The 72089-nt window shown below is 33.0% G+C and overlaps 1 protein-coding gene across 1 annotated transcript; it reads right to left on the bottom strand.

Annotated features, from left to right (window-relative positions):
* Nucleotides 1–424: 424 nt before the first annotated feature.
* Nucleotides 425–50283, bottom strand: LOC118199935 (putative sodium-dependent multivitamin transporter). Its single transcript, XM_035371820.2, has 13 exons — nucleotides 50197–50283; nucleotides 42294–42655; nucleotides 37968–38033; nucleotides 34278–34397; nucleotides 28203–28357; nucleotides 24940–25080; nucleotides 22476–22611; nucleotides 13802–13997; nucleotides 10606–10760; nucleotides 9138–9334; nucleotides 5878–5978; nucleotides 1677–1804; nucleotides 425–725 (listed from the first exon to the last, which is right to left on the bottom strand). The coding sequence occupies exons 2-13, from the start codon at nucleotides 42636–42638 to the stop codon at nucleotides 702–704; spliced, it is 1764 nt and encodes a 587-aa protein (XP_035227711.1). The 5' UTR covers nucleotides 42639–42655; nucleotides 50197–50283; the 3' UTR covers nucleotides 425–701.
* Between the last annotated feature and the right edge of the window lie 21806 nt (nucleotides 50284–72089).

Raw genomic sequence — 72089 nt, forward strand, 5'->3', positions numbered from 1 at the left:
GTGGAGGGAGGGATGTATATGTGACAAAACAGAAGACATGTTAGGATAAGATTGTTGTTTTCTAAACAGCTATATCAGAATTTCCAAATAAACCTTTGCATTGCTGCAAATCTTGTTACAAAGTAAAACACATACAAGACTTAAATATTGATAATAGGGTTTCTTTTTAAGCTCACAGAAAACAAAATTTATAAATTGTTATATCTCTTCTAAAAGGCATAAAGCAAATTTATGGGACAATACACGAATCCTGTAAGAACAAGTGAAAGAGCAGAATCAAAATTATTAAAAAGAGGAATGAAGTTTATTAGTTATTGAAGAATCTATTGCCTTCTGCAAATAAAGCCACAGCATAAGTGTTCTCTAAAGAAGTTACAAGCTGTTATTCCTGAGACACGACAATTGATAATCCTCTAAAGCGAGATGTTCTTCAAACTATTTTATGTAGACAGTCTATTACATTTCTGATAAGATGATACTGCTTTCCCATTTGAAATGAGGAATTAACTACATCAGTCGTTTACTACAACGAAATTAATACAATAGTAATTTATTCAAAAATTAAATCTTCAATAGTAAATAGATATGGTTCAATGCATAAGGTGCAAAAATGTCCTACGATAAGTTCTATATCCGCCAAACTCATCACGTAAAAATTTTAAAGAAGAATTATGTAACTAATCAGATTTGCCATTTTCTTTTCAGGACGTGATAGTTGCTGTTTCCTGAAAAAGAAAGCATGTTGTTAAATATCGTGTAATACAACAAAAAGGCTCTAAATATTTTAAAACAAGTTTACATACATGAAATATCTAATGTATTTGACTTAGTAAATGAAGTAAATAGTATAATTAGTAGTAACACACTTAAATACTAATTTTAACACCGATTGTCAAATTTTTAATGTTGCTTCAAAGCACTTTCTGACCACTTTTGCGGCCACATTCCAATGTATCGTTTTTTTAAAGAACTTTTTGAAAAGAAATAGGGTAATCATTTCCTATGAAATATATTGCAACTTATTCTTTTTACAGTTTCTATTTATTTAACGAATCATAAGCGATAATGAGTTGGGACTATTATGCAGAGTTTCAGAAAAGCTGCAAATTATTGAGTATTAGTAGGTTATTACAAGTTATTAGTAAGTTATTAACTCACTGCCACTTGCATCAGTCTTTCAGATTATAAAACTCTTGCCGTACCGAAAAGTAATTCATTATGGGATGAAATTATTTCTTAATAAATCACAAAGTGAATCGGTTATAAGAAAAATTCCTTAAATTATTTATGCGATGCACATAATACACAAATAAAATATGCTCATACTTATTTTGAAATAAGGACCAAAAATTTCCTTATTAGAGATTGCGTTGAACTATAATACAAAATAATAAGACAGTTGGTGAAAAGTTTTTGCTGGTATTTTCATTGGGTAATGATTAAAGAAGACTTATAGGGTTAACATGGCATATAATAATATGAATATTTTTAAAATACTTAATATTATTAAACCCTATAAGCATTTAACATCCAAATTTCTCTTTAAGTATACTTTGCCTAAATTAAGTTGCTTAAAAGTTTTAAATAGTTTATTATTATATTGCTAAAAATGGTGCATAATTTAACTGTCATTTGCGTAAGCAAAACTTTTAAAACTATTTGAAAAAAATACTCACTAGCATCTGAAAATTTATTTCCTCATTAAGTAATGGGGTAAACTTCTTTGAAATTTTCTTTTGCGATACGTGTTCAGAAAAACAACAGCGTATTGGTGTCATATATTTTGTAGGAACATCTGGTTTATCTAAATTGTGCGACGGGAAAACTTGTATTATGGCTAGTATAATAAATAACAAAATACATAATAAAATAAAAAATATTTCAAATCAATGATATTTAGCCACTAAGATAATAAATAATAAAAATATAAAACGTTTTGAACTAAGACAATGTACACCGCACTTGGAAGGAAAAAATAAAAATTGCCCATCTGAAGGTATTAGATTACGTATTAAGATCTCGAAGAAATTACGAACGTTTTCATCTGGAGGGTGAAGATTATAACTTTATCATTCTGATATGTTTGACACATTTCTTTTTCAGAATTCTGGTCAACACATCTTGAAAATTTCATTATCGCTCCGAATATTTTCTTACAAATCCAGGTTTAATACTTACTGTATTCTCTTCTAAGTTAAATAAATTATTCTCGCCTCTCAAATTTACTGAAATATAGATATGTTGGATAATCTTAACAAAGATATTATTATTTATTTTCATAAAAGATTCTAGTTTAGGGTATGCTTAAATACTCTACTTTGTCAAGCAATAATCGACAAAGGGAATTGAAACATCATAAAAAGGCATATAAGATTAAATAATACCTCTTGCTACCAACTGATAAATCTAAGTCTTTATTGCTCAATAAAATTAAATTTCAGCTCCGAAACACTTTAAATATTCCTCAATTTAAAATATTTCAACTGTATTTCTACATTCTTTTGCAATTTTGTATTGCATATATAATTTTCTATATCCAGCGGGTTTAACTCGCAACTCTTAAAGGCCATTCATCAAAAAATAATGTAAAGCTGAGAGCTTTTCCAGTATTAGTAGTTTAAACTTATGATCCCTCACTGATAATAATAAATTTTAAATGAATTTGCCTTCAAAGAACATCTTTTGGGAAACATGAATGCATTGTTGGTTTTGGAAAACATTCATTGTAGCGCAAATGAACATGCGATCAGCCTCAAGCAAAATCATCTTTCAAAACTAGTTGACCTGATCTAAATGATAATAAATCTTGTTCAATGATACCCTTAACTGTTGGACGAGGATAGCTAAGTCCTAGAGATGAGATATTTGCTCTCAAATTCATTCAAAGAGCCCATTCACTTTACGAGGGAGCGATCGATCCAATAGCAGAGCAATAGCTCTAGAGTTCACTTACTAACAGCTCTTGTTAGAAGCGTTCCAATAATGTTCGATGCCCACTTTCGAGGGACAAGAATATTTTCTTCCCACATTCAAGATGAGTTAGATCTTTGTCATTTTCCAGGTATTTTAATATTTTTGTTCTAAATTTTAATCTTAGTTCGATACAGAAAGAACATTTCAGGGAATCTCAAAACTACAGTTGAAAGAAATCTGTCCAGGGAATTAGCAGTTCGATTGAATTGATTCTCCCGATCACACTGTTCGTTCTATTCTTTTCGCTTTTCGGAATTCTATGGCGAAAGCATTTGAGCTTGATGCAAGTTCTTGCTAGTTGCATCGTCATGTCTGGAAGTTGCTAAAGGAAAAATACATTTTCACTATAAGAGAATTATTTTTCAAATGATAAAAGAAATAAAGTACAGCTTTATAAACTTATGTCTGCAAAAAACATAAGAATTCCTGAGAACACTTTTAATCCAATATTTTGCAGTGTCTATTTTAAATGAATCATTCGTATGATTTCTGATTACAGAAGTTTTATTTAAAAAATTCACGATGCAAAATTATCATGTCCTATTTGCAGATGATTACTAATTGACTCTAAAATTAAAAGTGAGCTAGAGATGTATATCCATAACATAATATAAAGTACTACTTTTTCTGTAATTCATAAAACAATGCTTATAAATAAATAACAATAGACTTAAGAATACGCAAAAATATTTACTCAAATATTTTACTAATTTTGGTCCATTTCTCATTCGCATGAAGGAGTCGAAAATCTGAATAGTGTAATAGCGTTAAAGAACTTCATGAAATTAATCCGCTTTCCAAAATAAAGTCGCTGCACAGTAATTTTAAAAACAGTATAATATTTTCGTTCACAGTAAACTGAGAAAACGTGCATACATGTTCTAAAGTATCTTCTCTTTTCTTCAAAAAAAGTAACATTTCAACACAATGCATATCTTTCCTCGACTAAAAATTTCCTAAAAGATAGTGCAGTCTTCCTGTAACATCGCATTTTAAAAATGGAAAATGTCAATTTACGTACACGAAAAATTTTATCTTAAATTGATACTGATTCCATAAAAAACGTTATGTAACTATTCTAAAATATCAGCATTAGTCTAAGTTTGAATTTTGTTTATACGAGGATTGGGGCAAAAGTCACGGCAACTGTTTTTTTCTCGTAGATATGTAAACGGATCACAAAACGTATATGTGTCGTGTGGAAGTTCTACAGGCATAGTGTGTATGCAGAACAACAGATGGCTCTGTGGTAGCGAGGGCTCTGAAATCAGTCAGTTGGTGAGTGTCGTGCGAGATGGAAGTAACCCGTGTTGAGCAGCGCACTTACATCAAAATAGCCGTTCTCCGAGGGAGAAATGCGATGGAATGTCACAGTAAATTAGTAGAAGCCCTTGGGAATAATGCCCTAGCATATCGTACAGTAGCACGGTGGGTAGGAAAGTTTCAGAAAAGACGTGTGTCAACCAGTGATGAGCAACGTGCGAGACGACCGATGAGTGTGCGAACCGAATTGGCACGTGCTGTCATCGAGCACCTCATGGATAAAGACAGACGATGGACGTTACTGGAGTTAGAGAGTGCAAGTGTCATCGAGAAATGCACCGTCTACAGGATATTGCGTAATGAGCTACAGCTAAGCAAAATCGCTTCGCGGTGGGTACGGGCTTTGACGGAAGTTCAAAGGTAGGTGCGCTATGCAATATACTCCGACCACTTTGCACGTTGGCAACAGAACGGCGATCAATTCTTGTCATGAATAATCGCCATCGATGAATTTTGGGCCAGGGCATACGAACCAGAACTGAAACGACAGTCCGCGGAATGGTGATATTCTGGATCACCAAAGCAGTAGACGGTCCGTCAGAATCCTTCCACGGTCAAATTGATGGTGATCATCGCGTATGACGTCAGGGGTGTCATTGTTTGCACTTTGTTCCTCATGGCACAACAGTGACCGCACAGTACTACAGGGACTTCCTGGTGCGACAGATACGACGTTTTGTTTGAACGTCCGAATCTTGCGGACAGTGCAATAATTCTGCACGACATTGCAAGACCACATAAAGCAGAGTGTGTACGGCAGCTACTCTGACATTGGAGATGGGAAGAATTGGAGCACCTACCGTACTCTCCTGACCTTTCGCCCTGTGACTTTGATCTCATTCCCAAGATTAAGGAACCAATACGTGGTAGGCGGTTTGCCACACGAGAGGACATTGCTAATGCTGTGCACCAACAGATGACCCGATTCACACATGGTGCGGCAAATGATGAGGCTGATGGTATTCAGCGCCTCGCACACCGTTGGCAGCGTGTGGTGACAGTAGCAGCAAACTATATTGAGGGTCTTTAGGCCCAGGTTTGTCATGTCAACTTTATGTGTATTGTGTTATCATTCTTTTGCACGGTGAAAGCCATATTGCCCTGTATACTACCGTAATAAATTCGTGTGTTACGATATTTCTGTGCTATTCATTGTCCACACATGTAGTTAAGACCTTGTCCTTCTGTCTGCATATGTCGCATTTTCCAACCGGACTGGTATCTTCAAGAAAAAAGATAGTTGCCATGACTTTTGCCCCAACCTACGTATTTAAATTTCAAGCATTGTTTTTTTATCTCAAATCCTGCTTTATGTGCATCGCCTTTATTTATTAAGAAAGTTAAAATCATTAAAAATATTAAATTAGGCATCCAAAAGTTGTATAAAGGATGTAAATCAAGGCATGCATGCATTTTAAATATAAAAAATATTATTTTGTTTTATCACTAACAGTACTTATTCTAGTACTTATCCGGTTCTATAAAAATATAAAAAAACATACTCGACTGGGAATATCTTTTCATCATATAATTGTAATAAAAACTGGAATACAAGCAGTACATAAATTAAATCTATCTTACCACGAAAACAGCGTACAATGAAACTGCTAATGTAACTAATGATTAAACAGGTAACCGTCGCAAAGGGAATTATCCATAAATAAGACAACCGAAATGAATCCCTGCAAAATAAAGTACACTACTCTGCAATGACCAAAAGCTAAAATTGAAACAGATAGAAATTAAGCATTTTAACATGTATGTTAATTTTAACTTCATTTACATAAAAAATCTAGATTACTCTGAGTTTGAAAAATTTATAATTCTTTTACAAAAATACTCCATTTTTTCTTAAGCAGAGGAGGAAATTTTCTTTAAAGTATTATGTTTCACGAATGCATTTTAAGTGAAAACAGAGTATTTTTATTCTAATTACATAAAGGTTGGTTTAAAATAATAAGTCTAGCTCAATTCTAAATTTTGCGAAAACACTATTTTATGTGAACATGATGTTTAGAACTTAATGCCAATTTTCTGCAACTATTCCTTCAAATACTACGTCATTATCTTTAGTACTTATTTAACGTTAGATTATGATGAGAAAAATTGCTAAAATTTAAGCAAATCAAAGATATTGTTTGATTTTTCTAGATCATTTTGCGTTAGACATAATATACTAGTGAAACATAAGCTTCAAAAAATTCCTTTTTTGTAACCGACTCAAATGAATATAACGTAAAGGATGAAGAACGTGAATTTAGCTCCAGAGATCAATAAGTGTGAATGGAAGAAGAGTACATGAATATCAATTTCAAACTGTGAATAAATTTTCATATTCTCAAAGCAGTGTTTTCTACATGTAACAGGCACGCATGAGGTAAATCTAAAAAGGATTCCAAGCATATCACAGACAGATGAACTCTTAACTAGCGCATATATATCCATTTCACGAACTTCGAACATTTGAGATTCACATTTCTTACGGAAAAAACCATTGTAAAACACTGTTCTGATGGAAAAGTTACGTACTCACCGCTGTAAATATCACATACATCTTTAATAACAATCTTTGCTTAATAGAGAATAAACTTTCCTTAATAATATGGCTTGTCTTTAAATAGCTTCTATAACTTTTTTGTATTTATAATAAAAATGCCATCGTAGGATCTGGAAAATGAAGACTGCAATTGGCAAAAGAGCTAAATAGATAAGCTAATTTATCTCACATATTTACTAACAAAATAACAAATTCAGATTTTTAAAACAGCAAGTTTATGCCGCCGAGTCTGCACACAGTTTATAGTTATTTTATATAAAGTGCATAAAAACTTTTATAATCCTTTCTTTAGGTGAAAAAATACAGAAGGAAAAAAACATTAAGTTCAGATTTAGTGGTAGTACTAGAACTTCGAAAATAAGAATAAAAGATTCACATATTGTGAAGAGAATCTCGTGGTCCAATAGAGTTTGAATAGACAACTCTTTTTTGGAGTAGAGTAAAGAAGCAGGAGATCACCATCTCTGAAAACTATTATGTTCTATTATATTTATTATTATTATATATGGAAATTTCTATTATGTTCCAGTGGACAACCAAACATTCATATCCGACTCTCGGTCAGAAATCAGCTATTGCAATGTCTCGAGGGTAAACTGATAAATCTTGAAAATCCTTCAGACTTTGTTTTTATTACGAGTTTGAATATTGAAAATAAAACTTTTAATTTTTCTATCTAGGATCTTGAAAATTTTTTCAAGTCATGTTTTAATGGAAATCAATTGCATTCTTTTGGTACTGTTCCTTGCCATACTATTTGCCGTCTCATTATCCATTGTACAGCGATCCCTTCCAAGAATCACATAAATATTAGAGTAACAAGCGACGTTCAGACTTTCTGTTGACATTTAGACTTGAAATTGGGTTACCTTGATTAGTTATAGTCTGTAAAGCAGTAAAGGAATTTTAAAGAAGCACAGCAAATGAGAAATCTGGGAGTTTATGCTTTTAAGTCAGAGGGGATCTCCGACTGTCCTCAACCTCGCCTTGAAAGGCCTTCTTTTGCAGATCAAGAGGTACATCACGGGACAAAAAAGAGAGCTAAGTATACCACCATCGTATCTAGCCCCATTACTTTGCTTAGAACCACATGTGTAAATTTGCAGTCATTCATTATTTGTATAATGTTCTTTTATTATAATTTCTACTGCTAAGGTAAACAGAATTTCTGGGCTGCAGTGGGATTTCAGAATGCGCTGACAATAAAGCAAATCTTCGGATTTAAAAAGGTAACAGGGTTGTAATAAAAGGAATAGCTTAAATGTTAGTTCACATTTTAATATTTCCCTCACAGCCAAATTGATATAAATCTTGCTCAATTTTAAGCCTTTGTCAGTTAATAGTAAAAATCTTAGACATTTGAAGAAAAATCAAACAAATTTTTCCCAAAACTGATTTTTTAAAATCCTCTTTATTCTGATTTTTATTCCTCTCAGGTTCCACAAAATAAAGGTAGCACATTTTATTATCGTGAGATTCACTTACTTTAGCAGTCACGAGCTTCCAGTGGTAATTAGAAATGATTTGTATCTCCGAAAATATTTGTCTTCTTCCATTATGTCCCAGGGAAACTGAAAGGTGGATATCTCTGATCTAAAGCTTTAATCAATAAACAGAAAGATCAATGAAACACTCTGAGAGACATGACCTAGCTGGCTGATTCTGGATTGAACTCAGAGCTTTGAATTAAACTCAGTTTCATAATTTTCTTTGGAATAGAGAAATTTTCAAAAATATTTTTCTAGGACTTCCAAAACGCACCTTCTAAAAACTTACAAAACATCGAGAGATGCTAGAGGAAATCGACAAATGCCGCCAATTCTGCGACAAACGTTATTCCCAACGCTGATGTTTCTATCTCTCATTTTATTTGAACTATCATTCAAGTCTAGCTGTAATTCAAACTGTATATTATTGTAGCTATAATTCAAACATCAATCGAATCGTAACGTAGAACTCAATAAAATGTTATATGGAATAAACATATAGAAACACAATTGGCCTCAAGTTTAAATTGAAATGAAACTAGACAATAAACAATCGTAACATTACCCCACAATATGCACCAAATATAAAAGAAAATCAAACATGTTATAATAATAAAAAATAAGTAAAAGGAAAAACAAATTAAAAATAAATGGAGACAAATATTTACATAAATTAAAACAATTAGCATAACGCATTTTATAATTTTGATATTAATAATTTATGGATAAGCAAATCTTGGCATTCATTTACAGAAGAAAAATGCGTTCGAGAAGTAAAAAATTAATGCTGAACTTACTCATGACTGGGATCATGAGTATTTAAGGGATCAATAGTCGGAGGTGGTGTAATGTATGGAGTATTTGTCACATTTGACGTGAAATTCTGGTAATGGCATTCGTTCGAGAAAGGAAGTCTTGGATATGTAGAAAGAGCTGGGCCGAAATTTAAATAGGAAGATACAGCAAGACCTGCAACTACACCAAGAATGACACCCTGAAATTAAAAATATTTATTCTTTCTAAAATTATTTAAATATTATATTAATTTTAAAGTATTTGAACTATCTCACATCAAAATTTATGAAAATAAAATTATATAATTTTATTATGGAATGAAATTTTCAGTAGGAGTAGTAGAACACAATCTGTCTTTGTTCGTATAAAAAAAAAAGGTTTATTTATGAAGTTTTTAGCAGTTCAAGTAAATTAAAGTACTTTGAAGGATCTGAGGAGGAACGCAAGACTCATAAGAAGAAATTAAGAAAAGAAAGTGATGTGCAACTAATTTTGGTTATAAGGCCTTTTTATTACATAAATAGGTGCAAAAATTTGGACATTTTCGAAAAACCTGTCAGAATGCGATTTGCATCTTAAAGCCTCATTACAGAAATTTTTTATTAAATATTACATATTATTAATATATTATTAGCTTTAAATATTACATTATGAGAAAAACTAAGATACTTTTAAGCATTTATTCATATGCATTTAAGCATTTATTCATATGCATATACAATATTACTAGTAATGTAGCATTCCATCTTGGACTCTCTGTTGTACAACCTGTTTTAGAGAACATAAATTTGCGTAATTTCCAAACCATGAACATTACTGAGCCATCTTCCTATTATGTCATAAAAATCCACTTCTTCTTTTTCAAGTAAAAATAATTCGTTGATCCACCAGTTTGCTGATTTTATCTGACTCATAAGAATACGCATCCACCTCTTTGATAAGTTTTAAAGTATAAATCGTAATCTGATACATGAATTTGCTGATTTTATGACATTTAAAAATATGTCTCAGTGTACGAAACACTATATTTCTTTTCCATTAAGGTTCTTTAATCTTTTCAAATTATCAGTGAAGAACAATATAAAATCTCATATTTTATTAAACTTCCTCTGAAAGGGAAGGAAGTCAACAAATTATTAATAATAAAAGTAATTCAAAACAAATATATTTGATTCTTTATTTAGCTCTAACTATTCTTGTCTTTAAAAGTACACAATTAAAAATGTACACACAAAAAAAGCAAATAAACACCTAAGTGAATTATGATTTTTAAAAGAGTAGCTGCAGCAACAGAAAGGTAATTTTTCTTTATTTAATTTGCCCCTACTTTCAGTGTCAATAGTTAGTTTGGTTAGTATCAATTCCCAGACTGAAACTGAAGAAAGGAAAGCCTGAAGAAAATAATGCAAGTCAAATTAGAAACAAATGCGATAAAATTATATCGGTTTGAAATATTAATTTTTATATTACCTCTTCATTGGCTGTCGTTGTAAGGCATCCCAAAAGAAAAACGGCCAAATTTGGGCCTACAATTGTTCCTACAACAATTATAGTAGTTTTGATAAGGTTTCCAATGGAATTAATAAAAAACGACAATGTTATGCACAATATTCCATCCAAGATACCTGCAGAAGAAAAAGAGAATGCTATGCATTTGAGTGGGAATTGTGGAAAATAATTTAAGTGATAAATGATTTTACAACTTTAGAATGCATAAGCGTTTTCGATTAAAACCAATTTTAAAATTATTTATCTGTTATCCCGATTTTAAATTTAAATTTAATATTTTCTTATTGTTTTTAATTAATAAAAGATTGAACTTAACACCAGATTTTGTTTTAATTTAGTAAGGTTATTTCTGAGATGCTGAAAATACTAAGTGGAACTCACTTGAACTTTATGTGATGTGTCTATGAGGCTTTTGTTTAAATAGCTTTTGATAGCCTCATTCATGGCTATAAAAGCATAAACACTTAGCAGTAAAGCATTAGAGCATTATATGTATGTAAGTTACAGTGGGTAAAAAAACTATTGGCTATTGCCTATAATTGATCATGTTACCTAACAAAGGAAATGCTTGACAATTTGAGCTGGACGTAACGAACACGGAAGGTAATAAACAGACAAATCTAATGAAACTTTCAATTTAATATACCTTTTACACAAAATATTTAACAAAAAATGTAAATTTGCATTGCAAAGTTCTAACTGCTATGCAAATTTTGTTATGTTGAGGTCACGTGTTTAGACTAATAAGAAACCCGGTTAGTATAAAGTCTGCAGTGTTACTTCAAAACTTTTAAAACGTTATTTTGCTAATACAGCTTCAAAGTCGAAGGAGTTGTATTTTAATGTTAAAAGCATGATTATTCAGCTCAGACATGAAGGTTTGACTTATCGTGCTATAGAAATACAACCGAACATAAACCTATTTACTGTTAGAAGTATTGTAAAAAAGTTCAAAGAGACCGGATCGACGAAAAATAAGATTAGAAGTCGACGGCCTCGAATATTTTCTAAAAGGGGCATTATCAAATAGGTTAAGAAAAACCCTAAAATAAGTGCACTTTAGTTAGCCAAAGATGTAGCTAATACTTCGCATAAAACTTTTAGTGTAAGACTATACGGAATGTGTGACATGGAGGAAGTTATTATGTAAGGGCAGCTAGAAAGAAACCTTTCATTTCAGAAATAAACAGGAGAAAGAGATTATATTTTGCAAAATCTCATATTAATTTATCAGACAAATTTTAGAACACAATTATTTCGTCTGACGAATCAAAGTTTAACATTTTCGAGTATGATGGACGACAATATATGTGGAAAAAGCCTAACACCGAAGTGGAAAAACAACATTTAACACCGACTGTAAAACATGTAGGAGGGAACGCCGTAGTTTGCGGCTGTATGGCAGCCAAACGGAATTGGTAACCTGTGTTTCATTGATGGTATTATGACGGCTCTACGTATATTGACATATTGCGCCATAACATGAAATTCAGTGCCCAAAAACTTGGCTTAGAAACACCATTTGTGTTTCAACAGGATAATGACCCTAACAATACAGTGAACCTCGTCTGGAAACAGTTACTCAATAACGCTCCTTGCCACTTAAAGACACCGCCTCAATCGCCTGATATAAATTTAATTGAAAATTTATGGCACAAATTGGACCTAGAAGTCAGGAAACATAAAATTTTGTGTAAAGATGAACTTAAGCATATATTCCTGAAAGAATGACACAAAATTCCAAACAGGACTTTTTCAACAACCAGGACTTTGATTTTTTTATGAGAAATAGGTTACGAGCTGTTATACAAGCAAAACGTATGAATACAAAGCATTAAATTTTGTTCCCAAATTTTGCTGTATGATCTTGACAATACATTTTTGACATCCAAATTTACGATTTTGGTGTATATTTTGTGTAAAATGCATAGTAAAACTAAAATTACATTAGATTTGCGTCTTTATTGCCTTCTGTGTTCATTATGTCCAGCTAAAATTTAAAGCATTTCCTCTGACAGATTGATCAATTATAGGTAATTGTCAATATTGTTTTTACCCACTGTATATCTATAGACGAAGGATCGCTGCTGCGACCTTTGCGACCTGCTGCGAATTTTGGCATGAAGAAAATAGGGGAGTGAACTGAACGGAAAATCTACCAAGCCATGTATAAGAAATGAAAGATAAAAAATTACTTTACTTATGTTCCACCTATCTCCGAAAATCTTAACTCATGATAAAGCAGCTGAAAGAAGTTTCATTTATATTTAAAGAATTCATCCTTTTAAACTGAGAGAATTGTGATAAATTAGCTTTTTATCATGATCTGAATTAGGTAATTTAAAAACGCCGAACAACTTGTGATCGATGGTACTCTTGTTGGTGGAATCTGAGTGAAAGATATGCCTCGCCTGCAACTTCTTGAAATGACTTTCAGATTTGAAAATACTTAACATCCGCAAATATTCAGGCCTTGTCCATGATTAGAATCCGGGTTCATTGGCCTAATTTCAAACAATCTGTACGATTTGAATCTATCTTAACTCATCTTTATTCTTTACAGTTTTTTCGGGGAAGTGATAATCTTAAAGAAATAATAATGCATTAATATTTTGAAAAAGTAGTATAGACTTTACGTAAATATAAAGACACATTTTTAAATATACACGCCCATTGCAACTGTTTAAGGTTTCTAGCTAAAATGTTTGTTTATTTATCATTAGTAACGGCCACTTTATGGGCGTTACATTAGTTATCATATCAAATGAATAAGCGATCAGAATATTCGGTAAAGTATCAAATTTTACTTTTGAAATTATACATTATTTTCTCATTTTTCTAGTAAAGAAAGCTCTGTTGGATTGGAGGACAACCCAGTCCCCTTTGTCAATGAAGACCTTATGACCAATGTATAAATCTACACTAGACAATATCACAACTGCAGTATTATAGAGCCTCCATGAAAGGCTGAAGTCTTTGTCCCATTATTTAATATTGCCGAATTTTATACGTCATGATTATTGCTGCAAACGACTTTCTAGAGGTTAAGCTGATATACATTTTTTTATTTCTGCTAACAAAAGTAATTTTAATAACTTTAACATTATTACCAAAATGTATTCTATACAATACCATCAGATGAAAAAGGATTACTGACATAGTGTTTTGGTTAATAAGACGGACTTGCTGAGGTTGGGCCACACAGGTTTAATGAAATTCACCGTCATAACAGCTGCAAAGGCATTCAACTGTGATGATATTGAACTCAATGAGGCGCTGAAGATGCCAGCAATACACAGACCGGGAAGTCCTGGATATGCATTCAGCGCAGTTGCAATATAAAAAGGTATTATCTGTTAAAATAAAGTTTAGGTGAGGTATAACACCTTGCTAATTGTAAAATATGTTTAAACATCATTTCAGTGAAGCAGATTACTTTTTAAGAATCAATGTTATTCGTTATAATAAAAAATGATCATATAAATCATATAAATCTTATTTGATTTGATTAAAATTTGAATACATTTGTCATAACGTTTTGGACTTTCAGTTCTTTCTACTAACATTTACAAAACTGCCATTTGTTCTAACTAAAAAATGAATATTAAATTCTATTTTCGTACTTATTAATAGCATATTGCATACGAACAAAATTACTTGAAAGTATAGACTGAGTACTAATAATTTAGATATCAACGGATAAGAAAATTTTGACTGCTAAGTGTTTAGTTATCAATGTATCAGAAACTTTCCTACAGTACAGACTGTTTCTTCCTTTTAGTTTGTAAGGATTAATGTTAGTTTTATTATCAGTTAAATTTTGAGTTAAACTTCCTTTCCTATCGCTTCTTAATTCCAACTTAACACTTCCGGCCAGAACGTAGTTTTAGAATCACGTCTTAATGTAAATGGAAGAAGAAGGAATAAAGGTACTTAAATTGAGGAATAAAGGTATTTAACCGCGAAGTTGTACTGTCTTAGTTTGAGAGAACTAGAGATTCTGGTTAGCACGCGTCAGCATTTTTAGGCTACTCTCTCTTAAGCTATTATTACGCTCGGCTGTACTTCAGGCTCTTGATAGCTTCGCAGTCAATTAGCGTTAAGGGGCTAACTCCGTTAGAAGTTTGATAGCTTTGGCTGTATTTCTTCAGTTAAGATTAGTTTAGTTTAGTTCTTAATCTCTTAAGTTCAAGCCCGAGTGTCGGCTTTATTGTACTACTCCAAGACGGAGTTCTGTTAAACTTTAGTTGGAATAATAAAGGGTTATTTCACCCTTCTCACTTGTTGTTTTCTACCCTATGAACTCAAGCGATTATTCGCTTACTAGTTCTTAAGATTCTTCACATTCAACAGTAACTTAGAATTACACAGTGGGGAATCCTACAAGTTGAAAGCTATGATTTTCTTAATTCGTTGTTACCATCTCTTATAGTGTGTTAGATTTAATCCTTTTTTTTGTCTGAACCATTGTTGCATAGATTGACTGATATACTAAAACGTTATGTAGTTTTTAAACAATAATGAATTGAAATAATGTTTAGTGCTGCTGTTCTTTTTCATTCGATGAATTATTACTTAGTCATAATAGGTATACTTCTAATAAGGTACATGCTAAATTCATTGCTATTCCCCCTCCATACAAAAAGTTTCTGTCTTATAATATGTAAAGTTAATACTTAACTTCAGTTAATACTTTCTGTTAATCGTTTGGTGCTCATCGTATGGTTTTATCGTGTCTGTTTTATTTTTGAAAATAAATTGTAATCATATAGCACCTGTATAACATTTGTTCTAATAAAAGAAAATATTCTCTTTTGCAAAACTGTAAATATGAGTTTGGCCTGTAGAGGAAAAGTAATCCGATTCTGGAACTTCCGTATATCCAAAAAGAGGATGGCATTTCGTCAAAACATTCCTACAGTTATTAATTTCTTCTCTCTTGAAAAAGAGAAACTAAATAATACTAAACAGCAATGAATATTTCAAACTCGGAAATAGTATGTTAATGACATAAAAGAGAAAACTATATTAAATAACAAATGCTGCTTTCGTTGCTTGAAATCAGGATATAATGTTAATATATTAAATGTTAATATAATAAAGTTATTAAGATTTTAGGAAAATTTCGATCTGTTCAGAAAGAAACCTTGTAGAGTCATTAAGCCATTTTGAAGCAGGAGAGAAAAAAACTGAGCAATGCCCTCGCCGGAGCTCGAACCTGGACCTCTCGAATACACTCCGAGTGTGCTACCGTTACACCACACGGGCATGCAAAATAGAGGGAGAAAATAAATATAAGTAGCCGGTTTAGAAAAACTCTAAGGCGAGCTTGGCTTTCCAGGGGGTGGACCGCGTCATACCTACCACTTACCTACTTTATATAAATATATCCTGTATTACCTAAAGTGAATGCTCATAACGAAGGAACCGATTCAGTTAGTGAAACTATGACGAAGTCAACAAACTTGAACAATGTAGAGACGCATTTATACACAAATTTCTTTTCTCTTTGTAATGGTTTTATTTAGGCATTAGATGCATAATTAAAAGATTAGGATTTAAAGAGCAACTTTCCTGCTCCAGATGGTACAAAATCCCGTGAATTATGAGTAAGAGTTTTAAGGTTTTATTCCGAATAGTAATCTAACAGGAAGATAAGTTGTAAGGCATTCTTATTTGAAAAAGCAAATTTTATGAAATTTATTTCGGTCATCTCGATGGTAAAAAAAAAACTTTGCAAACTGAAATAATATCCAATGACTTCTTGCGTTAATTACGGATCGTAGATTCGAAATTCTTGAATTTGTAACAATGTTATATAAGTACTAAACCAATCAAGTACTACAGAAGCATTAACTAGATCAGCAATAGAAGAATATGATTTAACTGTCTAAAAATAAAAGAACTGAAATCGTGTGAAAACATGCTTACTTATCTTGAAACTAAGGTGTACTTAGCGGAAAATTTTCTTGGAAGTCAGAATAAGAGAAAAATCTCGCTGTTTCCTAATTTAGAAATATTTATTAAAGTATTTCGGATTTACGGAAATTGCACTAAATTATAAATACTAAGGATTGTATGTCATACGGATGAAAATAAACAAGATATAGGGCAACATTTGCAAGATATCTATTCGTAAATTATTATGGATGACATGTAATTCACATGTCCGGTGAATAAAATCCTACTGATTTACACGCTTCAAGACTTAGAGCAAAGCTTTTGCTAAATTTTCACACATATGAGAATTAAGTAGAACTAAAATTTACGGAATTTGGGCCATAACATAACAGATGAGCAAATAAGCAAAGAGTCTCACAACAGAAAGAGTAAAAAACATTAAAAATTCTAGACCGATATTATAAAGATTTTTCCCATTACATTCTGACAATATGCAAGTTAGGTTTTATTCCCCGTTTTAAGAAGCTTAATGAAATTCTAGAAAAAAAACGGAGAATAATTTTCTTGTGAGAAATGATTTGCAAGTAAGCTCAAATTATGCAGCTGATCAAAATAAAGAAAAATTCATCTCTGAAGTGGAAGATTATAGATTTCCGACCCTTATATTAATAAAGGTAGGGTTTTTTTTGATTCCATCGTAAATAACAATACAGATTCATTTAGTCTCGTAGCAGTTTTATATAATTTTAAACATACTTTTATTTTTAGTCTGGATTTCGATATTCATAAAAAAAGTCGGATTTCACACTTTCGATACTGGCAAACAACTTTTGAAAAACGTTATTCGACTTTAGCTCGTTGTCGTACGAGAGATAAAAGCGTCAAAAGACAGTATGACTAAACTTGTTTACATTTAGTGTTACTCCGATTGGAATAGATTTTATCACAGGCAATAATCTTCTTCCTTCAGAGATTCAGGAGATTAGATGTAGAGAACCACATTTCAGAATTTATAATGATATTCTGTAAGAATGACCAGCATTAATAAAAAGATTGATTAAAAGAAAACTGAAGTTTAGAGCACTGCAAAAATGATCTTATCAAATTCATTTCGTCATTATCATTGCTGCAGTTAAATAATGGGATATAATACTATAATTTTCTGCTTTAAAAAGTATTGCGAAAAGTTCTTGGCAAATGCTGCTCTGCATGAAAGAAATTGGGAACGATTTTTGAAGACTGCGAAGCGATGATCAACATTTGATCTGTCTCCAAATTTCCAATTAGTCCAACTCTAGTGACTCTAACTACGTTTTAGAAAGGTATTCAAAAACTGGGAGAATTCAATCCAGTATGGACAAACGCTTAAAATCTCATCAATCTGCAATACAGGTTGACAGAAAAGTACCAATGAAAATTTCATATCAGTTAGACCAGTTGGAGATGAAGGAAAGACTATTGAAAAAGGTAAATATTCGCAAAATTATTTTGATAGGAAATATTAATAATAATAAATAAAACTGACCGTTAGTTGAAATGACAGAACTTCTTCCAGGATATAAGAATAAAATTAGTGCAGCATCACTTAAGACTTTAATGGCATATTGTTTGGACCGATTACCTTATGTAAAATTTATAGACATGAAGACTTTACCGATTTAATGATGATTTAACAGAACTCAAATGTGAAGCAAGAATAAGTATCAAGAAAAATTCCATAAAGTTATACGAAAGGTGAAAGGAGTGTATGAGATATTCCCACTGGTCTGACTATGAGTGGAAAATTAAAATAATGGGAAATTGAAATTTTTTAAATCGTTGTAATGAGCTGGTAGTATTATATTAATACTTTAATTGAGTATCAGTTTTTTTTTCAACAAATAGAAACTTTATTATGAGCAATTTTAAAATTATCTTGTTTAAACTGCGTTTTTATGGAATGGAAGATACTGACTACAGACAAACTGTATAAATATGTGTGTAATATATATTAATATTTTATTTTCTAAGACTGGCAATAAAATTTTTGCTGTTTTCTATAAAAGTGCATCAATAAAAGAACCTGAATTCCTGTATGCCAAATAAAATTATATTTGTTCACGTTTTTTCGTTAGCTGTAGTTTTCTTTCACTGTAGGCACAGTTAGTTGTTTCGCTCAAGTTTGCAGTTTATTTTTAGTTGTACAAATCATTAAGCCCTCGTCTCAAATTATTATATATATTCTTAATTAAAAGACTTGGAAGAAGTATTCCAGTCACATTGCATGGGGAAATTCAGAACGGAACTTAGAGGGGATACAGAAAATATTTAATTCAGTAATATCTACATTTTGGTTTGTTTGGTTTGGTTTTCCTTCATCAGACTACACAATACGTGTAGCAAAATTTGAAGGCTAGCAACTGATATGCATTACTTAATATCTAGATATGTAATAATGTACGTAATAATGACATCGTCAGATACCCATCTCTTATGGAGAATTTTCTTTACGGTCGCATTGCAGACCAGACCCTAATGGGACTTTCTCCATAGCTGACAAGGGTAGAGAAAAACTATCACGTGTTGTAGGCTTATATACAGACCAAGTATCAAAGTACCATGTAATAACGCCTAAAATGAATAACAAAGCTCACAGCCTGTAGACAGATATTATCAAAAGCTATCGAAAAGCTATTTTTGGTACTTTTTTTCGATTCTTCGATTCTTTCACCATCTTAGAGTAGGGATCTTCAAACTTGGTAAACTTCCTACTGCCTGAATCAGAAAAAGATATGTACTATCATGTACCAAAATATGTACTACCAAAAAGGGTGCCATTTTGCAGTAATTTTGAACGTTCATTCAAAACTCTTATGCAAAAATTGTACCACAAAATTAATGGAATGCATCGTTAGTGCTACATATACCATAGTTCAAGAAATCCTATTGTAGGAGATAAGGTCTCTTTACAGTGACAAGGTGAACAGTGTTCTGCTACAGAGATATTCATTCAAACGAAAACTGAGCTACTTCCATTTGATTTTGAAGATGAGTGTTACGACTATTAAGTTATGAAAGAACATTTCACTTTTTACTTCTTTCATTCTGTTATTAATTCAGATGCTTAAAAGTAAAACTGTCGCAAGACCTTCAAAAATATTTGTATGATATTAATACAATTTGTGCAATACTAAGAATCAATCACTACTAATTTCACACTTTTTAAAATGAATTTCAGTGTCCGTTATTTTTGATTACCATTTTAGTCAATATCTAATTCAAAATTTTCTTAATTTCAAAATCACGTTCAAAATTGTATCGTTTTTCCTGTTCTGTTTCTAACCGTGCCGTGATAATCAGAGGGCACCATTGCTGTGTTACTACTTCCTCTTAGGGAGGAAACTAAGGCAGAAACAGACAGGTGAAACCGTAACTAATAAACTCTTAAGAGTTAGCTAATTACCACACTTTTAGTGATCGTATAAGTGAAAATTTTTTTTATTTTTGTGCATTGCGTTGTGAAAATGCATCCGGGACCGCGCCGTGAGAGGATCGAATAAACAACAACAATATATATATATAAGAAAAACACATAAAAAATATAAAGAAAACATAAGTAATAGGTTTCCAGATTTAAATACCAGTTTATTCAAATTCCTCAACAATTAAAATTGAATCTTATCCTAATCAGAGACTCAAATTTCTTATTTTAGTTACAGTTCAATTTTCTTATTTTAGACACAGGTGAATTCTTCAATTTATCATTTTCTTTTGTTACATTTAAATTCATGGTTTGCAAATCTATTACATGACTCTTTTAATTTAACAGGTACCCGTACTGTAATTTCTAAGAGGTTAAAGAAAACATATTATCTGCAATGCAACATCTGTTCTAAGGAAGATTACACAAACAAATTATATTATTACATCCTATTTCATATGAGGACCTTCCAGTTTGTCTCGGTAAATTAAGAAGAGGAAAAGGGAGGCAATTTAGTCCTATAGAATTAATTTAAAGATTCAATTTAAGGTAAAGTTCCAATTCCCAAAAGTTCGAAGGGAAATTGATAACAAAACAAAACTTATCTATTATGTCGACGACTTGAAACGCACTCGGAAATGTCTCGGACTGGCCTTGCATTCTAGGAGGAATCAGGGATAAATAGTCCTCCTTAAGTTCTGGGAGTAATACATGCCGTAAGGGGAACGCTGACGTCTAAGGAGTCTCACGTTTTCAGGATCACTGTCGCAATATAGAAGAACACCGACTCCATCATTTTTCAGCAACACATCCGCAAGCTCAGCATCGAAGAAAATATGCCACTGGAACAAGCACCCGAGCTGAATCTTCAAAGCTCGCTGTCCGGATGTCGAGGATAGAATCTCACATTGACGTGGTGGAACTTGGCCGATAATTTTAGGAATTTAATACTCGCTGGAGGAAACTTTCTTATTTTTAAGATACTTGAGAAAGTCCTCATCATCCCCGGTTTTTCCCGATAGCAAGTCGGCGTCCGGATAGCATCCGCCGTTCTCTGCCGGAATCACAACTGGAAAGAACTATCCTACTTTATTCATCACCAGAAGCTTAACTATCACCTCACCTTCGAAAGTCGGGCAAAAAGTCTCTTTAAATATTTCAGTAAAACTCATCCACAGTCGGTCAAAAAAAGTCTCTTTAAACATTTCAGTAAAACTCGCCCATCTTCAATTTCGCCCCTTAGCCAAAACGCGGCCGGGGAGCATATTTGCCGCTCCCCGCCGGAAAACACCTCTCACTAGAAATTACATCGTTTCTATCGCTCAACCCAAGAGCAAGCTCGAAAGTAACGTCCAAAAACTAAGTCTAGCAAGTAAGTGATTCCAAGAGTAAGAGATTCAAACTCGAATTTTCTTAGTCTCCTTCACAAACGCGGGCTCCCACAATGGCTTCAATTATCGCCCCCTTAATTTGGGCAAAATTTGCGTTTCAACCCCTGAATGCGGAAATAAGGGTGAATGCGCGTACGCGGCCTTCTTCAGTTCCGGCAGCCAACAACCGGACCTTCCGATCGCCAAAACCTGAATGACTTACATCGAAAGTTAAGTGACAACCTCTGACCCTTCTGTCACGTACTTCCTGTCCTAAGGTCAATTGCACAATGAAATTTCTTCTAGAACATTCTAAAGGACAAAGTGCGCGAAATCATGACTTAGCAAAATCGCCTCCTTTCCCTGCTTCTTTTCACAATGAATCAAAGCTTGGACAAAAATTGCAAATAAAGGAAAATAAATAATATTCTTTCAAACTAATTAATATTCCCAGAAGTATCTGTTTTTCTCCAAAATTAAAGCATTAAAATAAATAATTCAGAATCAAATGAAATTAAAATTTTCTTAAATCAGAAAATCATTCACCTAGTTCTTATAACGCGATCAAAGAATTATCTACACAACATTCCTCACACTCAACCAAGTCATCATTTCCTATGTTGAAAACCCTAGGATACCAGTGGTTATTTATTTATTTTAAACGAAACGAAAAAAATATAATTAACTATTATACTATTGCGATACTAACTACTTATATATATCTAAAAATTTACATCAATACAATTTTACTGATTTTTAAAATCTTAAGAACTTGAAGTGTAGCTCTTTACTCGATACGCTTTTAAGTCATAATGCTACTTCATGGATTCTGCAATATAATCATTATTGTTTAGAATTAATTAACATATAATAAAACTAATTAAAAATTAAACAAAACAAAAGTAAATGAAAAAATAATATTTTGCTTTGAAGGTGTTGATTCTTTAGAAACATATAAAAATTTTGCTTATGGTCCTTGAAAGCTTAACAGTTTGAGTTGCGGATTTTTCTAATTAACAATACACTTTAAGTGTACTTTCTAAAGGATACAATATAATCATTTATATAACAATACAATCATTTTTGGTCAGAAAATTTACCTGATCTGCGGCTTGAATAGGTTTATCAGGTGACGTCAAAGGATCACAAGTTCGAAAGTAAGCGTAGAAAATAAGACCGCATAAGCAACATAGCAAATTAAAGGTGACAAATATCGGTACGCTAAGCAATATGGCTCTGAAAGAAAGAATCGAATAAGAAATTAAATTCGTGTTGATTTCTGACTTATTTAATAGTAGCAATAATGATTCTGGTTCGGATCTATTTTACACTTAAAGAAAAGCACGAAAATGCCCATGTAGCCATTTTGTTTGCCGTAATTTGAGCTCCGGATCGAGCTACCAGTTTTCAGCGACTTAACCCCTCAGCTGCTGGTACGCCCTATTTTGAATAGAAGGATTTTTATTAAAAAAAATTAAACCTCAGGTGATGGAATAAGAGGAGAACGATGAACTATTACTTATTTTTATTCCTACTTCTCTTTCAGTGTTTTAAAGGATTTATTTCAATTATAGTGTATTTTAATCTGCCATGACATCGAAATACCGGTTTCTTATTTTTGTGGTAGCTAAGGTGGGTCGTATTATTATTTTATTATATATAAAAATATTGAATATCATTATCTTATATATATATATTATATATATATATATATATATTAAGATATCGAAATATCGCTATCTTACTACTGTGGTAGTTTTCTTGGACGAACCATGCTACAGTGACAGTGTTGTAGGAATGCTTCATAGAAGGAGAACTTCCAAAACTCTGGAACCACATTTAAAACGAAACTGTGATATATCAATATCAAATCACAGTACAAAACGAAACTGTGATATATCAATGTTGTTATTTTATTACCTAAAAATAATTCTGCAATCTGTACTTATTTTCGTTGTGTAATGTAATACAATAAGAATTATAAATTGTCAAAAAACTGCAAACTGATTTACTGTAATACGCAACAAGCTAATTTATTGTTATTCAAGAAAGTAGTTTAAACTAAAAATATCTTTAGGTTTTACCAAATGCAAAATGATGCGTAAGGGAAATTCAATATGTCGTATTTAATAATTCCACACACCAAGAAAATAATTTATGATAGAAGAGAGAGGAAATTATTGAGATAGGCATGTCAAAATTTATTATGAAATTACCTTTACGATAGTTTGCTCGATTTGCTATTGGCTATATTGCTGTCAATAACTGAACATTTTGCAACTAGCCACCAAAGGTGTTCGAATAGTACTCTGCGTTTATTTTCCTGTGAGCATGTATTATGAATGATGGATATGCCACTTATGTTTGTTGAAGCACCAGATTTTAAACAGCCTATGCAGTTATCAATCGAAAGCATAGATATGGATTTGCTGCAACGTGATGGTAAGATTGGTCTCGTCACGCAGTATGTGATCGGTTGAAACTTAAACAGACTTGGTTTCCAATTTAGGAATTTCTTTGGTGATAATTAAAGAAACTGTCAGCTTATTTTAAACCTTCAATTATGATAAGATCGGTTAATATATTTTTACGAATTTTGCACATATGTAAATAATGTCAATGAAATTACACGTAAATTGTAGAATCTCTTGTATGAACTCTTGTAACATGAAAGACCTCAGAATGCGAAGTATCGTGAGTAAAACAGACTTACAAGAATTAAGTCAATTTAGCATTGAGATAAATGGTTACGCCGCTAAGCTAGAGATGGTTTTGGCGACTAATTGTTTTCATCAAATTTTGCGAGAAATCTCCAAATGTTGCCAAACTTCACGACCATTTGACGACAATTTTTGTCCGATCCGTGTGTAACTGTAACTGCTCAAATTCGTATGTAAATTTAACTGTATTCTGCCGTATATATCTGTAACCGTGTATGCCTTCGAGCAATTTCGAGAAATTGAAGGTAATTGTTCGACGGCCGAGGGAAAACTGTATAAGACCGGAGAGAACATTGCTTTTTAGGTTAATTCAAAGCATTCAAAGTATTGAAAAGTAGCTGTGTGAGATTACGCATTTGATGATTTTTGTATTGCCTTCTATTCAATGTTTTAATAGTTTGAAGTGGAAACTACTGATTGTACTCTGTCATACTGAGAAGAGATGCATACTTCGATTTACTGTAACTTTCTAATTTCTATTTTTTGTGAAAAAGCATGATTAAGTGCTTCTGCGAATCCAAGTGCACATGAAAAATTTTTGAATTTTGGTGTTAGAAGTAAAACTTTAATATTTTTTCCAACCAAATACCATAGTAACTTCATAATGAGGAAATATGTAAAAATTATATGAACAATTATTACTAATCTATCGGTTGTATTCCAAAGGGTATCCATGGCTTTGGGCATGACATTAGTATCAGTAACAAAATAACTCTATCTCTTGCTGTTTAAAGAAGTCTGCGTTTTAGAATCATTTTCCTCTTTGTAAAGAATCTTTTAAATAAATTAATTCTATATAAGCTATTGTACAGGAAACACAATGAAAGATATTCAAATAACTTACATAGTTGCTCGTTTGCTATTTCTTAGTGTCATAATCCTTTGTACTTGTTCCTGGTTCACAGCGTAGGCCCCTGTTGTGCGAATTAACGCTACAGCGACAACACTTATCATCGTATAATGAGACTCAAGATTAAAGGAAAACCTTAAATAAAAGAAAAAGTACTATTTGGAGAAAAAATTCCAAACATCGAGAACGGAAAATTTTCAAATCATTATTTTCGTGAAATTAAAGTTGGAATAAATGTCTTCCCTTAATCCTTGGACTATTTTTATGGCATTTCAAAATTAGAAATTTGAAAACATGACTTGAAAAAAAATTGAACTTCATAATGATATTTAAAAAAGGCATTTGAAAGTATTACTTGACAAAAATGGTGTTATTTAAAAGCTATTAAATGTTACTTATTTGATTGAATTTATGTTTGGCCATTTCGGATCATGTCAAAACATGTAATTTTTATTTCCAATATCTCAAGTAGCATTCGAAATAAAAAGTATACGAGTATTTCTCCACTATCTTCTTCACTCAGTTACAAACATAGCACATTTGAAATCACTTATAAATAGAAGTACAGTATGTGCCAAAATATACAGTACTGAATCTCGCGCATCTCGAACACATGTGAGCGTTTGTGACAGGGCATAACTCAAGCTGCACGTGTTCGCAGTAGTGAAAAGGAAGTTGTGTTGTGCAATTATTGTTGCAAATGGATCTCTCGGATGGCGGAAAAAGTATTCATAGTTGAGAATTATTTCCGCTCACGCGGAAGCGGTCGTAAAAGGTGGACCGAGTGTGAAAAAGGGTAAGAGCAATTTTAGTTCAATAAGAGGGCTCAATTAGAGGAGTTTAATAGGAGGGCACCAAGTAACACAGTTAATCTGTTTATTGCAACGAAATTTCGCCGTTCTGGTAGTGTACCGTGTCAACGAAAGGGAAAGTCTGGTAGACCAGTAACTGTTTCTACAAATGAAAATCACGCACATGTTCTCCAAAAGGTGTTCCATTCGCCCCGGTGAAGTCTACAACGAACGGCCTTAAAACTAACCGTCAGCGGTACGTCCGTTCGCCGAATGTTTAAGGACATAGGTGGATTTCCGTACCGAATACAAATTGGACAACGCTTGACAGAGCCAGATATGAGAGCCACGATGGTATATTGTGGAAACATTTTGGCCATGGTGTAGTAGGATCCAGATTTCTTGAAGAATGTGTAGTTCTCCGACGAAAGTCACATTCACTTGAACGGCTATATCAATTGTCAGACAGACAACTTGCTTCCTTGGTTTTGAGTGGCCAGATGTTATCGTCCAGAAACCGCTACACAGTGCAAGTGTGACGGTATGGTGTGCCATCGCAGCACACGGTTTATTAGGCCCCTATTACGTTTTAGATGAGGAAGGCAATGCTTTTAACTTCACCCAAGATATCTACAGGGGTTTGGTGATCGAACCATTCCTTCAGGATTTGAGACAGTTCTGTCAAGCAAGAAACATTCAGATGAATAGACAGTGGCATCAACAGGACGGGGTGACCGGCCATATCTCTAGCCATGCTGCAGGAAAACTTTGCATGACGAATCATTTCACGTGATACTGACTTCCCATACCCGTCCCATTCATCCGATCTTTCATCATCTGATGCCTACTTGTGGGGAATTCCAAAATAGTGTGTATTCAACTGTGAAGATTTATCAAAAACTGTGCCTGCATTACGTGAGCAAATCTTTGCAGAGGCTCCTTTTGCAGGAGTCTGAAGCAACCTTTGTTTCAGGATACGTTTGAGAATCTGCGTGAACTATATGAACATTGTCTACAGCAAGGTGGTGCACACTTTTAACACTTACCTTACACATACCGTGGTAAATCAACAAGCTAATGGTATGTGCATATATGTATGTAGTGTGTATGCTGATTTCTTTCAGGAGAAATAAACTCAAAAGTGACAATGATGTAATTTTTTTCATCTTTTTATTTCAGTACTGTATATTTGGCGCATATTATACTAGTATCACTGTATTTTATATTAGAAAGAAGTTACTAATTTCACTATTAATCTATTTATTCATGTAATGTAATTTCCGATCATATTTTATATTGTTACCATAAATTAAAAATTCCTGTATTATATACTGAAAACTTACTTGGGAAATATACGGTAAATACTGTAATAACTAACTTTCATTTTGCCTCAGATATTCGTTCAAAATAAAACATGTAACTATAGCTCTTATAAACATTTAATGCTATAGCTCATATGTAATCTTCTCAAAAATGATTTTAAAAATTAAACTGAAGACCCGTACCATATAAATATGCTTCAAAAATAGCAAAAATAATTCTAAGAGAATAATAAGAAAATTCGATAAAGGGTATCTTTAAGTTTGATTTAAGTCATTTCGCTTTTATGAAATATAGTTTATAGTGCACTATTTGGTAACTGAAAATAATCCCAAGGAGTTTGCTTTTAAAACGAAAAAGCGAAAATATCCTTAGTTTCATGGAATGAGTGAAAAAAACATATGACTTTTATTTTGAAATAGACACCTAGTTCAGAATATTTTTTCTCTGTGAAAAATGCTTCAGAAAGCGGGTGTGTCTTTCTAAACTGTCAAGTTTAGATTAACACACTGATACGCAGATAAAATGCTCTCATATTTTCAATTTTTGTTATGATAACAAACGACTTCCGACACTGGAGTAAGTACACTTAAAATTTTCCTAAACACTAGTAAACAAGTATTAACGAAGTTGAGAATAAGCAAGGATGATCTTCGTTTTATCTTTCTTTTACCTTAAAGATAGTATATCTCCCGTTACCAAATACTGAGTTTAATGCATCATCATAACTTCCATCACATCAAAACCTTCCTGTGAGCTTATAGTTTGAGGTTTTACATATTATTTCTTATCCACCTTATCACACCTTACATACATTTTCTCTGGAAGCGAAGCAATTCTCAAAATGTTTTTCTACATTAATTAATGGTGTATATTTTTTCTCTTTACGTCCTTTTGACTAATGATAATTCAGAGAATTGCGTATTTTCGTATAGCGAGAGACTTAAGTATGTGTCTCGAGAGTTACGAAAACTCAGAAAAACTTGATTCGCTATGAAATCGTAAAAATTGACTGTAACAAATAAAATGACATTTTGTTTCCAACTCAAGTACAGTAGTTTGAAATAATAGTAAAGTGGATATTAAGATAAATATTTTCAATAACCCCTAACACTACATCAATAGGAAATAAAAGAATGATCTTACTTAGGGACAACGAGTCTACCTCCATCGTGAGCTATGCGAAAGACTTGCGTTATTCCACCCAAGTCCAAACAACCCTTTATAACTATAGTAAGGAGACATACGTACATTAGAATAGTTTGAAAGACATCTGTCCATAAAACTGCCTTCATGCCACCCTGTAAATTATAAAAATGCTTTTACTTGGATTTTTTCATAGTTAAAGGTTTATGAAGATTTCAGTCTTTTCAAAGAAAAATAATAGTGCATATACTTTGTGCTACGCTTTGCATCTTAATAAAAAATATCTTAAATGTCTATATCAGAGTTGTCATCTGGGAGCGGAGAGAATTTTGACGGCTTCGGGAGAGGTGATTGTTTATCTATCGATTTGTAGATTCAAATTGCAACAAAAATCTCCTGGTAAAACATTTCTAAGGTGTGGTTAAAATCACATGATCCAGAAAGCGCTGGATAGATTGAAGTTTTGGCAATTTGAAATCAATATTTGTATTTTTTATTTGTAATTATTTCGCTATTTGTATTCGTTAAATATTTTTTAAAATATTATATTAATAAGCATATAATTAATACTTCTTATTAAATAAAATAACTACTAAATTAATGTGTATCTTTATTGCCTAATTAAAATAAAAATAATAACTTTTAGGTTTCATGTGTTATTTGGAACACATCAGTTAAATAATAATAATAAAAAAACTTGAGGAACGTAAGGATTGGTGGTAAGGAAGGAGAAGGGTTCCCCCTTCCCCTCCTTACCACAATGCAGAGCAAGAAACTTTGAGAAGCACTGGCTTACACTGACACCATCTTGTGTCTTGAGTATCCAGGTGGTCAAACATAAATATATTTAAATTTAATCTATGTTTCTTACGACAATGTTAAATTAGACCCATAATAAGCCAATATATTTTAGTTAATTACTTTTCGAGATCAACTAGTGTGATTTTCTAATAATTTAAAAATTAGAACCTCTGTCATTTCGCCTACCATAGATACTGAGCAACAAGAATGTACAGCTGCTGTGCATGTTTATTAGTTCTACACCTATTTGAACATCCATGGCACCATATAAAGAAATGTGTTAACCTCTCAGTAAGCTTCCTTTAAAAGTGTTATTCAAATGCATTTTCGGTTTCAGAGAAATTAGAATAAATTTTCACGAAACGATATGTGAAAGTATGCTAAATTGTAGTCGTATTATAACACGTAATGCTTATATTGATTAAAAGGTTGCGTAAATTTAATGCATTAATCTATTTATACTGAATTAAACTGTTCAGAATTATTTTTTTCCTCTCATGATCACTTGATTCGTTATGCTAATTTCGAATGTTAAGCCTTTTAGACAATCATGACACTTCATTTCCAATTACTGTGTATGGTAATTGCTAATACTTTTCACCACCCAGTTAATTTATGTTTGTGATCTTTACTGTCACTTCTAATTTCCGTTTCCTTACCAGAATGTAAATGAGATAAAAAGAGATAGTATTTAAAGGATTGTTTTGAGAGTCTAATTCAGGATATTAAGAGACAGTATTTTATACTTATTTATTTCCTAACATAAACATGAAGTATAGAACAAGCAAAAGACATTATGATGTGAATTGTCTGAACTTTTTCTTTCTTTGCCTCGAAGTTATGACTGTAATCTTTAGAAATAGTATCAGAATGAGGCCAATAGTCTAGAGATTTGACTAACCATGGAGGGCCGTTCCACCAAATTTCCTGGTTTTTTAGTGTTGATGGTGAAACACCTCGAGAAAGTTTGTCAGCTGGATTGTCTTTGCCAGGGCAGTGTCTCCATTGTGAAGGATTGGTATAGAAAATAATTTCTGTTACTCTGTTGCTAACAAAAGTTTTCCATTTGTTGGGGTCACTGCGTATCCACCCTAAGACAACTTGAGAATCACTCCACAATGTTGCATTTGACGAACAGATGTTTGTTTCAGTACAGAAATATTGCAACAATCGTGCTCCCATCAAGGCCGCCAAGAGCTCCAAACGAGGTAAGGTAACTTTCTTTATAGGAGCTAGTTTGTTGCGACGACACACTAAATTCACATTCGATTGGTCAACTTTAAAAATAAGAATGTACAGAAATGAACCATAGGCACGTTCAGATGCGTCACAAAACACATGAATAGCAAAAGGAACATATGATGAATGCCTATGCATCGAAGAATTTGAAGGGAGCAAATGTCATCGAGTTCTTTCACAGCTGCATACCATAAAGCATTAGTAAGTACCATAAAGCATTAGTGATAAATTAGCAAATAGTAATTCATCCCACTTGATTCCAAGAATCCATGTATCTTGGAATAAGATATTCCCAAGAATAGTAAACGGTGAAAAAAATGCCTAAGGGATCATAAAAACTAGCAATGCAGCGGAGTAACCATCTATTTGTAAGTGGCTTGTCTGTAGAAACACAGAGGGAGTCTTGAATGCATGCTTCAAAGTATCAGAAGTTGTATTCCAGCCAATACCTAAGACAGTTGTTTCCGTTTTGTGAGATTCTTCATGTGTTTGTAGTACATCTTTGAGTTTCAAAGAGTTTGTAGCCCATTTTTCCATAGGCACTTTCATTAGAGCCATTAAATTCTTGATCTCGTGATATAGCATTATAACGCGTGATTCAGTTTCCGTACTAGCAAGAAAGTCATCATATAGATATGTTTATCTATCATTGGTGCAGCAAATGGAAATTCTGCGATATGTTTTGCAGCCAATTCTCGTGTCGCAGCACAGAGTAAAAACGAACTGCAAGTAAGGCCAAATGGTAAACGAGTAAATCTGTAAACAGTTATTTCATCTGTAAAAGTAGTAGGTTGAGATGAGTAAGCTTTTAATTTGTACCAGAAAAAATTTGTGACGTCCTTATCTTCTTTATGTAATGACAACTGTAAGAGAGCTTGCTTACCATCACATGTAACAGCGAATTCATGCAATCGAAATCTTAGTAGACAACCAATAGTTTCAGGAAGATGATTCGGGCCAGCTTCCAAGGAAACGTTCAAAGAAAGCATTCTTGGAGCATGCGAGGAAGCGTCAAACACAATTCTCCACTTGGTTTCAGATTTCGTTTTCTTTCTTACAGCATGATGAGGAAGGTAATATACTGGCTTCTCATTGGATTCATCTATGGAACAAACTTCAACATGCTTTTGTTCAATGTAATTCAGCATGCATTTGCCATATTGTATATTTAACACATCACTAGATACAAGTCTTTTTTGAAGAGAATGAAATCTGTTTTCCGCTATAATTTTGTTTGTAGGCAAAGGTGTGACCAATGGTTTTCTAGGCAGAGACACAATTCTTCGATTGTCTTCAGTGCTGTAAGTTTTGTGACATTCTGATAAAATTTCTCCATCTCGAGTAGTTATTCTTCGTTTCTGCGCATCTTGTATCCCTATGGAGTCTAATTCACTTGCACACAAACTTGATGGACAGAAGTCTTCTCAGCGATTGTAGTATGTGTTCTTGTTCCACTAAGAACCCATCCAAACACTGACGGTACCATAACAAAAGATTCTGAAAGCTTGATTGGAGCTTCTGCGGAATCAATTTGCCAATAATGATCACCACCAATAAGTATTTCTATGGGCAGTGAAGCGTCATCCGGAGGATTAGCAATTCTCAATCTTTTCTTCTGAGCAAAGTGAACTATTTCTGGTGGAACAGTAGGATGTGTAGTATAGGACTTGGAGCTTTCAAATGCGGAGATCAAAAATGCTTGGTTGCTCCACAAACTTGAAAGTGACAGTTAAACACATCTACGTTGTTCTTGTGAAGTAAAAGATTCAAATGCTTTAATTGAAAGTGAGGCAGAACTGACAACGTTAAGCTTGAGGTTTTCAATGAGGTTTGTGTGAACAAAACTTTCTTGGCTACCGCCATCTAAAATGCAGCTTGTTAATTTAGTAATGCCTGTGGGACCAGTAACATACACACGAGCAGTTTGCAAATGTGTAAAAATTGTTCTAGGAAAGGTTATGTGATTTACATCACTGTTAGTTATCTGGAGTTGATTGTTTTCAACATTAGGACAAATAGAAACATGATGCCTTTTATTGCATTTAGTGCACCGTGCAGTATTTTTTCTTGGGCAGTTTGAAACTCTATGACCATGTTAGTACGCAGAAAGCAGCGATTTGAAGTTTTAAGTTTCTGAACACGAGTATCATAGTCTGTAATAGTTTCACAATATTGAGGCCAATGTCCTGTAGTATCACAAAATGAACAATATCGTGAAAATTTCTTACGTTTGTTTACTGTTTTGGAATTGATATTAAAATTTTCTACAGTGCACTTTACGGTGTCATCAGAAAAAGGCATACCTTTAACTCTTTGTGCTGCAACTACATCTTCCAGTTATTCTGCCAAGAACTGCATCCATTTAGTATTATTACCTTCGTTTAGTTTTTCGCGCTTGGCATAGATAATCCAGCGGCAACAAATATCATTGGGGAATGCACAAATAATTTTTGGCACTAGGATTCTACCGTATGCTTCAATATTTTCACCCAGAGCAGTTAAAGCTTGAATTCTTCTGTTACATTCTATGTAACGATCACTTAGATGCGTAGGAGATGGGTCTTGAATAACATTTAAATGTTCTAAGTAATCTAAGTGTGATTGGATAATTCGATCTTTATTTCCGTATCTTTCCTCCAACAATTTTTTTGTTGTTTCATAGGTGTCTCCTATTACACTAATTCCATCAACAAGGCGTTTACCTTCACCATCTAAATAACCTCTGAGGAAACCATTAGGCAAGGCTCTTTTGGATGACGCTAGTTTGATCACTGTATTATGTGATATTGAAGCCGCTCTTAACAGTAGACCGATTGTCCACGAATACGGAATAAAAGATGACTCTGAGGAAGCTTTAACACCCTCGCACTTCCTCATAGGAAAGAAATTAACTACTATTCCTTCCAGCCCCTCAAATCCTGAAACAAATTTAAATCTTATGTGGAAGAATTGTCAACATTTGATGTTGCCTTTTGGAAAAGATGGCAAAAGGAATATTTGATGGACTTTCGTACATTTCATCAAGTGCGGAATCCATCTGAAACAAATAAAATACGGAAAGAGGACATACTACAAGAAGATGTTTAGTCCTACTACAAGAAGATGTTAGACCTCGCCACACCTGGAAAAAGGCCCATGTTGAGGAGCTAATTCTTCGCCGCGACAAAAAAGTTCGTACTTGTGTTCTGCGCACCAATGGACATACCATTACCCGACCTGTGCAGCTGGTCATCCCCCTTGGAGGTTGACCAGGGTGGGAAGGATGTTGCGGCAAAGCCAGCGAACTATTAAAAATAACATTACCCTTTTTGTGAATGGCACCGCTTACGTTTTTTGTATTTATAAATGTCTTTTGCTTGTTCTATACTTCATGTTTATGTTAGGAAATAAATAAGTATAAAATACTATCTCCTAATAAGCTATCTTGCCACAGGTGGCTGCGAAGTTTGAAAGCACGAGTCGTACCTTTATGTTCCAAATGTATTACCAAGTTCATATTTAATAAAAAGGTTTGTTTTAAAACTTCGTAAGACTTTTTTGTAGCCCTGTTCAGATATAGCGAAAATTCACTTAACGCCTGTTAGGAGTTTGGTGCTAGTTTATGCTAAAAAAGCAAGTCAAACTCTATAATTGCAAGCGCTTAATAAATGTTCAAAAGCATTTGCAGATTTTCTCCATGACATTCTCGTCGTAAATAATTTGTTAGAAGGTCAAATTTCACATTTCTTTGCTAATAGGAATTGGCATTATTATCGTTAAACTTATTACTTTTAGTGTTACTTCAGTTTTCCATTTCTTTTGCTCCGAAACTGAATCCTTTATTTCCTTTCTACTTGATGGGAAAATAATTCTCAAATTTCTTTTGAAAAGAATTTCTTTTGAATTCTAAATGCTTTTGAAATTAGTTGATATAAAATTGAACTATAAAAATGTTTCAATTCAATTTATAAAAGAACTGATTAAAAAATCGATAACTAAAAACAAATAAACGTTAGAAAATATATAGGCATAATATCATAATATTGTATAACTTACCATTGCGCTGTAAAATGTGCAAACAAAACCAATCGAAACGATAGATATTTCAAGGGATATGCTGGTCACTGCATTCAGAGCTAAAGCAGGAGCATACAGAGCTACAGCAGTGTACATTATCTTGGAATACAAAAGTTAAATATCATTACAAGAATAATGCATTAAAATCTACATAGCATAAAGACGATTTGCTTAAATTAATAATATTTACATTTTTATTCCATATGATCCGATAGATGATATATAAATTAAATAGGGAATTACATATGGAGTTTATTTATGTTAATTAACCAGTTATTTTATGTTCTGAATCTGTACTGTTACTTCTCTTTCTGTTTTCCTGCCAGCATGCATATTAGCTCACATGTATTTAAGTGAGGGTAATATAGTTGACGAAGTCCAGTCTTCCTAGCAAGTTTCCTTGCCTCATGGCCAATTTATTTTAAGTGAGGATTTGAGATTATGTAGATAGAGCATATTCTGCCTGCTGAGGGCCACGTTACTAGTTTGTTATTCCACGAAAAGCGTTCCTATTTTGGCGTTGCTTTATTCTCGCCGATAATACTTTCGTGCCAGTGTGAGCTTATAAGTCAACTTTCGCGTTCAAATTTCTCTGCTTAGCCTTTCGCTGTCAAGCAAATAGATTAAGTTTTAAGTTTAAAATTCTACTTTGAGTTCTCACCATAACTGCTGGCTGATTTGTGAGCCACTTCTGTTCACCTTCTTTAGTTTTAAATAAAAAATTCTTTCACACCCTTCTTATATCTCTGTTTCATCTTAGCGATAAGTCGCCTACAATCTCATTGAAGAGTTTTCACGCGTTACATGTAGTAAAAGCCTATTCTTTACAGCTTTATCTGAAAAGGAATTTATTTGTCGTGGTTTAAAAATGTAAGCAATAAAGGTTAAATACGTACATTCACCTGTACAACATTTCTGACTGTGCTGTGTTCAATTATTTGTAAGCACAGCAGGTGGTAAAAAGCAAATATTAATCCGTAAAAATCATTTGGGTAGTAAAGTAACAACATTTTCCATACTTTTAGTATTATTTGATATTTTACGTTATAAAAGCAAAAGAGAAAAAAAAAATGTGTCTGCCACGGGCGCATTCAGCTGATCAATGTTTAAGTTTACAATTAATATTTTAAAAAGAAAATGAGAGCAAGCAAAAACTGAGAGAGATCATTGATCAGTCTGGGAAAAATTTTAGTTCTCACCGAGCGCTCAAAGAATTAACATCAGTATTTTTACATGAAAAAAATTACTCGAGACTGGGTCTAAATATAATACGTAAGTCGGTCATGTTATTTAAAGCATTACTCGATTTGTCAGAGAATCGGGGGCTTACTAGTTTGGTTTTCAAATATCTTGATAGTCCTAATGAGAAATGTAAGAAAAACTGCAAATGCAGGAAGCGGTCAGTTTTGAGGTCCGTTACTAACAACAGAGTACAAATTAGCAAATAGAAGAATCGTCAATTGAATATAGACAAACAAAATGAACTTGCGATTATACTGAACAAATATTTTTAGTTTTTTTAATTTTACTGGATAAAAAGTTTCTTAATTTTATACTTTAACATATTTGATTTCTTCAAGATACATTGGTGACTAAAATTATAATAAAGTTTGCATATTCTTCATTTAAAAAAGCTCGAAATATCTACCTGAATCTGAAAACTGCAAAATGTATAAAATTTTGAATATTGAATGCAATCATAGCACTTAAGTTTTACTAACCGAACGTTGTTTACTTCACATTTTTCCTCTTTTCTTCATTTTAGCCACAAAGTTTGCTCATTCTAGAATTTACGTAAATTGAGTGATAAGCAGTTTTACTAATATAAAAAGATAAAAGTCGCCCGTAGCTGTATGTGAGAGTTTCGCATTACCGTGAAAAGTTTTATTTTCTTTTGAAGGCTCCAACATTCGTCTCGAAATAAATATTATAATACATGAATATATTTGATTTTCATAAAATAAATGCTTGAATTGCTGCAATGGTTTTTGGCAAAGCTTGCAGCCTCTGTAAAATACTTTAAATTGTTTAAATGTATGACAATCCTAAAGGAAGCTTGTGTTTAAGTTAGGTACAGGTAAATGCAATTCTGTGTTGCATATTTTTAATTTAACCTCTACAAGGGTTGAAGTAGAATAAATTCAAAATTATTCTGTTTCTGTGTCTGTTTGTTTTGTAATATTTGTAGAATTAATTCAAAGTTATTATACTTCCGAAGAGTTTTGAAAGTCTTGTGGCAAGAATTCATTTGCAGAATCTATGTAAGGCCCTCACGTTGTCTGATACTCAGCTAGATGAGTTTACTTGAAACTCACAGAGGTGTTACATAATTTGCATGTGAAAACTCTAGAAACTAGTAAATTAAGAAGCAAATAGAAAAGCGGTATTTTTGCGAATCTGGGATTTTTTGTACGTGGAATATCTATTGCTTGTAGATAAAATAGAGCTTGATAAATAGAATTCTTAGAATCGTTAAGAGGTAGTGAGTCCCTGACAGACTTAAGGTGGGTCAATGCAGAAATATTACAGTAACTACACTGATATGCATTTTATGGAAATGCTTCCAAGCAAATGGTAAGTTGTTAAAATTTTAAACTAAGGTCATCTAAGTTTAAAAACCGATATCTCTTGAGAGCCATAACTTAGCATAAAATGCATGCTTATATAGTCAGATGATAACTAAAAAGCTTACTTTCAAGCTGGCCGCTCTTTGCATTTGGAGAAATAATATTAAAGCAAACAATATGGACATCCAGTTGGAAATGAAAGTGCTTTACCGCGAATAATGCTTGTCATTCTCGTCTTTCTAAATCTCGTATTTCAATGCGCTGTGAATGACTTTTGGGCACAAAACTACGTCTTCAGTCTTTAGACATAATGGAAAACAACCACTATACGAAAGCTTCATCTAAGCGGAATAGTAGTGCATTGGTCTTTCATGTTTTCTTACACATTTTTGATAGAGGACATGTAACTGTACAACAATATACCGACGACACTATAGTCCCGTCAATCTATGTGGGTTTTCTTAAGGAGATCCCATTTCATTTTCGTAAATGATCTGCAACTCACAGTTAATCTAGTTCACTGCAACTCACAGTTAATCTAGTTCAGATTCTCTCATTTCTATACAATCTCATTTCTATACAAAACGTGGGGAATACTCTATGAGCCACTGCAACTCGTGAATAAAATCCTAACACGCTCCGTAAGGTAAAATTGATCTTTATTGAAAACTGAAATATATTGAAAAAGGCCTTCTCAACAATCACATACATAGCATAAGGATTCATAAAGATATGTATGGCTTTATGGAGTGAATGAACTTTCTGTTAACTTCCTTTTCCTGAGAAGTCTACTACTAGGCATTTAACTTATTACAACCTTTTTTTTTAATTCAAAAATATTTAATTTCCAACTTTTGTATTCTCATATTGACGTGAATAATTTAATTCATTCAATATATTTTGACAAAATTATCTAATTTGTTTTTTCTAATTTTAAAGCAAGATAATAAATAATTATTTAATAAACAGCAAATAATCTCTGAAAAGAGTAAGTTGATATAAAGAAATAAAATACTGATAGTGAAATATTCTCTGCTGAAATTCATGATCTGATATTTGAGTGAAAACTTTTGTAACAAAAATGTTTCATGTAAAAACTTACATTTTGAATCACATATAATGATGATAACAACGTTCTTGTTGATCTACCAAATCGTTTTTCCAAGTACTATCAAAAGAAAAAGTAATGTCAGAATATTTTCCAAAAATATAAACTCCAAAGAATTAATAAAAATATGTTTTATATCTTATACTGAAGTTTAATAAAAATTTTAATAACTATTTCGCAATAAATATTGCACGATTTTTAAAAATTAAATATGATTTTCATTGGTTTAAATTTATTATTTATCTCAATGAGTAAACGTCAGTCATAGACAATACGACGATTAGAATTTCTTTAACCACTAATGAAAGTTTAGTTTTTTAAAACTCAGTTTCGTCAATCAATAATAAACGATATTAATCAAATTTAATTCCAAAATTATTTTGCATATTGCATTAAATATACTCATTTGAAATTAAATGTGAATAAAATGACTCTCAAGATTAGAAATTAAGTACTTTTATCAGTTATTGAATTCAAATCTAGCTTTAATTAGTATTTAGAAAAATGTTTTAAATGAAAGTAAATGTCAGCATTAGAATAAGCAGACTTAAAAAATGTTACGCAGTTTTATTGAGACGCGATGGAAATTAAATGCCAATAGAATAAAGCGAAATTTTCACTGTAAATAGAAAAAAGAGAAGAAAATGCTTCGGGAGTACAGTAGTGACAGCAGATGATATCACAATGTTTAACTCTATTTTATAAAATTTACTGGTAACCATTAATATACACTCATGTTTGTGAAAATTGCAACATGAAGGAATAGTCAAATCAAGAAATACATTTGCCAGATTTTTCTAACGGTAATAAAAAGAAGAGATTAATAATTCAGACAGACGCATTTATATTATTGGCATAAAATCTACATTTGGTGATGCGGCTATGAAGACAATAAGAGCTTCTGCCCGTTGTGGCATTAAATCAGAAAGTTTTGTATGTATTCCTGGCATAATGCTTACAGGTTGATTCTGCGTAAGTCTGCCATACACTGGTACTGGTATTTCTAGGAAAAGATGGGCTAGCCGCTGAATGATTATTTCCATACATGTTCGACTGGCGACATGTTTGGCGAATAGCTAGGCTGATAAGAGATACCTTTTGTTCTATCAGAAGACTTGGATATCTCAGCTCTATATGGTTATGTAGCGTCTTCGAATATAGCGCTACGAGTGTGCTGAAGAAAATCTATGAACTTAGTGTTCACAGCTTTCCTGAATGTATAGCAACCAGGATCACCTAAGCAAATCAATAACTCCCCACCCTCTGATTCGACGCTCTGGAACGGTGTCCGCCGGAAACATCGTGGCAAAAATATCGCGAACGAAAGCGTCGCTGAGAAAACAACGCAACTCGAAAACGTCACGGAACAAAGCATCGTCGGAGAAGATAAAGCAAAGAGAAAATAAAATATAAAGTACCTACAAATCATCGCATACCGATAACATCGCAGATATGCGTTTTTCTGGCTTTAATAATTGTAAAAGGATAATCGCATAATGATTTGTGACCACAAGATGGAAAGAAGGATAATTTTTACTTTCATATTTTTTTATTAACTAATAAATATTTGTTGAAAATGTAAAATGTAAACTTAAGCATAGAAAATTAATGCAACTTATCGCACTTAATATAATTTTAAACTGACATAGAAAACTAACAAAGGTCTTTAATAAATTATTTTTATAAAGTTTTACTGGTAATTTTTCATGAAAAGTATAATCTAAAAAAGAATACAAAAAGGAAGATAAGTGACTGCATGACTTTATCTATAAAAATTGCTAAGTCAATTATGAGATTATTTTCTGCACTTTTGTTAATATGATACTCTTACAGTGAAAATTATTTCTTGTTTTGTTTAAATTTCTTGTTCTGTTTTTTAAAAATTTATTAGTTAATAAAAATATGGAAAAATTATCCTTCTTTCCATCTTGCGCTCATAAATCATTATGCGAATATCCATTTACAATTATTAAAGCCTGAAAAACGCATGTCTGCGATGTTATCGTCATGCGATGATTTGTAGGTACTTTATCTTCAACCACGATATTTTCGACGACGATGTTTTTAAACTGCGAAGTTTTTGAACCGCTTTATTTTCAACGACGATATTTTGTACCATGATGTTTTAGCAAAGCGATGTGTTCTCCCACAATGTTTTGTACCACGAGGTTTTCTCCTTGTGTTGTACAAATGATCTGGCTGCAGAGCTTGTTTTCATGGTTTTTCCCCTGTATAACGTAAACACGAGCTAATTCCCTCAGAAAGTCTGTTAGGCAGATAGCCGTCATTGTTTCGCCATATTCCAATCGTTACACTTTAACAATCGTTTTGTAACAATTAGAATAGTTACAAAACACCGCAGTTGCTTTCAGTAGCAGGAGCGGTTATAAGAGTTTGTTGTTGTTGTTGTTTCGCCATATTAAAATAAGGTTTATATATACGTATATGTCCTGAAAGACCAAAATATTAGAGACACCAGTTGTTTGGCATGTACCAGTCTGCTAATGACTAAATTTAAGTTTGCACTGGCGGGGTGTGTTGATCAAAAACCTGCAGGTAGTAAGAAGCCTTCCGGTGGGAAAATGCTCGTGGAAGAACGAGATTAAAAGATGATAACACGAAACTTTCACAGCAGCATAACAAACTGCATTTTATATGTACATTTCAAATGCATCACAAAGCATATCCGAAAGCACAATATGACGGACTGTACATGGGAAGGGCTCGAATAGCAGCAAATATTAAAAGAATGCCTCGTTAATATCTGATAAATAGGAAATACTGATTGCTGTGAACCCAATAATACCAAACAGATTCCCGACGATTGAGAAAAATGTTGCTTGGCTCAATGTATCCCATTTCATGCTCCATTATGCAGAATACAGGGTCAGAATAGAATGAAGACCCCTTTTACTTGATCTGTAAGGATTTTAAGTTTTACTAACGTTTATTTTATTTTAAAACTTTGGTATCCTCCCTTATTTTCCATTTCCGGACAGAATAAACACCAGTAGGAGTTGCTTATTCTAATGAGGTTGCAAACTGTATATATATTTGAGAAGTGGCTTTTAGCCAAGAGAAGAAAATGCCTTCCTGTTGCCCTGCTACGCATGTGCTTTGCAGTCAGTTTATGTATGCCTTTAAGGCCAGAACTTAGTTCCTGCTGATATACTAAGACGTATTGTAGTATTTGCATTTCGCTCACTACATACGTAGTATCAAAAGGCCAGTCTTCGCATTAATAGTATCTGTAAAGCATTTAAGTTTAGTTTCTTATCTAGTTAAGTTGGTTTATTTCTTATTTTCTACATTTTAGACCAAACGTGCTGGTCTCTATATCCCGAAGTGCGGAATCGGCTGTACTCTGTGAGAAATAAAAGGTAAAGTTAACCTTTCTTATTTGTGTTGTTTGTCCTACACAAACACGAGCATAGTTTGAGTAAGCTCCCTGCTCCCATTCAGGATTACTAAATGTTCCCAAGGCAATTAAAAGGAATAGCAGTCCTGGCAAACCAACTTAACAGCTAATTAATTTATATACCCCTTTTAGTTAATCAATTTGATGGCTATTAAGTTGATGATTAATGCTGTGCGAAATATTTTCCTGTAGTATGGTAAGTCCTTTGATATATCCGTAAATTTCTCTCAGCAACAAAGCTTAGCTCAGAATCATTGCCGATCATGTACACAATCATGTTTATAGTTGAGATACTCGCTGATGCAGTTGGTCACTTTTAGCAGTAAAATGCATTTAGTCAACCTGCATGATTGACCTCAAACTGATTTGAAGATTCAGAGTTCAAAATTCTTCCATCGCTAGCTTTTACATTTGTACTATTCAGCATTTGCGAAATGAAGTGAAAAGTTACTTCAAAGTCTGGAAACGCCTTTTTCCAGTACGAACGAGGCCTACCAGCGGCCGAGCGGTAAAGTAGCTGAATACTAGTAGTTCTACCTAGGTTAGAATTCAGGCAAATGGCTGCACGTGCATTTTCGTGGTTTTCCAAGTGTAACATATATATGAGCCAGTTTCCCCCCCTTACTTAAGTCCTCCACGAAAGCATCCCTTCCCTTAGGCCGACAGCCTTTGTGAGCTTGGCCATGACCAAGTAAATCAAACCAATACGAACCAAATTGGAGCTGTCATTCTGTCAGCATGAGCTTAGAAACGATATCAGCATTTTGCTGAACACAGGCTCAGAAGAATATCGAGGGTGATTAAAGCTGAAGATAGACCAATACGTTGTTAGGTGGTGTCTCTAATATTTTAGCAACTTAGAGTGCGTATTTTTATATGAAAAAATAACAAACTGTTCTTACTTCATATGCCGTCGAAATTCCAGCTCTAAAATATATAGGAATGAATAGATATGCAGCAATTGCTGGTCCAAGAAAAAATCCAATGTTCAAGAAGGTCATGTTCGTACCATACAGGTATATTTCAGCAGGCATTCCCATCAACGTGATAGCTGAAAAATATGTAGCCATCAGAGAAACGGCAACAGGAAGTATGGACATGTCTTTGCCTGCTAGAAGATATTCTTCATTAGTCTTTTGTTTGTTTCCTGAGAATCGGAAATAGATCCCAATAGATGCAGATATCAATAACGTGATTGCTAAAATAGCAAAATCTGGAATACTGAGAATCAGTTTCTCTGTCGTCATCTTCACACTTGATCCTTCTGAAAGAAAATTCAAAAAGCATCTGCTGATTAGCTCACTTAATCTGTAATTTTTACAATTTTTTCAATTTTATAATAAATTTTATTTAATTAATGAAAGACGCACAATGGGTTTAAAAATAATGAATGATTAAACGTAGCATCTTGAATGTAATTTTAGAAGCAAATACAGAGCATTTTTTTAGTACAGTGTATTTTCAGAATAGACAACTGTGTTTGTCTTCCTGATAACTTTTAGTAAAATTAATTTGTAAAAACTTATTTTTATACGGGTCTCGTTAGGAAAGCCCTCCCCCTAAAACGTCAACATAAAAAGTGTTTTTCACAGCAGAATATTAGAGGAGAGGGTATTCTCATACATTAAAAACTACCTGATCCTATTATTATTTGAAATTTGTGGAGGGGGGGTAATTATGGTATATACAGATATGATAACTGAGTCTCTGAACAAGAATTACTAAAAAAATATTTTTACTATCCAAAGACATTAACATAGAAATATGACTTTCGAAATACCACTGATAAGGATGCTAAAATTGAAATTTTGCTTTGAAACAGTTTAATTTCATGCAACACCTAAAGGGCTACTCTTGTTCTGGTAATAATAATTCGAAAACAAGGTAATAATAATTCGAAATTAGTTTCTCAAAAATTCTCGATTTTATAAATTATAATATCAGATTTGACTTGGAACATTCTAATCGCCTATATATGGCCTCCTACTCCAAGCCTTTCGAAATAGAGTAGAACACTAATTACTCGGATTAACTAAGACACTGGGATTCCAACAATCGAAAATCCAAATAATTGATTTAATTTTTTAATATATGTGTATAGGCCAAATGTTTACCTGTGTTTGCTCTGCAGATTATACTAAAAATCCCCTGCATAAGTGAAAAACTAGCATAATGTTGCCATATTTGTTTAACCTGGTTTTAGAAAATAAGCACTTATATAAGCACTTAGAACGTTGTTGCACTGTGACCAATGACGTGCAACGCAAATAAATTAAAATAAGCAAATGTTTAGTATGGTTTTCTGTTCATTTTTATAATCTCATACTGTCGAACCCTGTAGGCCAGCGCTTTTCAGCCTGTGGCAGCGGATCGCAAATGCAATTATTTCTGGACACCTGCTCTGGTCCTCCTAGATTTTTAAAAAATCAAAAAATATCAAATTACGTATAGCTGAAATTCTCAGAGTTTGGAAATTATACATCGGAAACGTGAATCATTTTTTCACCCAAGACTGATATTTTATGGAATTTATTATATTGGTTAAACTACTTACAGTTTCCGACTGAGGTCTCTTCAATAAAAAAGGGATTTAGAACACTATACCTGATGCTTCTTTCTTTACCGGTGGCGTCGCAAATGCGATCAAGAGCGAGAGTCTGACATTAATTACGGAAGAGGAATGTAAACGGCTGCGTTAGGAATCATAAGGGTAGATATATTTTAAAAGAAAAGTATTTTTAGGTCTCATTCAGTATCAGTATATCAAGAATAAAAACTTGAATGGAGCTACAGAGTTCTCCTCTGTTCTTCACTGTAAGTCAGTAATAATGTGTACAAGGATGTACATGGTACCAGAATGCAGACAAATTACATAGGATGCGAAAAGATTTGAAATACTCTTTTATGTATTATTAAACAGTTTAATAGTATTAGTATTGTGGTGTAGTGTTAATGCTTCAACGGTCTGGTGTTAAACTCCAATGAAAACGCTAATGTTAGAACACCACACGAAAATTTTATTTAACGCCCAAAAAATGGCTACATACAATCAACAACAGAAAAACCTAAATCTTTTTCTTAAAAATCAAAGTCTATACATTTTACGTGCGAGAGCAATACGTGGCTCTCGAGCTTGCGTTTTTAACATTGCCAACAATTTAATTATTTTAATAACAACTATTTTAACAACTACTGAAAACGTATTCGGAAGCTAAATAATAATAATTTTCATCTTATGCTCACGAGACATCCTTGTCCATATAAATCTTCAGTTTCTTCTTCATTTATGCGACCTTATCACAGTGTATCAACTTTTTTGTATTATTAATAACACATATCTCTTTATAATTGCAAATTAAATTATAATTATCAAATGAATTTAATGAATACATTTATTTGTTTATTAACATTTCATTATTACATTATTTTCGTCTAGGAATTTTTTCCCTTTTCCCCGAGCAAGACGTACATGTAAGTCACGAGGCTGAAAAGCCCTGCTATAAACAAATAATCGGATTCAATTCCAGTTGAACAGCACTAATTAATACTAATGTACGTGGCTCACTAACAGCTGAGCGGTAGAGTCGTGAACGCTGGTAGGATTATCCGGGATTCGTATCGCGGCGATCGGGAGGGCTGTAACGGCGTTTTTGTGGTTTTCCCCATGTGTAAAGTGTATACGAGTCAGTTTTGCTTAGAAAGTTCTCCACGAATCATCACTACCCTTAGGCAAATACCCGTCGAATGCTTTGCTATAATTAAACAAACCAGACCAAACAATATATATATAAATAAGTAGCTTCAAAAACTGCAATATTTTACATATATTTATAAAATAGTATATAAATATATATAATTATTAAAAGAAACCAAAAGTCGGATCTTAAATGATTGTATGTAATTTAATCCCTTTGAAGGCCCTAACAATTCTTCCTCACTTAAATTCGTAACCCAAAAGGTGTGGTGGTGGTGTATTTAATTATGGCAAAGCACACTAGGACTATCTGCCTAAGGTTAGGAATTAGGAATGTCTTCGTGGAGGACTTTCTAAGGGAAACTGGCTCGTATACACGTTACACATGGGGAAAACACCCATACAGCCAGCCTGTTCGCGGGATTCGAACCTCGGACCGAACTACCAGTGTTAAGCGACTTTACCGCTCGGCCGCTGGAGGACTTAACCCAAAAGGAGAGCAAGTAAAATTAAACTTTAAATACGTATACACTACTGAAGGTAATACAAAAATACAAAATATAAAAATAAATTATATATGTACTAAACCTAACTAAACATTTATATTGATATTACGTAAATCTAGTTATGTTAATGAACATTGTATATTAAAGATATTTTTCTTTGATATTTTATACCTTGCTCTATATTTTGTTCCATTTAGATGTACCTATAAACAGATATACATAATTAAAGGATTCCATATTAACAACTACATATAAAACCAAAAAGTGCATCAATAATGTATTTTCCAGTATTATTAACTTCATTTTGGAGAATTTTCTGCAGTCTAGTTTGTGTTATTTTAATCAAAGGTTTCAAATAAAAACAATTTAACGCTTATATGACATTAGAAAATTAACCAAAAAGCAGCTACCCCAATGTAATTGAAACACAGTCCTTAGACGTGAAGAGGTTGAAAGCCATTTTGGTTAAGACTATTTTTTCGGATTCTCAGATACTTCGCATATATGTAACATAGCATTCGAAATGCAAAACTCAGTATTTACTACAGATTCATTGATGTAACAAGTATGACTTTCTACTCCTGTGGCTTTAGAAAAAAGATGTTATTTGCCTTACAGCTTATAGTTCAATAATACATTTTCATTGTACAAAATTGCAGTCATTCGAAGAATTCAATTTGTATTTTCCTCTATATAAAACTGAATAAAGAGAAGTTAGATGTTTAAACGACCCCTACATTTTCTCACGACTCCCAGCAGGATTATCTCCTCCTTTTCACTTTCCCTCGTGAAAAAAGGCATTCTAAATTTACGACTTGATCTCATATAGGCAGCATTCTTTCTCACCAACATTCATATAAATATGGAAGAGCTGTGCAAGAATCGGCAGGCTAATCGATCTCGTTTACGTGAAAATTAATTTAATCTTAGTTAATAAGATAAAGGTTATCCAAATTTTAACGGTTCCCAGTTATTCAAAACAAATATATAATTTCTTCAAATAATTTAATTACTTAATACTACTATAAAATTGAATTAATTTTAATTAGTTGTATTTTAAAATTATAAATATATTGGTTGTAACACATGCTTCTGGTTTTCGAAGGTGGACTAGGATTAAAGTTGTCTCTAGAACATTCTAATTTATAAAAGTGGTCTCTAGTACATTCTAATTTATAAAAGTAGTTCCCACTAGAAAAAGGTTTGAGAAAATTTGCTGTAGGCAAATACACATATCGTATGCATTCGCAGATTAATTTAATAGCTTCTTAAATATATATACATACTAGCTTACCCGCGGCTTCGCTCGCGTTGATGTCCTTCAATAAGTTCAACTCCGCGTGAATTTTAAAAATACACTACGCGTAAGATTTCAAAATAAAGAACATTCGAGCGCCTTAAAATGATAAAACAAAATTTTTTAGCACACACAGTAAATTGTAAAGAATATAAAGTGTAAATATAAAGTGGCGAGTAGCCAAATCCCTTTAATAGGGGAAAACCCAACAAAGTAAGTGAAAAATGTAGGGGAAAAGTAGTTTTTAATTAATGTCTAGCTAATTAAAGCCGTACGAAGACATTTTATAGCCTGTAACCTTTTCTAATATATCAAAAATATTTCTTGAAAATTTCCCGATGATCGGTTAAGTAATTAAGGCGGGAAAGCGTAACAAACAAACAAACACAAACAAACTCGCATTCGCATTTATAATAGTAGTAAGGAAGTTAAAAAGTTCATTCCGATATATAGAGCGCCATTTAACTGGAAACGTTAATAACTGGAGATTTATCTCGTCCAGCGTTCGGAAATTTAGTGACCATTTCAGTTACACAACTTTCGAAGCATTTGCTCCAAAGTGGCAGTTACTTTGAGCTGCGTTTTGACGAAGGTTCAATATTTTCATTTAGTAACATCGCCTATAAATAGTCTCGTCATGAATTGATAGCTTTGAGAAAGTTACGTTTAGTGCATCAAAAATCAAGGAAAACGTAGGTAACCGATTCTCACCAACATTGCTTCGTCATTCTTTTTTTGTCTTGCTATAGGATGCGTTAGCATTCCTTAAAAAGTAGTAAGCAGAAATTCGATAAAGAAGTCAACATTATAGCTGGATGAAAGAATAATAAGACAGTGAAATTGAGATTTCCAAACTCGCAGATCTAAATCTAACTATAAACTGTAAAACTGATCAGATTTCGGTCTTCAGTCCTGACATGCACAGTGTGCCTACTGTATTTTAGGACCAAATTCATAGCAAATCGAAATGTGAAGAAAACAGCATTCTTACTTCTTAACCTTCAACATACAATCTTTGTAAATTGATTTGTTCATACAGCTTTTTGATTTCGTAAAACTAAATTTTTTTAATAGTATTCACGATTCTGGTTACAGTTTTCTGAATCTCTTCAATGCTTAAAAAAAAAAGCATGTCAAACCTTCAAAGTGAGATTTCATTTTTAAGTTTCATTTATTAAAACATCTTAAACTGTTCTGACACTTTGAATTGCGCAAGTATCCCTTGCTTTTACTACGCCTCTTTGTCTGTCTTCTCGGTTATCATTAATCAGTTTCGATCTCCACCAGAGCATTCCTATGCTTTTCGACATGCACCGGTGATGGTTTAAATATATTAGACTCTAATCAAATATCCGATCTTTCACTAAAACATTTAGTATATTTTGACATTCAACGTAGAATGTCGACATTATCCAGTTTCAGTCTTTATTATATTCCATTTACAAAAATGTTGCAAATGACACAGGTTTATGCTTTGAAAATTTTAAATATAAAAAAAAAAGAGTTTCGTAAAAAAATGCAAAACTAACATTTTACACATTCCTCCTGTTCCTATATTTATGTTTAAAAACATTTTGTACTCGTTTTAAAAAAATAAAATACAAAAAGGTTCACTCCCGAACTACAAAAATTAATCGAGATATTTGATATAGAAATAGGGAAATCATATTAAGGGGCCCCACACAAATTGAATGTCAGGGAGTCAACTCTTAATATAAATTGCATTAATAAAAAATATTTACACTTTAAATGAATTTTTACAGTTACCCAATTATGATTCTAAAATCATGAACATATTAATAACATAGCTTTGTAGAGTCATTATGTTATTTTACCTCTGGAGACGTGAAGATTGAACAATGCCCTCGCCAGGACTCGAACCTGGACCTGTCGAAAACGCGCCGAGAGTACTAACCGTTACACCAGAAAGGCATGCCTGAAGGAGGGAGAAATATCTTATAGCTTTATACTTTGAAACCTTATAAATTAGTTCTGTGAACATGCTTTCGGCATACCAAATGTAACAAAATTATGATTAGAGACACTAGTAGATCACCAAAGAATATCACTAAATGGCCTTTAATTTGGAAAAATCAACCTCCTAATTTCCTAATTTTATTAACCAACTCCTCAGTGCAAACACAAAATAATGTCAACTATCATAAAATTTGAAATTAAATATATCAGTCAACTTAATCATATGTGAATCCATTTTTTTGTGTTTTATTTTTTATAATGGGTATAAAATTTACCTAAATATAAGCACAGTAACTGGAGGAATATGTAAAAAGTTAAATTTCGTATTTTATACCAAATTAATGTTTCAAAATTAAAAAAATATAAAAACATGAATTTTTGTGTCATTTAAAAAAACTTTCTAACTGGAAGTATATGTGTGCTGCCAACGGGTGTGAAAATAGAAGTCCAGTAAGAACTTTAGTGGACACATTGTATATATATATATATATATATAATAATTTATTTCCTAAACCGTATTGATTAATTGATTATATTATATATATATATATATATATATATAGTAAGCGATATTGGAAGTGGTAAAACCAATTATGGTTATTTATAACATTAAAGAAAGAAACTAAGAGAGATAAGATTCGAAAATTGAAACGACAAGCTAAAGAACTAAAACCTCGGAACTTGGAAAAGAGTACGATTAAAAAAAAATTAATTAGGAGCAATAAAAGAAGAATTTACATCTCCAGGTAAATCTTCTTCTAAGGGTTTGTGTTTCAAGAGAAGTAAATGGATCAGCCTGTTTCTGAACTGATGATGACACGAATTTTGCATTTATGGTTTATTGAATTCCAAAATCAGACTCGGTTTATTATTACTTCACAATATTTTATTGCTGCTTTAGAATAATTTGCTCAATTATCATTAACTCTTAATCCAAGCTGAATATGCACTGAATTTAAATTTTAGTTTAATTTATAAATACTGCTACTGGTTATTACAGTGCATTAATTGTATTAATGATGATTAATTATCACAATATTGTGTAATTATTATGCAACAGTACTTCGTAATTAATCGCTATTACTGTTTTTATTATATGAAAGACATTTTTTGTATTGAATCATAATATTAAATGGTATTTATTGTAAAATATCAATCGAGATATAAGTATCATAATATACTTAAGTGCAAACTGTAAATTCGAAGAAACTGAAATACTAGTTTTTCACTTACCGTTTTCTGGAATACTCAAGGATAGATTTATTTATATGACAAAGTAATTTCATTAAATACACAAGTAACTAATCACTCACTGGCAATATTGAAATTACCTTTCAGTTTTTGATCTATACTCTTCTCGATTTGTTCATGAGATAGTTAGACGAGCTTCAACCATTCTCTTTCACGGGAAAGCATCAGGACGTAAAAGCAGCAGCTTTTATACAGCCTGAAACATTTCGAAATACGGATATCTTATGAATCATCATTTAATTGCTCATATTCTCTTTTTAACATGCCAGGCACAAGTGACGTTACTGAAATACTAAATGCAGGATTTTAAGGAATAGGAGAAAAATGCGCTGTGTTCTTTAAAGAAAGATTTGGTAATTTTACTCTACAGCTCTTTTTAACATCTCAATTCTATGCAAATCTCTATGCAGAAGGTAGTCAGTTTGGGTTCTTTTCGTAAACATTCCATGAAAATCTCTATGCAGTTACGTAAGCAGTTTTGCTATTTATAATTCTGATTTTATAAACATTTTTAATGCTTGAAATTTTCTATTTTTACACCATATTAAAATTTCTTTTATATCATTAGAATTTTTCACCTTCTGTTCTTTTATTTGCAAATTTTATTTCTATTAAACAGGAATTTTATTCTCAAATTCATTTCATATTTAATTTTTAAATGCTCTGCGACTATGCCAGACAATAAAATGTATTACTTTTATATTTAAATTTTAAAGCAGAAGAATTTACGATCTAAAATTTGAAAATAATTTAGAGCTATGGTACGGCTGTTCATTAATCATGTTTTCACTTTATTTATGGCAATTATAATAGGCATAAACAATGATCTAATATAGTATATATCATGTTACTTTATTAACCATTTTATTATACGGTCTCATATTTAGTGTAATGTTTTTTAGGATGAATACAAAGACAATGCATTTAAAATAGCTTCACATAAATGCATTTCATATAGGCTGCATTTAACATTACCGGTTTTCAAAGTAGGCTAACGCATTTATTGTACGCAACAACAAATATAACTGAACACGTTTTGGGCAGTGTCTTGAATTTACAGAACAAACCTCACTTCTTCAATACAAAACTTTGGACTTTCACAACAGTTAAAGAATCGTTACATTTCCCAAGTACATTTACCATGATGAGTTGATAAGTATCATGAGAAACATTCGAACTCTACTGTCAGTTGCATTTTTAAGGCTGTTGGTTATCAAATATGCTAAGATAAATCATATCTGTCTAAAATGAGCTGCAAAATATGCTATGTAATAGCTGAGTATATGCTGTGTAATGCATGCTGTGAAATAGTTCTCAGCCACTCCATGCTGTTAGTATTACCACAATACCATAAGCTGCATCTGCTTAAAGTCGATTTGACACTAATCATCTTTGCTTAACAGCTCTTCAATTAAATACAGTGAGTAATGCAATAAAGTTCTTTCCATTAGTCACCGTTTACTTTTACTGTATTTAGCATAATGCTGCAAATCTGAAGTAAAACAACAAATCCCAAGCAAAATTCCTCTAAATATGTCGGAAGAGGGTAGCAAAAGCAGAGAAATTTTACGGCATTTGAAGAAAAAAAATAAATTGCTTGAATGCATTGTACACTTCTTTCATGCAGCATTGTTTCATGAGTAAAAGTATAATGCTAAAACATTTTATGAGAGAATACCTGAGCTTTCAGAAAAAGTCTCATAAAAAGGTAGGCAGTGTTTGTGTGAAAAATTGAAACATGTGAACTCATTTTGCTCTATATTTCGAATAAGGTATTTATCTAATTTTTTGGAACACTGCATTACATAATGATATCACATGAATCTGCTTTCATTCACACGGAATGAAAAATTTTTCCACTCCAAGAGACAAAACTTTTTAACTTCCGTAAGGCCTGGCAAATATTCAGCTCTCAGAATGTTGTTATAAGATGCGCAATAAGAGCTTTAATTTATCTTTCAAATTAGCCTCAACTGAAAGAAAATGTAATAAAGGTATACCGACTTAAAAAAGGGGGCGACAATTCTATATCTCCCGTTCTACCCGGCCGATTGACGAAATTCAACTTGCGTTTTTCGCGTGACTTGAGATATATATTATATTTATATATTTATATACAGCGTTGTTCTAGCACGCGAATTTTAACACAAAATTGAACTTTTTCTGTATGACATGAAACATTTTGTATTCATACTTCGATTCTATGGCTGAAATACTTACAAGCAATTTTAAAACATGTAATTAATTCACTTGTAAAATTTCTCACTTTTCCGCTTTCCCTTTCATTCGGAACAAACGCCTTCTTTCCCGTCTCTTGGAAGTATTTTTATTTTACATTATATTTTTTAACCACAACTGTAGATTTCTGTTGTTTTTTCGAAGAATTTTATTTTAATTTTTGAGTTGCATAAGTGATTGAATTATAGTTCTTCAAATACTTATTTTAAAATTTTCCATTTATTCATTTGCACTGTGTACTTTAAGCACATTTCTTGATATAATTTTCCTTTTAATTTGATTTTAGTTATTTCAATAGCATTTCCTTCGACTTTGTGGTCCTATATTCGTCCCGATACTTTTGAAAACTATATATTATGTTAAAAGAGAATAAATCGTAAAGCACGGTCATTGCCTCTTTCAGTTTGCCATTCAGAAATGATATATATAACAGTTTTATCGGTGTGCCATTGCTTTACTCAATTTTATCCTGCTACAATTAGTTTGTTAAAATATTATCCATATTTTCGAATAAGCTCAAATATTTTATTTTTTAAATCGCAAGAATTAAATAGCTTAAGCTAAAAATAAGTTTAAGCTGTATGCTGATAAATAAATAAATAAAAGTATTTTATCTTCTTAATCCCTGGAATGCTTTCTCTTAATGTCTTATTCAAAGGAAAAGGGAAGGTCTCAAAGAAACGTTAATGCATTAATGATTTTCTTAAGGCATTCTTCGGAATGTCAACAGTGACATTCCTGTTTTTTACTTCCTATACACGTATCCCATGCTCATTTTTGCATAAGATATCATAAAAATAAGATCAAATTGAAGGCAAATAAACAAATAAATAAAAAAATGTCGTTTTAGCAAGAAACTAATTTCGGTTTTTTTTCGGTGCGAAATAAAACTCAATTAAAAAATTAATTGCAATCAGTTAATCGATGGTGCATGCTCGGATTATATGGGGGATGCGACATCACTTCCCAACCAGTAATTTCGTACATATTGCTAAAGATGAGTGAGGTCTCGCATTGACCGTGGTGAAACACGATTGCTTTGCGACTTGACAATTCTGGCTTTTTATGTTTGATTGCTTCTTCCACTTTAAAACGTTGTTGGCAGTTGTTGGCATATGGGTCTATCGTTTGGTTACTTGGAAGCAGCTCTAAACACAAAATATCATTGCAATACACCCAATGGACAGCATGATCTTTTTTAATGCAATTCAGCTTTGGATATGATTTTTGCTGATTGTTCAAGCTTGGACCGTGATGTTTTCGATTAATGTTATTGTAGACGATCCATTTTTCATCTCCACTGATAATTCGTTTCAAAAAAGGATCGACTGTGTTACTTTTGAAATGAGTATCTCAAATGTTGATTCGCTGTTTAAGTGAATTGCTTTCAGTTCATACGAAACAAAATATCGAGCTTCTTAACTAGCCCAAGACATTTCAAGTGATTTTTCAGCTCTTGTGTGTGATACAATTAACCTTTTTGTAATCTCTCGCACTCTTATATGACGATTCTATTTAATTATGACTTTGTCATCATCAACTTCAGGAGCTTGGCTAGAGCGTTGTTCATCTTCAAATGAAAATTAAATTTTCTGAATTTTATTTTCTAGAATAAAACTTTATAAACCAATTCTCAAGTATGTATTCTGTTAAGTAATTAACACCAAAAACTTCCCAAATCTCTTTGTCAGCCTCAGACGCTTTCTTGTCTTTGAAAGTAAGTATGTCGAATATGTAAGCATGCCGAACAGTAAAATATGTCGAAAATGTTTATTTTTGCACCTTACTGACCTTAAACTAACAGTTTTAAACAAAAATGCACGAAATTTGTTTCTATAGCAACCTAAACTAATTATGAGATTAACAAAAGCATAACAAAACGAACACAACACTATATATTTGTTCAAACCGAAATCACTTTCTTGCTAGCTCCTTGGTTTATCTTCTTAATCGAGTTTTTCTTATTAATGGCATTTTTTCTCAAGAAAACTTTAATGCGTTAATGATTTTCTTGAAGCATTTTGCGTAATGTCCACAATCATCCTCCCTTTTCTATTTGCTATCTACCATACTCATTTACGAAACAGCTTATATTCTGTGACATTGTTATGAGCAAAGGTGCCGCCTTCCGTTTCATTAGTGTTTGGTAAAATAGCGAAGAGAATTTGCCCATGACATTGAACTTCTTTTTAAAGGTAGGAGAAGAAGACCAGTTTTATCAACATTGAAAACATTTTAACAGATATCCATATAGTTAGATAAATTCTCGAATTTTCAACGAATTCGGCTGAGACATCTTTGGTTTTTCCATTTATGACATTTGATTTGAATCCCTTGAGTAAACAAACAGCAGCCTTTCGCGATGTTATTCCTTGCGTCTTTCTCTCTAGTATAGGCCCATTCGCTGGAATATTTTATTCACTGCACTGAATCAAAACCTCAGTAAAATATGACCTCTAACCTCCAAATATTTCGCCTTGAACACGCAGTTTCTACTAAACTGTTCTTTGCAATGTGTTTTTATTCTAATTTCCTTCTATCAGAAACATTTGGTTTCAGTGCCGACACAAGAATGTTCGATTCTTTCCGACAGTTTTATTTCCATAAATTTTGTTTCTCATAAAATTCTCTTAAAGCTTTAATTGTCTCTTTCAGAGATACTGTGTTTCATTTTGTAGATATTTTAACTGCAATACTAGAAATTTTGAACTAAGTCACAAATTCGAGTGCAAATTCAAGAAAGCTCTTACATAAAAAATTTGAAAGCTTTCAAATTTTAACGATCACACAAAAGGCCTCTTAAGGTATTTAATATGGTTTATCAGTAGAAATTATCAATAGAGATAGTCCAGATGAAATACCGAAGCATTTTATAGCATACTAAATGAGTATGCATTTAGACTTAGGTGGGAACTTTATATACATAGAAAAAGTGAGAGTGAGAGCGTAGTTTTATTAAAATGTTTAATGTTAGATACATCATGAATTAAATGCGCTCTTATTAATCAGATTAAAAAGAAAAAAATTTGATATTTTGAAGAACTGCATCTATTGTCTTCTTAGTTTGTTAATCAATAACAAAGAGATTAAATTTGATAGATAAAAACATGATTTTTTAAATGATTGATTGAACATGAATATAAATGATTGACTGAACATGAATATAAATGATTGATTGAACATGTATAAACATGATTAAAATGTTTATCATGTATAAATGATTGATTGAACATGTATAAACAGGATTGTACAAATGATTAAATTTGATAGATAAAAACATGATTTTATAAATGATTGACTGAACATGAATATAAATGATTGATTGAACATGTGTAAACATGATTAAAATGTTTATCATGTATAAATGATTGATTGAACATGTATAAACAGGATTGTACAAATGATTGTATAAAAACTATGTAGCAGGAGATAATCTTGCATATTTTGGAATGGCAACACATTCGAATAGGAAGTGAGACAATGAAAAATGGCGTTTCTCGAATAATAACTCTTTTGGGTTAAATATAAATGGAAATTTTATTCAAATATAAATCATAAAACGAATTTAGATAAATGTATAAACAAAGAAATATTATAGACGGTGTTTAAACGTTTCTAGAACGATTTCAGTAAAGAAATAAAAAAGCATATGTTTTGGAATAAAACTCTTTCGCAATAGCTTATTATTTGAAATGAGAAATATCATCCGCTACTTTTAAAATTACTGCCATGTGTAATGTTCAAAATGTCGCGTGTAAACAAACTGAGGATTGAAGGATATGTTTATGTTCTTCCGAAGTGAAATATTCTTATTCCATAATTCAAAAACATTGTGAAATGCATAGTATTATTAAAATTTCTGACATCAAAATAAGCAACATTATTAATCACAAAGGAAAACCCCGTCAGTCATTGCTTCTACATGGAAAGAAGACTCCAAATGAGTACTCGAAAAAAGTGCATACTGTAAAGTTTCTATAGTTAAATCATCAGGTAATAAAAGAAAATCCGCCGACTCAGAAATCATTTTCCGAATTTTTAAATACATCTGTAGAAACAATAAATAACGTAATAAAATAAGATTATTCCTAATTAAAAGAAACTAAAACACATGACTACCACCAGCTTTTTGCCGAGGCATATGGCTCATGAGGAATTTGAAGAAGCTTGTATAAAAACTGTGTAGCAGGAGATAAATGGAAATACATGGTGACCCTCGATAAAGTATGGGTTTATCTAAATGGCTGCAATATAAAAGATCTCTTTATTATCGAAAACGAAGCGGAAAAATGTGCAGACCTGGTTCTGTCAATGCAAAGAAAGTTTCAGTAAAGTGTTTATGATTGTCGTATTCTCTTACAATAGAAATTAAAAATAAGAAGAGTGGAAAAATCAGGTAAAGTCAACCCAACTTACTATCAAAAGAAAGTTTTATGTCCGATATTCGACAAAATATTCCACTTCTTTATTCCTGTGTCTTACAAAGAGTGAAGCATCATCAAGTCCTACTTCAAGAAGTATCACTGCATTCCTCGCAAAAAATACTGATACAGTTAATGCACACACGTATTTTCAAAGTTTTCTGTGAACTCCACTGAGGTCTCGGCTATTGATTATGCTACTGGTTTCTTAAAAATAGTTCTTTCTAAGCGCAACTCCTTTCTCACAATTGATGGATTCTCAAAAGTGAGGGAAGAGAAATGGAAGTCAATACCCCTCCCCGGAAATTTTAAAAGAATCCCCTCTATTATGGAAACCATGTTGCAGACTTATAGCCCAGAAGAGAGGCTAACAAATCAAACATTTAAAAATAGTCTTCAGATTTAAAAGATTAATTAAATGTCCCCTAAATCATTCTAAAATTATGTATATAAACACCCTTTGTATTCCCAACTGTATTCTTTTCTTCCTTACACATTGTTGTCTAGAGCATTTCAAATTTGCATATTATTTCAGTTGAACTGAAAGAAATATAAATCATAATGTTTTCACATAGAAGCATCATCCGTTTCATTTTGTATCGTACTATAAAAGAAGAAAGTTTGACAGTAGCCTTTTGTGTTTCCATCGGCAATTTCCTTTTCACTGTTAAATCTATAAAATGGTCCTCTGACATATTTCACGACCGTAATTGCCTTTAGCTAGATGAAAATATATTTTTGATTTCTCTCTAAACTATTTTTACGATCTAGACAGATTATTTCATGCAAAACTATCAATTTGCTTTAAGTAATTTTGTCCATCCTCCATTACCATTCGGCGGCCATTTTCCATAGCCATTTAAAGTCTTTCTTCTTGATATAACCAAGTACGTAAGATTGCCATTATTTAGTCTTACTTGAAGTGATAAAATTCAGCAATAATAGTTAGCAGTGAACGTTTTAACCATATTCCTCTGCTGCGCCCTCTAGAAATACATTTCTAATCTGCGTATTCAGATGTAGGCAGCAGTACCATGATTAGTACCAGTTTTGTTTTTAGATCAAATAAAGCATTTCAAACTCTGAAGAAACTCTTCAGAATCGGAACTGGTGCGATAAAGGAAAAATAAATAAATGAAATTAGGTCATAAATTAAAGAAAGAAAAATCAATTAAATCTGGGAGGAGAGAGATTTAACTGGCAGATATGACAAATATATTTTAAAAAAATATTTTGTTGCAATCTTATTTTAATTGAAATATATAAATAATAAATAAAGTTCGTATTAGTTAAAAACACTGGCACATCTTTTTTAGCATCTTTGAAAGCATTCTAAATTTTGTGTTTCAGCAAATTACGGTAAACGCTAAGAAAACCAGTCGTGGTTCAAGATGATTTGGTTCTTTTATGGAAGTGATCATCTTAAAGAATATAAATTTATGATTCAACTGTATTTATTTATATTCTCAGAAATACTGGTCAATTCCAGAGGCGACCGTTTTGTCGAGGTGGTCGGCACTAGAGGGTTAATTCTATATGTTAAATCGTTCAGTTAACTACGACTTTTTACTTTTGATTTAAGATTATTTCAGATGATTTTTCTTTTCAGTGTATAAGCATCTTAATATCGCGAAGTAACTTCATAAAAATTTTAAGAAGGCAATTCTCTTAATGTCTTTGAACTCCTCAAATTACGCAACGAAAACAAAAGAATTTTTCGATGCACTGCAAGTTATTAACAAACAGCAAACACTGGTGCATCCTTTGCTCCTTAACTTAAGATATGCGACAAATAAGTTCCCGCATAACAGTGTGACGGTTAATGTTGATTCAATAAAAAGCAAAAACCTTTTCCTAAATCCTGAATAAACGTTAAATTTGCAGTTATCATTCCGTAATTGTTCCCAATCTCCTAAAGGCTGTAAATTCACGCCGATTCATTATTGTTATCTTTATAGAACGATTTCAGATACAGATAAAAAGTGACTTAATGATTTGAACTAAAAATGATTTTTTCCATAATTTTATATTTATCAGTTCTTCAAGCGTTTTGATTTGATAATTCACATCACTGTATTCGGGATAAAAACCAAGCTCACTGCAGAAGTACAAACGATATATATTCCCTAAGTAATACATTTAGCAAGATTGTTTTGAAACCTGATATTAATATTTGTGTTTCTTTGTTAGTATTTGTTTCTATTTCTAAAGCATTGATTTTTATTTCTAGTCTTGTCATACTTTTATTTTTATTCAATTATTACCATTCATTACTTTTTGACCTTAACTTATTTTATTGTATTTCTATCGTAAGCTAATTGAAAAATCCAGTTTATTCCAAACAGCGTCGTCTTTCTGCAATGTGTCTAATTAATTGAAAACTTTTGTCGTACTTTCTAACGAGTCTAATATTTTAGACTTACTCTAATGAGCTCATATACCTTTATTCTAATTAGAAAAATGTGAAATTGTTTGCTCAATGCTTGGTTTTGTTCAAGCTGATTACAAAAAGCCTTATCTCATGTGAACGTAATAAAACCAATGGTGCTGCTGAATCAGACTTGTGTTGAAATTGCCATGGTATTAAACGGTGAAGAATGTTCCCCTTCTTGAGCTCTGATGAGTATCAGTTGAATTATCTTAACATGCAGGCGATTTCTTTGAAGAAAACAGTAAACAGTAAAAATTGTGGAAGTGATCCCCCAAGACGTTTATAATATGGAAGGCAAACTTTGCGAGAAACTGAAGGAATACAGTAAAAGAGCTACCGTGCTGTTAAAAAGCTGTGAACTAATACAATCGTAGGAGAAGTTGTTCATGAAATATTAAATCCAAACAATTTCGAAAGAAAAAGAAGACTATTAGGCAATATGGATTAAACAGAAAGTAGGACACAATGTAGACTAGCTAAAGAAAGAGTTTGAATAAAAAGAAAATAGGAGAAGCAATGATAATCCAGTTTTAATAATAATTCCTGTGATGGACTCCTTCATTATCACCTCTTCACTAGATATGATGGAAGAGATAAAATGTTCTTTGAATTAAAAAGTAAATTTTATAGACTAGGCCAAGATCAGAAATACTTGTTTCACTTTGCAGAACATGTAAAATTCTTAACAGCATCACAACGTTGTTGTACGACCAATTACTGAAAAAGATTTTAATCTTCGAAGCCAAGCTGATCAACTTGTTTTGAAGTGTACCAATGATTAAGAAATTACCATTATGGATTACCATATGGTAAAACAAAATTTTATCTTCTACAAATTTTAAAACGAAAGTGGGGTGTTGAAGTTGCATTCGAATTGTCGAAGTTATTTGTCCATTGCAGATGGATTTTCGTGCAACTCACATTATTTTAGAAGAGGGATAGTTTTACAGCAGACGTGATCAAGTAATTTTCAGCTATGATTGTAAAATAAAATATTGAAGACCATGACACTCATGATCATAGGAAAATGTACAGAGCTGCAATAGAATATTAAAAATATATAACCTGCTTGGATGCGTGTGTTTATTTATAAAATTATACCTAGCAAATTATTTTTTCTTTAATGTAACAGAAAGAATAAAGGTATAGAATGTTAATTACTTTTTGTATCCATCAATTTCATATAGAGTCCATTTTTTCTGTTCATTTATTAATAAGACTCTTAATAACACTTGTAAAATGTTGCATTTCGTAGACATTATGGAGTTCCAATTATTATAGTAGAATGCCGATATGAATTACTATAGAATTATTATTAATATACAATTATCAGTTTCAACAAAGACAGCTTTCTTTTCTTACGATTAGACAAAATTTTAATCAGACAATAAAACTTACTGAAAAAGTATTAAATTAAAAAAATGAACATTTCTAATAAAATATGACTAGAAGTATCGTTGCGTTTGTAACAGATCATATATGTGAAACTTGGTATTTTAATTCTCCAACATTTGAGAAAGAATATTAATTATTCTTCGATATGCAAATTGATTAAGAATATTATAGTTGAAATAAGCAATTTCTTCTCTCTTTCACATATATAGGTACAGTGTAACTTCAGATCACGAACGCCTCACTTCACGAACAAATTATCTGAACGAAAAACACCTCGACTAACGAAAGAACTCTCGATTTACGAACACTCTAGTTGGCAACATATGATTTTCGAAGATATTTTGAGGTAACGCATGCCATATAATTAACTTTCAAAAACTTCTGAAAACATAATTTTAATATTTTCGATTGCTTAACTCTCACTAACAAAACCTGGCAGCAAGTGTCTTACAGAACAGGAATTCGGCCTGGAAAAACCTATGGCTGTATTGGTTTGCAGGCGAAGAATTTGAGAGTACATTTTACTACTTAATTTTGTTATCTATGATATAGTACCTGCAGGGAAAACTATGGGCTGGGAAGTTAAAGACGTGGAGAACTTACTAGAGAAGCATAAAAATGAGCTCAAGAAAAAAACTACAACTTCAAAAGCAGCTGTAAAAGGTGACTGTAGAAGAAATTTCTTCAGAAGAAAAGGAAGAAGAAAAAATGATCCTAGTTCTGTGATCCATGAAATTCGTGCAAAATGGAGTAGAATATAACGTTTTCACGTAACGATATCACCCTGAAAAAGCAGTAGCAAGCCACAGCAATAACCTTTTTTTAGAAATAATTCCATGACGCATTTTAGAAACATTTTTAAAATTGGTGGACACTTCCAATAACATCGTTGGTCACTCCTGATGCAAGAAGTAGCGACAATCTTTTTATAGAGACACGTAAATAGGCGTCCACCATTACCTCCCATGAAGGGATAGATAATTTTATACCCATGCCTTCTCCGGGACTCGAACTCGGGCCCTTCGTTATCGCAGTCGGGCTCTCCTAACCACTATACCGTCTGGGTGACAACAAAAACCAATTTATACTGGACAGGTTTTGAGTGAAATAGGGTCTCAATGAGTCTCAAGAACAACTGATGCTTACAGACAAAGAAAAGAGAAAAGAAGATGTTCCTTGATAATTTTATGAAAGAGTTCGATTTATTTAAATAATAACATCTTTCTCCTCATTTCATTTATGCCGCCCACATTCCTTCGTCGAGATACAGTAAAACCCAATAACATTTTCATCTATTTTATCTATTTAGTACTGTGTTTATTTATTATTTGTTTTGTTTTGTGTTTAATGATTTCCATTAGTTTAGGGTAATAAACTTCTGCACTAAGTACGTTGTTAAATAAACAATCAGTGTCAGAAAAGAGCATTAATCCATTTTAGAATAATTCCTATGAGATAAGAAGTGTCGGTTAATGAACGACTTTCAGGACCGTCAACCGAAGTTTCATTGCACTTACTTTGCTGAAGCCAAAAACAGACCTATTACTTCATATCTCATAAAAAATACATGTCATTTCATTTAATTGAAGCACACGGTAAGAAGACGAGTTTACTAGATTTATAATTTGTCAGAGGTCAAGATTTTCTTAAAATATGACGCAGTAAAATTTCGTTTATTTTATAAAGAAATATTTTGTGAATATGTTCAAGTAGAAATGAATCTGAATTTTTAATGGAACCTTCTGTACTGATATTCAAAATTTTCTGTTGCAAATATAGAAACTTTATAACTTTTGTTTTATTTTGAAAGCAGCCGATGCTGATAGAAACTCAGACGTTACTCAGACCAACCCAGACGTTTTAAGTTTAAACGTCTGCGGTGAACGTCTGAGATGGTAAGATAACAAAGCACATTTCAAAATACCTAATCATAACAATTTTAAATCTAGAATCTGTTTTTCGAAATACCTGCGTCATTATGTCCGCATCAATTTGTTTCAGTGTCAGATAATTGAACTATATAATCAGTCATTACATCCTTAGCCTTTTTCCTCATCCTTAGCCATTTTCATGCGTGGTTGTTAAACTGATGAAAGTTTCCTTTTTGATCTCGAGCATGAAGGATTAAACTTTAAATAAGTGTAAAAGAAGAGTGTAATAACGACTGTCTTTAAGAGGAGAAAATTATTTTGCAATTGTTTTGATCAGTTAAATTCATATTTTGCTTGAAGTTTATACTATCATAAGGTATTATAATTCTCCTTCCTTCCAGCATGTCTTCGTGGTGCAACGGCAGCACACTCAGCGCGTATTCAAAAGGCCCACGGTTCGAGTCCCGGAAAGAGAACTACTCATTTTTCACATCCCCTGCATCGATACAACCTAATGATCATACACTGACGTCCGAACTAAAATTGGTGTACCACAAAGAATCGTCACCACCAGGATTTAGCGACTGGGTCTTCTAATTCCCAGTCGCTCTTTAAAAGGAGAAGTATGAAAAGTATTTTTTCCTCACTTCAAGCACGCCTTCGTGGTGTAACGGTAATACACTCGGCTACCATATTTTGACAACAAGAAAAGAGCATTAGGATGGTAAAAAAGAAATGAAAGAGAAATGGGCGGCAACATTACAGAAAATTTTTCATAATATAATTATGCAGAACTAACTTTTATTCTCCAGTAATAAATTAAGTACGCCTTAGAGGCGAGCCGTTAGTATCTCAAATTATACTGTTCTACAGGATGTATTGAATTAATAAAGGAATGCAAAGTATCTATATGCTAAAGTAGATGTTAAAGACACTAAACTTACATTTCCTAAATGAAGGAATATAAGTATCTGTACACTAAAATAGATGTTAAAGACACTAAAATTTGTTAAAGACACTTGCATTTCCTAAATGAAGGAATGTAAAGTATCTGTACACTAAACTAGATGTTAAAGACACTAAACTTTGTCTTTAACATCTATGAAAATAAAAAGTTCTGGGATTTTAGATTAATCTGTAGATTAGCCAGAAATCAAGAAATGCAGTCCCTTTCTTGTACAGCATAATGTATTGTTTTGAAGGCTGGAAGAAATATGAATTCATTCATTTAGCTTTAATAGCATTAAGATATTTCTCCCGCCTTCTTGGCATGCCTTCGTGGTGTGGTGGTCTGTCTGCACACTGGCCGCATATTCCAGAGATCCGTGGTTCGATTCCCGCCGAAGACGTTTCTCATTTTTAAATCTCTCTTGCTTCCAAGACGTCCTAATGTCTCTACAGTGGCGCCCGAACTAAAAGGGTGTTGGATGATGATTCCCTACACCTAGGATTTGTCGATTAGCTTCCCTAAAACCTCAGTCGCCCTTTAAAAGGGGGAGTATATAAGGTATTTCTCCCGCCTTCGTGGTATGGTGGTCTGCACGCTAGGCGCGTATTCCAGAGATATGTGGTTTGATTCCCGGCGAAGACATTGTTCATTTTTAATCTCTCTTGCTTCCAAAAATTAATAATGTCTCTACAAGCCTATTAATAGTTTCCAATCATCATTAGGAGCATCACGCGGTAAATGTTAACTTTATAAGCGCGAAAACAGTAGATATTGATATGATGGAAAGTATTAGAACCGGAGGAAAAGTAAATGGTGGTGCATACGCACGAAAAATAATGAACGGTGTTAAGTCGAATACTCACTGACTGCTGACAACCGTGATTCCCTACCAACATAATTATGATATCAAGCTGGAGTGAAATCTCAGAGTCTCAGGACTTAAGGATACGTAAAGTCTTTCTTATGACCTAAGAATACGTAAAGTCCTCCGAGATTCCATTCCCCCTATTTAGTTCTAACGGTCCGAAAAGAGAGGGTATTAGCATAGGAAGGTAATATTCGGAATGTCTAAACTTCTTATTGTATTTTGAGTATGTTATGGTCCAATGTCATTTCGTTTACTATTTGAAATTTAAGACTTACACCAATTTTATTTTATTTATTAGCCCAAAAGGTCAATTTACTCAGAAGGGCTATTGATTTCGTTTTGGCATTTTGCGTCTTCCACTCTAAAACGACGTTTTGCTTTTAACACTGTTGCCACCAAATATTATAGTTAAAGAAATTAAATAATAAAATGTCTACATAAATGTATGTATGTTTTTCGCATTGTGAAAAAACAACGGAAACTACAGACATCAAATTTCGAATAACGTGGTCCTCTACTCGAACATGAGTATCTGAAAGGCCAAATTTGGAATTGGGAGTTTGTTCTATTATCTATTTAATATTTCGTAAAGATTTAACGAATGTTTTATTAACAAACGATTTCAAAGAAAGCAAAGGCAACACTGTACGAAAAAAAAAACATTTTTATCTCCAGCGTGCGAGACTGTGTATTGGAAATTCTAAAAATATGCTCTTTTCAAATATTTTTTTATATTGCTGTTGAACTGAGTTTTATGGCTTAAGTACGAAGAACATGTTATTTAATAAATAAAGGAAGGTAACACACAAAAGGCTAAAAAGACACCCCTTTGGCGTAATATAAAATTTGAAAGATTTCATATTTTTAATTTAATTATTTTTTGTTCTTTTAATTCAGTTCTTTTCATTGTTATGAACCTTGGATAACTGAAATGGCAGATATTCAATCAAACAATACTAAGACACTACCATATACCTGAGCACAACTGTGGAAAATAGAAACAAAAAAGTTTTCTCTCAGCTTTCTTTTAAAATAATTAAAAATCGGTTAAATTAACATATTTAAATGCAACCACAACGTGTCATTAATTGCAAATCTTAAATTACCTTCATGATTCAGATCTTTTCTTTACTTTACTTCATCTCGATTAAGTATAAACATAGAATTTAACATTACACAGCAAATTCTTTCATTTTGGTTAAATGAGTTTGTTGCAAAATATATGTCTCGGAATATATGTGCTTTATAATGCATCGTACTTTCACTTATAGTCTTCGTTCAGCTTTTAAGAGACATAAATAATATTTCTAAAATGTGCCATTAATTACAAAACACACACTTGTTATATTACAGTATTTATTTTTAAAAGAAATAGTGTCATAACTCCGCAAAATTCTCTTTGAAAAAAATTAGGTATACAGATGTCAACTTTGATTTTCCGCATAATGATTGTTATAATATTTTAAATCATCTATCATTACTTTGCATTGCACTGTATTTTTAACCTCATTAAATTATCATGAAAATACTTTACATCTAACCACAGAATTTATGTTATTTTTCAAGCAAACATTATTATACATGTGAATTTTTTTACAAAGCAAAGTTATCAGTAACGCAAAAGAAATAAATTTTGGTACTGAACATTTTTTCATTTATTAATAATTTCGGATCAAATGCATTCAAATTCCTTCAATTAAAATTAAACTAAGATATGACAACATATTAATATTTAATAGATTAGAATTAAACTAAGAAATTAAACTAAATGAAATTAACAATCAAGTAATAAAAATCAACAATAATAACCTTTCTGATAAAGTTATGGCCAACGTAAACAACAGAACTAATTTTGTGAAAATAAATATATGCTGAAGTTCATGTTTTCACGAGAAAGAAAACGCTATTCGATTAAATGATGTTTGATTCAAAATAACTGGATTTCTGCCATATTTTCCAAACACGTTTCATTTACTTTTAAAAAAGTGGATTAATTTTAATCTTACGGTAATATTTTAGCATCAATGACGTATGAACAGAATAAAGAAAAGAATTCTCTCAACAAGGTGATTTAGGAACACTTTAAGATGATGCGACATGCGACATGCGGAGGACGTGGGCACCACCCCTTTACCATATGGTTAATTGGTGTAGCGCCACGTCCACCAGTGTCAATATAAATATCAAGGACTCGGACGCTAGGTGCATTAGATTTCACTTATTGCGCCTGACTGGCGTAAGATAAAATATTCTACTGTACAAGGTTATATGCATGCAGTGGTAGGATATGGAAACAGTAAAGTGATAATGCATAAAACAATTATATGTGGAGATATTCTGAAATATAACATACCAACACAGATATCATAGATACATTAAACATATGTTACATAAAAATCAATAACTAACATACTATTATACCTACATTAATCAAACATTACCTAAATATCAAGGACTGAGGCACTAGTTGCATTAAAATTTCACTTACTACTCCACACAGGGGCGCGTTAAAATATTCTATGGTACATAGTTATTTACATGCAGGGGTAAAACATGGAAAAAGTTACTTAACAATTATTAACATCAAATATCCTAAATACATTAAACTTTTGTTACGTAAACATTAATGACTTGGATATTATGTTTACATTGGACAGACATTGCATGGATATCACAGACTCAGACGCTGTGCATTAAGCTTCACTTATTGCGCTACACAGCCACATATTGAAGTATTCTATGGTACAAGGTTATAATTTGTGCAGGGGTAAGTAAGGCATAGAAAACAGTTAGATAATAATGCATAAGACAATCATATGTGGAGACATGCTGAATCATAAGATACAAACACAGATATCATAGATACATTACACATACATTACATGAAAACATCTTAGATACATTACACACACGTTACATGAAAATTAATGTCTAAAATACTATATCTACATTAAAAAGGCGTAGCCTAAATATCAAAAAATGAAGGCACTGGTTGCATTAAATCTTCACTTAACTGCACCACACAGGGACACGTTAAAATAATCTATCTACATAGTTATTTACATGCAGGGATGAAACTTGTGGAGAGTTACATAACGATTATGGAAACAATATTATATAAACACTAAACATATGTTACATAAAAATTAGTGACTGAGATACTATGTTTACATTAACCTGACATATATCAAAGACTCAGATGCTATTGCGCTACTCTGGAGCATGTTAAAATATTCCATGGTACATAGCCATGTACATGCAGGGGTAAAGCATGAAAAACAGTTACATATTAATGCATAATACAGTCATATGTAGAGACATGCTTAAATATAAAATACATACACAGATATCATATATACATTACACATACATTACATGAAAATCAATGATTGAGTTTGTCTACATTAAACAGACATTATATATATATATCAAGGACTGAAACTCTGGTTGCGTTAAAACTTCACTTACTGCGCCTCACAGGTGCGTGTTAGAATATGCTATGGAACATAGTTATATACATACAGGGGTAAAGCATGGAAGACAGTTACACAAAATTGCATAGGATAACCATGTGTGGGAGCATGCTACAATACAGAATACAGTCCCTGATATCATGGGTACAGTAAGCATATGTTACATAAAATAAGTACAATAAACCATTGGACAGTTATATGAAGAAACCATACTAAAATATAAAAAACATACACAAATATCATAAATATAAAAAACATATACTGAGTACAATAAATAGTTTAGACACTATATTTACATTAAACACACGTTACATATAAATCAATGACTTATATGTAACGGTTACATTATAGCTTCGCTTACTATGTTGGAGTTACATCAATACATTTGAACTGTAGTATAGCACATTTTGTCTTAGACACACATACGCACAGTTTGCAATTTGCAGATTACATTTGGAACAAACTTACAGATACTATTGCGTTTTAATATTACATGTGCCTATGTGGTTTGCATATTGGGTGTAAAATCAGACGCAGAGTTTAGGCGTCCAATCATTACAAATTTCACGGTACTTGTAACGTTATGCAGGTCATATTGCATTGAGTATATGCAAGTGTGCTTAGGCTGCGCGAACTGCTATATTTGACATAAGTCTGTGTTTAGGTCTGCCAGCTTATCCATCATACGTCCAATTTTTTGGATTAAGTGGCGCTGCTTAATAAGGAATTTACAAAATGACTGTCTGTTAGTCGTTGGTATAGGAACATGTTGTCCCTCTGTGAGTGGAAAAGAAGTTAGGTAGTGCTCCGGGGAGCCTGTGTGTCCACACGTACATTGATCTGAGGAACAGATGCCAAATCGGTAGAAGTATACAGGAAAAGGTCCATGCCCCGAAACGTAGCTAACCAGCTGTGAATTGGCAATGTTCCGTTCTGTGTCCACATAGCTGATGTGGTAGTGGACACGTCTTCCAGTGGTACTGTCATCCCATTCTTGTTGCCACTTGCCAATGGCTTTAAGTCGTAGTGACTTCTTTAGAAATGTGACCGGCCATGGGATATTGAACTGCAAATCTGTCGGGCCTAACGCCGCTTCTTTGACAAGTTGGTCCGCCATCTCGTTTCCGAGATGACCCGCATGTGCTTTGATCCATTCAAGCTTGATGTGCAGGTTGCATTGGCGCAGATTTACTTGAATGCCCTGTATTATTTTACTGACATGGTTGGGGTTCATGATGGCATGCAACGACGACAAACTGTCGGTTTTGATGGTGGCATTATGGATGTTAGAGGAGAGCAAATAGTTAACTGCTTGGGCAATTGCTATCGCTTCTCCTTGAAAAACACTGTTATGCTGCCGCAGTTGTGCCTTCCATCTTGCTTGAATTGTATCATGTCGCATGACTATGTATGAGCATCCCGCTTTTTCATCGATTTTGGAGCCGTCGGTGAAGATGTTAAATAGTGTGGGGGAATTAGTCGTAGACGGGTTGATGGTGACTTTGATACCAGTGCCTTTGCTCGCTGGGTGGACATGCAGTGGTCGATCAATGACTTCATATTCTTCCGGATGGAAGTATTCCTCGTCAAACACAGTTGGCTTTTTGAGTTGCAGTATGATTTGTCTGGCCGCCTCTTCTTCAACTCGTATGTGTAGTGGGAGTAGACCAGCTAATACATTAAGAGCATCGATGAGGTTGTACGGTAGGCTCTTGTAATGCCCAATGCGAAGGGCCGTTGTGTGGTATAAAGATGTTTAATCTTCCTGCCCTGCATTGGATGGCACCAAACTGCTGCTGCGTATGTAGCTATCTTTTCCACTACTGTCGTATATAACACTTTTTGTGTGTGTGGATTGAGTCCCCACTTATAACCATAAAACTGGCGCATTTGCTTAACTATAGCACTGGTTCTTAGCTTGAGATCTTGAATGTGAGGGATCCACGTCATTTTAGTATTAAAAGTGACACCCAGATATTTCAAGGTATTCACAATTTTAATTCTCTGCCCATTTAGTTTGATCGTAGGGCGTCTTGCAAGTGATCCGCCTTTCTTAGGGATCAAGAGGATTTTAGATTTATGATCTGCTATTTGCAGTTTAAGATTGGTGCACCTGACAAAAAAGATGTGACACACTTCGTTAAAGTTTGTCTGGAGAACGTCCCTAGTCCGTCCCTTGACGACCATTGCAGCGTCATCAGCATAGGCGACGATTTGGGTGTGCGCGGGCCATGCGGCAGAGAGCACTTCATTAAACGTTATGTTCTATAAGTGTGGCCCCGCGCACGACCCTTGTGGACATCCTCTTGTTTATACCATATCCAAGATTCCAGCATTGTGGACGGCTAATAGTCGCCTTTCCTTTAGGTAGTTTCATAGTATAGAATATATGTTGCTGGGGCAATTAGACTTTCTGAGTGCACTTTTTATAGCCGGCCACCATAAAGTGTCGAAAGCACTCTTAAGATCGATACTGACCAAGGCTGTATGGTGGCCGCTATTTCGATTTTCTAAAATTGCATCTCGGATATTAGTGAGAGCATGGATAGTAGAGGTTCCTGGACGGAAGCCGTATTGTTTGGGGCTCAGAAAATTGGTCCTATGCAGATGGTGTTGCAGTCTGCTCATGATTATCCTCTCTAGGATTTTACCCATGGCCGACAATAGGCAAATGGGCCTATATGCTGTTAAATCATCGGGGTTCCTATTTCTCTTTAGGAAGAGAATGACTTGTCCAATTTTATAAGCTTTCGGGAAAGTCCCTGTGAGTAATAATTTATTGAAAAAGGCAACAAAAAACATTGGATGTGCTTGGATTATAATCTTGACTATCGCATAATCGACCCCGTCTGGTCCGGGGGCTTTTTTCTTTGGAAGGATACGTAGAATGTTCTTAAGCTCGGTGATTGTTATATCCAGGTCCGCGTCAGTGTCCAGTGAATTTGAAATTAAGCGTAGATTGGCTTGCTGCTCTGTGTCGCGTTGAGCATCATTCTGACTAAATGCCTGGTTAAGAATTGCCCTTATGGTTTCTTCTGTGTGGCTTTGCGCAGTAGTCTGAGAATAAGGTATTTGTAGCTGCGTCAGTTTGAAGAATTTAGCTGTGGCGATTTTGTGGTGGATGCCATAAATCTCCTTGGTATACGTACAGAACCCACGCCAAGAAGCAATTTTGGCTTGAATTATCATTCGTTTATATGTCGCCCGTTCCTTTTGGTAGATAGTCAGGGTGTCAGACTGTGTTCCCAGCCTTCGCTCGCTTTTTAATCTCCTCCGGAGTGCTCTGCATTTAGACTGCTGAGTTCTTAGTGAGCTTGACCACCAGTTTATTCCCTGTAGCTTTTTGGGCTTTCGAACAGGGAGGCATTGGTTGCAGATATTTTGTATTGACGTTTGTATATTAGCTGCTCTTTAATTTTCTTGTCGAATGTCTTAATCTTCCGTCCTGGAAGGTTATATCGACGGATTTTCGAAACGATAGTATGCTTTGCGAGTGTAAAGGTTATATACTTATGGTCGCTTAGGCTCTCTTCATCTACTACCTTCCAGTCCTGGAGGAAGAGGGCAGTGTGTGGGGTAGTCAAAGTGAGGTCTGGCCACCCCTATGCGAATACTCTGTCAAAAGAAGGAGGTGCTTCCGTTGTGTTTTGGAGAACAAGGTTGTTAGAAGAGATAAAGTCCTCCATTGCTTGTCCTTTGCTATCGGTTGCGCGATATCCCCAGGCTGTATTGTGGGCATTAAAATCCCCTGCAATTATCATGTCTGGTTGCCTATTTAGGAATCCTGTTGTCGTACCGATATCTGCCGTGGGTGGCGAGTAATTAGAGGTTACAATGAGGGACATAGATAGGACCTCTAGTAAGATCGCTACGTTATCCTGTTCCAATGCAGCAACTGTTGGTGACCATTCAGGATTGCAACAGACTATTATCGCCCTGGGCGGATGTTTCCTGGATTGGTTTTTGAATCACTGTCCACTGAATCGGAAAACCGACTGCTGCCCCTTTCCTGGTGTAAGGTTCTTGAGCAATTATGATGTCAATACTGTTATCAAACGCATACTGGATGGACTGTGCAACCGCTGCCCGCGCATGTTGTAGATTTATCTGAAGGAATTTTATAGGGGCATCCCTTCGAATTAACTCGTTATTTATATCAGAGCCGTTATACAACTGTTGTGCATCTCCGGTATTTCTGCCTGCTGCTTCTGATGTTCTTAACATTACCGTTCCTGCGTTGTCTACCTCTTGTGCGGGCACGGGGATGTCCTGTTGGACTTGGGTGGTATGCGCGCATGCTGCTCTCGTAGTCGATGTTACCTCGGAC

The sequence above is a fragment of the Stegodyphus dumicola genome, chromosome 8, assembly GCF_044657685.1.
Source record: "Stegodyphus dumicola isolate Sdum_Otavi_A_Nest chromosome 8, ASM4465768v1".
NCBI classification, from domain to species: domain Eukaryota; kingdom Metazoa; phylum Arthropoda; class Arachnida; order Araneae; family Eresidae; genus Stegodyphus; species Stegodyphus dumicola.

What these genes read in the sequence shown, in the direction of transcription:
- LOC118199935 (XM_035371820.2), bottom strand. Translation starts at nt 42,638, where the DNA reads ATGACGACAGAGAAACTGATTCTCAGTATTCCAGATTTTGCTATTTTA. An exon ending in ACTCATGATCCCAGTCATGA is followed by an intron (nt 5,979 to 9,137) that starts GTAAGTTCAGCA and finishes TTTATTTTGCAG; the next exon opens with GGATTCATTTCGGTTGTCTT. An exon ending in CATTGTACGCTGTTTTCGTG is followed by an intron (nt 1,805 to 5,877) that starts GTAAGATAGATT and finishes CGCACAATTTAG; the next exon opens with ATAAACCAGATGTTCCTACA.